The sequence below is a fragment of the Cajanus cajan genome, chromosome 6 (assembly GCF_000230855.2).
Source record: "Cajanus cajan strain Asha chromosome 6, NIPB_CcT2T_4, whole genome shotgun sequence".
Taxonomy (NCBI): Eukaryota; Viridiplantae; Streptophyta; class Magnoliopsida; order Fabales; family Fabaceae; genus Cajanus; species Cajanus cajan.
The window spans coordinates 49948203-50000277 of record NC_138522.1 but is presented as its reverse complement, the minus strand read 5'-3'; the positions used below and the strand labels follow the sequence as shown (position 1 = coordinate 50000277).

Genomic DNA, 52075 nt, shown 5'->3' with positions numbered 1-52075 from the left:
AAAGTTGTGAATTCTATATGATAAATAATAATAATACTAGAAGTTAAATTAATAAATAACTATAAATCAATTGAATATTCTTAATGAAAATTGTATACACCAAAGAATATACTAAAGAATTCGTATTAATACAAACTAGAAAATTTGGAGCAGTAAGATTGTGATTCAATATCCAAAATACACATTGAATCTTAGGAGAGCTACTTCTTCAATTTTGTTGAATTTATACTACTAATAAAAATAATTACTTCATTTGGTGTTTACTTTTATTTTTCCTATTTTATTTGTAATAATTACACACAATTTTTAATAGCTATATAAATTATTACGAAATATTTATTATTTTCTCTTTCTTTTTTAACAAAGTCACAGTGCCTTTTTCCGATCAGTAAAAGATAAAGAAATAAGACCCAGTTCAATTATTAAAGCATTGCTTTTTCTTTTGTTCTTACCTTACCTGCTATTGTATAGTTCGATTTTAAGGGTTGTCTAGATCGATTAGTTGATGACCATGTTATTGACATTTTTTTTTCTCTTATCCTTAATCGCAGAAATATCTATTTTATCCTTCTCTTTACATCCTTTTTCTCCTAGTCTTCCGGCATCTTCTCACTCCCACTTCCTTATTCCATCTTATTTTCTTAAAAAATATATTCACATTCTCTTATATTTTTTTCATCTTTTTTTACAAGAAATGTTCTTTCTTATTTTTCACTATTTTTTTTTATTCTCATTACTTATCCAACATCATTCCATTGTTTTTTTTCAATTTGATATAAAATAATTTCTTATATTAAGATGCATAAAGAAAACCAATTTATGTTAAAATTTTTTTTATAAAAATATAAATAAAAGGAAGCGGTAGGAAGATCAAAATAAATAGCGCAAGCCCAGTTTTTTGTGTGTCAAGAATTGAAAGCCCAGTTAGATTACGACACGATCTCACATGAAAATTACTGTCACATGACGCCTGATTTAACATGTGAGCTAATTTTGTTAAATATCATGTCAAATTATAACAAAGAAAATTAATTTTTTTGGTTACACAAAGAAACTGAATTTTTTTGGTTACATAAAGAAACTTAATTTCTGATAAGAGAAAAATTTAAAAAATACATTTTATGAGTTTAATAGGGCATACACTTTTGGCCAACACGGTCAACCAAAAAAAAAAGTATAATTTGACTTATAAAGTAATAATTATCAAAGTCAACATATTGATTTGTGATCCAAAAAAAATATTTTATACACAACTTTATTTTCTTTCACTTTCTTTCATCTATTTTTTCTTATTATAAATCAAAGTAAAATGTAATAATTAAGAAGAAAATTAGTCTAACCCAAATACCCAATGGCAAAGGAGCCATTAAGGTGTCATGTGACATAGTTATGAGTAAGGGGCATGCGTTTGGTTGTGCATCCATTGCACATAAGCGACATGTGTCATGACATGGACGAGTAGAGTGCATAATGTGAAACTACGTTTATTTTTGTCATTGACTAGGTCCCACCGAAAGCTTCTCTCATCCTCTAACATGGCATATGCAATGATAAGAAGCAACTAATTTGAGTATACGATGAATGATTAGAATTCAAGATAATGATAATTTCATGATTCATGAATCACTGGACAACCTTTAAGCTTCCGAGGAACCACCAAAAATAAAAATAATTAATGTTTCCTTTTTTTTTAATAGACTTTTCATTCTCTCATTAATCCTGGTTGACCCAATTGTGCAATTAATTTCCAAGAAGACTATGCTATTATTGTTGAACAAACTGTGTCATAAAATCAAACAGAATAGAATACCCTGTCATGGCATTTCTTTTTCTCCTCTTTCTTAGGTATTTTCTCTCTTTCTTGTTAGATAATTCTTCGCAAATTCCAATCATGTTCAACCATGGTTTCAACATCTTTATGCCTTTTTACCTATAGCAATATCTATGTGCAAGGTTTTTGTCCTTTTGTGCATATTTTGTTAAGACTCGTGACACTTTCTTCTCTGCGGTGTTTTGTATGTAGGTTAAAACTGAATTGAGTGATTTTAGAATGACCCAATCCAACTAATGTTATGATCACTTGGGAACATTGGCAGAAAAGAATATGCAATAGTGGTGTTGTTTGTTCATTTTGGTCAAATAAATAGTATCTGGGTACCCAAAAAATATTGTAGTTGGTAATATGGGGTATCCCAATTCAGTTTCTTCCTCTTCAGGCCAGATTCGTGCTTCTGATAATGCACTTGTCAGCGGTGGAGGTCAAAGGTTAAATTCTTTTTCACATATCCATCTTTCTTTATATCAAGAATTGGATTTTTTTTTCTTCTGTTCTTGCATTTAATTCATATTGTTAATATTGTTTTTGGTTAATGTTATTCATACTTGATTTGCATATGCATAATTATGTTTGCGTGATTCTGGTTTTAATATAGATTTTATATTTGATTCAAGAAACATGTGCTGGAATTATGAGAACAAAAATCTTTGAGAAGGGCATTGTTAAACTAGTATGACTTAGATATGATGATTTTTTCCATTATTTTTCATGTCTGTTATATTCTCCCTCTAATCATTTGATTGATGTTCCTTACTAAAATGACATAGGTTATGGCCTATCAAATAAAATGTGTTATCATATTTGTGCCACAACTGAGGCATATGTCTAAGGATGCATGTCTCTGCTCAATTCTATTTCCCCTATTTTATGTGTTATCATATGAGTTGTGGGATTTATACATTACTGATTTGATTCATTGATTGATTAGAAAAGATGATGGTAGTATCCCATACTCCCAATCTCTGGCATTTTCTTTAATAAAAAGGCAACCTAAAGAATGAGACTGCAAGGGATGATTGTAACACACTTTATTATGATTTTTGATTGTAGTCACAATGGAAATTTTAGCTATGGGTATGCTAGCTCTCCTGGCAAGAGATCTTCAATGGAAGATTTTTATGAGACAAGAATTGATGGTGTTAATGGTCAAGTTGTTGGCCTTTTCGGAGTTTTTGATGGTATATTTATATCTTTCTCTCATCTCCATCTCCCCATTTTACAATGATTAGAAGATATGCCAAAATATTGCTCATGACATTGCTATGTGTCACTCCTGTTAGTATTATTTTATTATTCTGTTTATTTTTCGGATTTTTCATTTTTTAAATACTGAGAAACTGAGTTTTCAATGAAACTTATTGTTGCCATGTATAGATGCTTGTGCACTTATGCACTTATACAAAAGATTGCTAGTTTTTGTATTTTTGTTCTCCATTTCTAGTCTTGTTAGCTTTTATGCTTTTGTTTTCTCAAGTTAATCTGAATGTGTGGGTGGTTTGATTAATCTGTTTGGTTGTAGTGTTGTTTTCTACACACCATGAAGGAAATCTCTATGGAGGTTTTTGATATACAGTCTTTATGTGGCGTAATTTTTAGATTCTTCACCCTCCTCTTGAAGTTATATTCTAATTTGTGAATTTGGAACCTTCCTTTATTCCCCTACATGAGTAATTATAAGATTAGACATTAGAGTGTTTTATTTGTTTGTCCTCTGATTTTTCTCCCTCTAAAATTTATGCTTGTGGGAATTATTTCTCTTGGCTATACATATGGATGACCTATGTTTGATAAATGGAAGCAACTGAAAGTTTCTTGTTTATATAACTCTTTTCAGGTCATGGTGGTGTCCGTGCTGCTGAATATGTCAAGAAAAACCTGTTTAGTAATTTGATCAGTCACCCAAAATTCATTTCTGACACCAAATCAGCAATAGGTATGTAATCTCCTACATATGCTTGCATGATCCGTATGTCTGGTTTTTGCCAATTTGCTAAATCCAGAGAATAACTTTGTTTCTTTATACAGTTGATGCATATAATCATACCGACTCTGAATTTCTAAAATCCGAAAATAGTCATAACAGAGATGCAGGATCAACTGCATCCACTGCTATTCTAGTTGGTGACCGCTTGCTTGTTGCAAATGTTGGGGACTCTAGAGCTGTTATATGCAGGGGTGGAAACGGTAAATAATTTGACTATTAACTTAATTTGTATATTATACAATTTTATAATAATTTATAATTCAATTAACTATAATTTGTATAATTTTATGCATTCTTAAACAATTATATAGTTTCCATGTGTGAATGTGCTTATAAAATATTACTTATTTTTTTTTTTTAATTTCAAATATCATTATTGAGAATTCTTGCCTATCCTTTTGAGTCTCTGGTGAATGGCTATCTTGATATCACTTATTATTGATAAAATATAAAGGATATTTATTTATTTTTAGGTGTGAAATGTTATGCTTGTATAAAAATAGTATGTATGCATGCAAGTATGGCATGTTCTTGTGCTTTTACTATGATAGAATGGTTTCAACCTTCATATGTTGAAAGATTGCTGATATTTTTTTCTTTCAATTGTGGTTTCCCGTAGCCATTGCTGTTTCACGAGATCACAAGCCAGACCAAACGGATGAGAGGCAAAGAATTGAAGATGCTGGAGGCTTTGTTATGTGGGCTGGTAATGTCATCATGTATCATGTAGTTAACTTTAGTTTATTTATTTAATTTAATAGATTTATCATGTTTATCGATATTGAGGACATAATGTGTATAGGGACTTGGAGAGTTGGAGGTGTTCTTGCTGTTTCTCGTGCATTTGGTGATAGACTCCTGAAGCAATATGTTGTTGTTGATCCAGAAATTCAGGTGTCTCTACATTGCCTTGTGACGTCATTCTTGAATATTTTATTTAGTTATAGATTTATATCAACCAGTGCATAGTTCACATTATCTGCATACAAGAAATGAAGTGATTTGCATTTAAATGCTGGTTATAAGTGATCCAAAGGCATATTTCACTTAGAAAATGAATTATATAAATAAAGCTTCCTACAGTGGGTTTGTGATTGTCACTTTCAAGAACCTATGAACTTTTTGCAATGAAAAATTACAGATTTGCATGGATACACATTGATCATGCGCATGCATGCCTCTGTAATTGTTTGCACATTCCCGGTCTGTCTTAATGTTTTGAAATTGTCACAGCATGACGTTAGTGAAACAATATGATGAAGTTTTAAATCTTGTATTTAAGTCATTTCTACGATTAACCTTGTACAATAGCATTTTAGAGTTTCTTTTAGTTAAATATGTGTATGTCACAAACCAATAACAATTATGTATAGTATAACAAAATGTAGAAGAAATATCCCATGTCCTGGCTGATCTTCCTTATTCTTATTGATGCGGCCTTAAACCTAATTTGTCTTGCCTATTTCTTTTGTATATTAAGTTCACGTTTGTATTTTTGCAGGAAGAAAAAGTTGACAGCTCCCTTGAATTTCTTATTCTAGCCAGTGATGGGCTATGGGATGTTGTCACAAATGAGGTTTGCCCTATGTTCATTTCTTCTCATTGACTACTAAATGGAGCAAAAAAGATAAATCAAAACCCAAACTCATATGTAGAATACCTAGTTATAAAGAAAATAAAGTCAAATGTTTTGCTTTCTTCTCATTGGCTAAATGAATTACTTTTCCAACTTCAGGAAGCTGTTGCTATGATTAAACCAATTCAGGATGCTGAGGAGGCAGCAAAGAGGTTGATGGAAGAAGCATCACAGAGAGGGAGTGCTGACAATATCACGTGTGTTGTTGTTCGTTTCTTGATGAACCAAGGTGCTGCTTCTCATAGTAGCTCTGGGGGTAAGCAACAGTCAGTAGGAGGTTTGCGTACATAGGCAAGTTATGGATCCAAAGATGGGAGGACTTGCCAAAAATCATGCAAGAGTTGAAAATAAATTCCAACTTGTTAGGGTCATTTTGCATAAATCTATTCATTGTCTCACTTTCATAATTGAACCTCTATTTGGTAGGTAGGAAACCTGTATAAGGAATGTGGCTAGAGTTCTCATTGCACATGCTGCATGTAAACATGGGTCTTTAGTCCATCTAGTTTCCTTAGGGTTGTTTATTTCTGTTCCATTGAATATTATTTGTCTATGTGAATTGTGGTTTCTATCAAGTGTAATCTATAAATATAAGTAACATTGATTTCTCCCATATGTAGTTTTTTGTAATTGTATTTATCCATTTGTAATGTTAAACCCAACTTTTAGAATAATTTGGACTGGATTTGAAAACTGGATGGGAGCCTATTTGTCCTGAACAAAATTATATACATTTTGGAAAGTAATCATGACAAAAAAAAAAAAAAAACTACAATAATAGCAGAGACTGATTTACGTAACAAGTCAACGACTGGGAGAATCTATAAGTGGGACAAGGTGTGAAAGGGACAAGAAAGGGGTTAATGGTTGAATTCTTTTAAGAAAAATCCTACACTTACAAAGCATATAATTCAAATATAAACTTTGGCAAATGATAAATAAATTGATCATGATGATAAATTTTAAAGTAAGATGAATCATAATCCATTAAGAGTTTCGAACTTATAAATAATAATAAGCCAAAAGAAAATCAATGAAAGAAAAATGAAGTAATAGAAAGAGGGTCTAATAGAAATTAAGAGCTTTATGTTATCACAATAGTAGCTTTCTTGTAAAGTAGGATCTCTCTAGGCTATTACACAATGTTTTGAACAAGTCTAGGGCGTGATTAAAGTAATTTATTTAATTAAATATTTATTCAATGTGATTAAGTATTTATATGAATGTTGCTTTAATATTATGGTTACTTATTTTATGTACAATATCATGATTATCGAAAAGAAAATATGAATGTTCTTTTATATTTAAAGGTGAGATATTATTAAATTATTTTTCTAAGTTATTTTAAAATGTTTATTGAAATAAATTAAAAATAGTTTATAAACATTTTACAAGTTATTTTTTTTTAAAAATTATCCAAATATCTAGGAAAATGTTATAAAATAAATCTGAATAAATTTACATAATCTATTTCAAATATATCCTAACTCTCAAATAAGTGCATTTCCCTTTCAACAACACAACTATGTAATTTTAATATGATGGAGAAGATAATAATTTGAAGTAGGAGTGAAAAATATTTATTGAATTATCATAAGAATAAATGAGAATGAAAACATATTTGCTTCATGCTTTTTTCCTCATGATGTCACTTTTGGTCTAGCAGATCCTCCCTACACTCATCCAAGGTTTGTATATCTATTGAACACAATGGTCATGTTAACAAATTGAATTAAAGTATAATCACTGTCATGTCTCCTTACAAAGAATAATTGTTGTTATTTGGTTCCAATATTAATTGTTGCTTAGGTCATAAGCAGAAATGAGGTAACCAGGTTAGATCCCTAAACTTGTTCATCACTGTATATTGTTGAATTTTCATTTGAGAAGTTTGCCTAGGAACTTTCTTTTTGCATAACTTGTTGCAGATTCAATGAAGTGTATCTGACTCTTCCATATTTTCTTTCTGATTACTCTGTAATTAACTATTGTACGTTATTAATTTTGGCAACTAAGAGTCAAGTGAAAAAATATTTAATTTATGAATAAGAATAAGGCTCATTAATATTAAACATGGTATACATGAAACATTGGCAGAAGGATGCTTTATGTATCAGTGAGTGACAGACAAAAATTATAATTTTACATTAATAGAGAAAAAGAGAAAGGGATTTTAGGGCTTAAGGAATAGTTTGTATTCACAAATCATGCATTTATAAGTACATGTAAAAGGTACTTTAATAATAATCTTACCAAAGTAACGAAATATATTAAATATGTACGTATCATAATTGTCGACAGTTTCAAGAGAAATTGCACAAGGTGCATTTGTAAATCTCACTATTGGAGTTAATAAATTTAATTTTAAATTCTAATTAGTTGTGTAATAAAAAGAATATTAACGGACTAAATTCATGCATTTTCATTCATAATTATAGACGATCAAAATCAAATATGTACCTCCTATAATGACATTAGTGATATATGTAAGTGTCAACATTTGGCTGACTTTATTTGCATAAGAGGGCCAAAGTCTTGATGTTATCTAGGTACGTGAAAGTTGTTACAAGGATTGGGGCTTAGCTTCGTAGATAATAACTTTTTTTTTTTTTTTACTTAAATATGTTTTTAGTTTCTTGAATAAATTTGTTTTTGTTTCTCAAATTTAAAATATTATTTTTAATCCTATAATTTTTAAAAATCTTGTTTTAGTTTCTCAAGTAACTAATAACATATATAAAAATAACTGATTGAAACAGTTATACAATATTATTTGAGTTTAATGTGATGTTTTCACTAACAGTAACATTAGTAGGTATATTTTAAACAATAATATTTAATAAATTTTTTAACAAAATTTGAGTATAATGACTAAAATATTTTTTTTGAAATTATATAGACTAAAAATAATAATTTTAAATTTGGAGGATTAAAATAAATCTACCCTAAATTTGATAATTAAAAGTATATTTAAATCTTATTTTTTAAACAAAATGATTTAGATTATAATTTTCATTTTCTAAGAATGTTGTAGATCTTGAATCACAAAACAATTTCAAACAAATTTTGGAGATTTTTTCCCTTATATATTAAAGATTAAATTGATTTTTTAATTAAAGAAATAAGAAAGCATTGATTGTATATATACCACTTAATAACATGGTATTTTTATATCTATTATAATAAATGATGTATTTAAGAGGAGGTGAATTGAATATTACTTGAAAGTTTTTCTCCCTTTAGAGCTTTTAAAACATTTGTCCAATAATCATAATCTCAAGAGTTTTAAATTAACACGTGAAAAACAACTCTTAAGATCTATTATTTTAACTTGTTTTTAATGCATATACAAATAAAATAATAAAATGTAAGAATTTTAAAGAGTTTAAGAAAAAAAGAAAAAAAAATCAAAATTTTATACTGGTTCACTCTCAATCTTAGAGATTTACATCCAGTCCTCAACAATTGATTGATATTTTTGCATTAGAATCACAATAATTCTTTACAACCATATTCACAGAAGAAAATTTGATCAAAATCTTTCTCTAAACTTCTTCCATTGCCCCATTGAAAATCCTATTCAATCTATGCAAGAACCTTCAAAGAAACCATCTCCATAGCTAAAGATCAATCTCACTACCTATACCCCAAGGGTATAAGAAAGCGTTTGAATGTAGACTTTTTGCAATGATAACTCTACCTGTACTTTTAAAAAACCATTGAAAAAATATCTAATATAGATAATGATCAACTCTAAAGTCGTGAATTTACCCTGCCTTTGATCTTGAAAAGCATTAGAAAATGATCCTTGACTTATTTTCAAAGCGAACAAAAAATTATATTTATAACAAAGCAAATTCACAATAGATTAATTGATTAATCCATAGTATAATCATTTAAAATGGTTGATCATTTTAAAAATTTCTGACTTGTTATTCAACTGATTTAATCAACTAAACTACCTTGTAATTAATTAAAATAATGTGTTTTTTTAGAGAGTCAAATTAATTAATTAGAATAAAGTTGTAATCGATTAATATGTTTTTCCAAAATTTAGTTAATAACTCTCAACATGATTTAATTAGTTAAAGATTAATTTAATCGATTAAATTTGAGAATCTTAATTTTTATAAAATGGAACAAGTTTACATCTAATTGATTAAAACATATTCTAATAGATTAAATCAAGTTTTCTTTTAATCAATTAAAAACCTTATAATTGATTAAAACAAGAAAATGTTATTTATTTGAAAAACATATTTTACACATTGTAATCAATTAAGAAATACTTTTTGATTAGTTTCTAAATCTTTTTTGTTAAGACTATCAAAATGGACTAACACAACATGTATGACTCAACTTACCTCAACCTACTTTTTAAGTGAGTTCAATTAGTTTAGTCTATCTACTTAAATGTCTAAAAAACTTGGCCTAACTTGGCCAATCACAAATTGGTGGGTTAAACAAGTCAGCCTATCTATTTTATTTATAAAAAAAACTTCAATTTAAAATAAACTCCAACTTAAAATAAAAATTGTCAAATTAAACATCATACTTACATCATTAAACTTAATTAAAAGGTGTACAACTTTCAATAATAATAAAAATCTTGTCATTTGAGTGGTTCCATCAATATTAAACTTCATTGAAAATTTGAATAGATAAGTCTAGCTATATCAATTTCATGTTATTTAACGTTAACTTTATCTTCATCTACAAAAGAAAAATAATACCTTATTATGAGCTTACAAAGCAAAATGATAAGTGAGTTAAGTAGACAACTCAATCCATCAAAAGTTCAACTCATATAACGATCAAAAGTGAGTCAAGTTAAATTTTTTATCAATTATAAATTTCTTAATTTTTAACCCATTTTCAAGGTGAATCGGATTTACATATATGTCATAATTCACTTTGATCTATCAATTTTTTTGTGCTTGACTGCTTATAACGAAAAGGTTATTATCATTTTACTTTGATTAGGTTTTTGAAAATTGTTTTATTTTCTTGCTTCGAGCACCACATAATTTATTTAACTAATAATGAGTAGCACACTTAATTATTATATTTTGACTCGTATAACGAAAAAGATATATGATGATATGCATGTTTATCTCTTTAACCCTTCTTAATTCACCAGTGCTAAGAATATCATCCTATTTCTATTTAGTAAAAAAATTAGCTCAGTCATGAATAAACATACTCCAAACTTAACCATCAAATAAACAATACAAATTATAATGTCACTTACTTCATGTTGAAAATGATATATATGCTTAAATGTGTGAAATGAAGTGACTATAGAGATTAGAGATGGACTCGGAATACATTTTGTCGACAAAGCATTTTTTGCTCTTACGCACGAGAGTGAACCAAAGTGTTATCTTCATTGTCCTCGTCTCCATGTTAATTACTGCATGCAAATTGTACTGTCTAGGTCGGATTCCGACCTGATCTCTCCCCATGAGGTCACCGGACTATAGTCTTGGCCGACTCACTCTCTCAGAGTCACTCGGTATATAGTCGACTTGGCTTCTTCGTGCAAGCTAAGTCGGTCAGATACCGATCTTGCTTACCTATAAGTGCCTACCCGGTCATTATCCGACTGGACACTCAGTGTGGGCCTAGTCGAGCAGGGGTCGATCCAACCTTCGCATGAAGAAGCTATCCGATAGCAATGGCAAGGCCCCACCTTCACTCACAAAGTATTTTCCAGATTAGAACGGTTAAGGAAATCCCTACATTCTCAGGGCCCATAAGGCCCGTGAACAAGAAACTATAAGACCGAAAATCCTAGAGTTGAGACGGCAGATTACACTTTTGAATGCTCTGGCTTTAAGGCTCAACCTAGGAAGAAACCCTAGTCCACCCTTTGGCCGGAACATTTTGGCGCCCACCGTGGGGCTACAATAAAACTTTTCCTACGCCCCAAGTAATACGGAAGAACTTGCACTTCACTATGGCGAGAGGCGGCACATCAAACAGTGACTCACAACACCCTACCATGGAGGAGATGATGACATTGATCAACAGCTTGAGAGAGGAGAATGCACAATCCAGGGAAAGGGAGGAGGCCATCTAGCGAGAAAACAAGGAGATCAGGAGGCGAGTGGATGAGATGCAGGCTATGATAACGGCCAATACCCGAACGGCGGAGGAAGATGTCATGATGGAAGTTCCTAGAGATTTTTGACCTTTCTCGGAGGCTATAGAGGCCGAGATCATCCCGAGAGATCATTGGGTCCCCCAGGTGCAACCTTTTAATGGAACCCAAGATCCTAGTCAACACTTGACAGATTTTCGAGCACAAATGTTGATTTGTGGAGGGAGTATGGAAATCCGTTGCAAGCTGTTCATGGGCACGCTCAAGAAAACAACACTTGATTGATTTAGTGGTCTCCGTGACTGATCAATCACCGACTTCGACGTCTTTAGTCGGCTATTCATGGCACAGTTTGAAAAGAAACCACTGATCACGTCAAATTTTTTTGATCTCAAGCAGCAACGCGAGGAGTCGTTGAAGGACTTTTGCAAATATTCAACGAGGTAGCTTTGAGGATAGCATCTCTGGATGAAAGGATGGCGGTCATCACATTTCAGAAAGGTCTAAGGTCTGGCGCCTTTGACATCGCGCTTTAAAGAGTAAATTGCCAAACGATGTCGGAGGTCAGAGCTTTTGCCCTGAGTCACATCAAGACGGAAGAAGGACAAATCAATAAAAGGGCAGTTGAAAGCTGAGAAGCGGGAGGTAGCAATAAGGAGAGCAACAAACATCTCTGACCGCGTTCAGATTGGAATAAGCGACGTGACCATTATAATATGAAGGAGGGAAATTACCAACAGACCGATCATGGTGGTCGGCCAAGGGGCGAGTGGCACGAGCCAACGACGAAGAGAAGTTTACTCCGCTCAATGTTCCTAGGAGGCAGATACTTCATGATGTCAACAGTGCATCGTTGTTTGAGTTTCCAGCAGCGATGAAACGCTAATTGGGTCCCTTCAAGATGGACTAGTGTGAGTTTCATAGGACTCATGGCCATTCCACGGAAAATTGTTTCGTCCTTGGAAGACAGATTGAACGCTTGATCAAGGAGGGACGCCTGAAAAAGTTTGTGGCAAGAAAACAGGAAGAAGGCCCCTTGGACAGGCGACACAGGCGTGCGCAGAACGATGCAAGGAGGGATAGGCATAGAGAGAGGACCCCCCTCAAGGACACCCCAGCAAAGGCATCAGAGGTCCATCAACAAGCGATTCACAGGGACTTCAACACGATGGCAGGAGGATTCGCGGGAGGAGGAGTCACCTCAGCTGCACGAAAAAGGTACACACGATCCGTCCTGTCCGTGTTGAAAATCTGTCGACCTTCCCAACCCACGATTTCCTTCTCGGACGTCGACTACGAAGGAGTAGCTCCTCATGAGGATGATCCTATCGTCATCTTGACGATAGTAATGGACTATAATGTGAAGCGCGTTCTGGCCGACCAGGGAAGCTCGGCCGACATCCTCTTTTGGGAAGCTTTCGTGGGCATGAAGATCCCCAATGACCGACTGATACCTTACGTGGGAACCCTAGTAGGTTTTGCAGGAGATCAGGTTATGGCTAGGGGGTATGCTGATCTAGAAACAACCTTTGGTCAGGGCTCGCAAATGAAAACGGTGACCATTCGCTACTTAGTGGTGAATGCTCAGTCGTCTTACAACATACTCATCGGCAGGCCCACGTTGAACAAACTGGGGGCCGTTGTGTCAACATCGCATCTGAAAGTGAAGTATCCATTACCGAATGGGGCTGTCAGAGTCATCAAGGTGGATCAAGAGGTTGCCTGAAGGTGTTACGCGGACAATTTGAAGGCAATGAGGCGCTTATATACCACACCAGCTGAAAAGCACATTCATTCCATTGAACTAAACCCTAGGATGGGTCAATTTGATCACCGACCTGCCCCCGCGGAAGATGCAAGGAAGTAGCACTGATGGAAGGAAGAACGGTGAAGATTAGTACTTCTTTAACCCCGAAAAATGAAGAAAAGTTGGTCAAGGTTCTAAAAGAAAATGTGTCGGCATTCGCATGGCACTCTAGCGACATGCCTGGAATTGATCCTGATTTCCTGTGCCATAGGCTGGCTATAGACCTTAATGCAAAAGCAGTAATCCAAAAGAGGAGAAAGTTTGGAGAGGAGAAACGAAGGGCCATTACAGAAGAAACAAAAAAGTTGGTAATGGCAGGACATGTCCGAGAAATTTAATATCCGACCTGGTTGGCAAATGTGGTGATGGTTCGTAAGAGTATTGGAAAGTGGAGAATGTGTACGGACTTCACCGATCTTAATAAAGCTTGCCCAAAGGACTCGTACCCGCTACCCAACATAGACTGTTTGGTTGATGGGGCGTCAGGGTACGAATTACTGAGTTTCATGGATGCTTACTCGGGGTACAACCAGATCCGCATGCATTCAACAGATGAAGACAAGACAGCCTTCATAGTAGATCAAGCCAATTTTTGCTACAGGGTAATGCCTTTCGACCTAAAGAACGCGGGTGTGACTTATCAACGACTGATGGACAAGGTTTTAGTGAATCAGTTGGGTCGGAATGTGGAAGCTTATGTGGACGACATGGTGGTGAAGTCGGCGAGCATCAATCGACATTTTGACGACTTGCAAGAATTGTTTGACACTATCGACAAGTACCAACTCAAATTGAATCCCGAAAAGTGCTCGTTTGGGGTCCAAGTAGGAAAATTCCTTGATTTTCTACTAACTCATCGTGGCATCGAAACAAACCCCGACAAGTGCTCGGCCATCATCAATATGAGGAGCCCATCTACGGTGAAGGAGGTTCAACAACTGGCGGGAAGGATGGCTCCTCTGTCTCGTTTTCTGTCAAGATCAGCTGATAAGGTGTTATCGTTTTTCCAATTTCTGAAGAAGAATGATCGTTTCACATGGACGACCGAGTGTGAAGAAGCTTTCGCGGAACTCAAGAGGTCACTGGCATCGCCGCCGATTTTGACAAAACCACGACCGAACCTCCCTTTGTTGGTTTACATATCTGCATCCAACCGAGCAGTCAGTTCGGTTCTTGTACAAGAGCAGGAAGCTTCTCAAGTTCCTATTTACTTCGTGAGCAGGGTCTTACAGGGAGCGAAGACGAGGTACCAGAAGATTGAAAAATTAGCCCTTGCGATACTAGTTATCGCGAGGAAGTTGAGACATTATTTCCAGAGCTACGAGGTGGTAATCCGAACTAACCATCCGATTCAGCAAGTCTTACAAAAACCCAACCTGGCAGGCAGAATAATGAAGTGGTCGATCGAGTTATCAAAGTTCTCCATCAAGTATGAGCCGAGAGGAGCAATCAAGGCTCAAGCCTTAGCCGACTTCTTGATGGAATTGACCCCTCCTGTTGAGGAGGGTGGTGTCGGAGAAACCCAATGGATTATATCAGTGGATGGTGCTTCAAATCTAGGAGGAAATGGAGCCAGAATCGTCTTGGAGGATCCGGGGGGAATATTACTGGAGCAGTCATTACGATTTGAATTTCGGGCAAGCAATAATCAAGCCGAGTACGAGGCGTTGTTAGCAGGAATGATTTTGGCGAAGGAGATGGGGGCGACGAGTTTATCAACTCGGAGTGACTCTCAGTTGATCACGGAGCAGGTAGCTGGAAATTTCCACGCAAAAGATCCCCAATTGGCTAAGTACCTGGAAAAGGTTAAGACCTTATCAAAAAAATTTCGAGAGTTTACACTTAACCTTGTACCGCAAGAACAAAATTCGCGAGTCGATCTCCTCTCTAAGTTAGCAAGCACAAAGAAGCCAGGGGCCACTCGGTCAATCATCCAGGAAACCTTAGCTCAGCTGAGTATTAATGAGCCACAAGAGAGTGTTCTTTTCATCCAAGAAGAGCTCGATTCGTGGATGGGACCATATATTGCATACCTTATACGGAGGGAGTTGCTAGAGGACAAAAAGGAGGCGTCATTGATACAGAGGGAGTCACCCAGGTTTGTAGTCATCAACAAAAGGTTGTATTGAAGGGGTTTCAGCTCTCCCCTTTTGAGATGTTTGACCACATCGCAAGCGCAGAGAGTGATGGATGAAGTGCATGGCGGCATGTGTGGAAGTCATATCGGAGGGCGAGCTCTAATATACAAAGTCGCGCGGGCAGGGTATTTTTGGCCGACTTTGAGAAACGACTGCGTCAAGTGAGTTCAAAAGTGTGATGGATGTCAAAGACACGCAACCTTGCACCACTCCCCAGCTGAACGACTCCATTCAATCTTGTCTCCTTGGCCATTCAACAAGTGGGGTATTGATATTCTCGGTCCATTTTTGATCGCAGTCAGACAGTTAAAATTCTTGATAGTGGCTGTAGACTACTTCAGCAAATGGATCGAGGCAGAACCAGTAGCAACCATTTCGACAAAGAAGGTAAGGACATTTTTATGGAAGAATATGATATGCAAATATGGTGTTCCTCAAGTGCTCGTATCAGATAACGGGACACAATTTGCGAGTGGGGGAGTCCGCAATTTCTGTCGGGAGATCGGCATCCAAATGACGTTCACTTCCGTTGAACACCCCCAGTCTAATGGCCAAGCGGAGTCGGCCAACAAGGTTATACTATCGGGATTGAAAAAGCGCGTCCAGGACTCAGGCACTTCATGGGTGGAGGAGCTTCCCCAAGTTTTATGAACATACCACACGAATGTTCATTCGTCGACCCAGGACACCCCTTTCAATCTAGCGTACGGGACAGATACGATGATACCGATTGAAATCGCTGAACCCTCGGTACGTACTACATGTTTCTCTGAGGAGGAATCCAAACAGGGAAGACGAGTTGATTTGGATTTGATCATAGAAACAAGAGAAAGAGCACGGATAAATCAAGTAGCAGCGCAGCGAAGGGCTACTTTCAAGTACAATACAAAGGTCGTCCCAAGAGCTTTTGTCGTAGGAGACCTCGTTTTGAAGCGCGCCCAGCTAACTCAAATGAGGAACAAACTGTCACCTAAATGGGTTGGCCCCTATAAAATTGACGACGTAGTTGGCAAAGGAGCTTACCGATTGAAGACGCTAGATGGAGGGAAGATCTTGAGGACTTGGAACGCTGCAAACTTACGATTTTATTATAGTTAATTTATCCATTTGTATCAGGTGCACTCTTTTCCTAGCTCAGTATTTTTTCCCCGTAAAAATGAGAGGGGTTTTTTTGCTGAGAAGGTTTTTAACGAGGCACCACAAACTAATAATTTCTCAACTTTAATAAATATCATCCCCTACTATTCTTCTATAATTTTTAACATGTGTTATCTCAAAGGCACCAAACTCGTTATTGATTGGTAAAATTCCGACTAGGCGAGTATAAATAACTCGAAGACCAAAACTCATGATTGATCGGTAAAATTCCGACTGGGCGAGTATAAATAACTCGAAGACCAAACTCGTGATTGATCGGTAAAATTCTGACTGGGCGAGTATAAATAACTCGAAGACCAAAACTCGTGATTGATCGGTAAAATTCCGACTGGGCGAGTATAAATAACTCGAAGACCAAACTCGTGATTGATCTGTAAAATTTCGACTGAGCGAGTATAAATAACTCGAAGACCAAACTCGTGATTGATCGGTAAAATTTCGATTGGGCGAGTATAAATAACTCGAAGACCAAACTCGTGATTGATCGGTAAAATTCTGACTGGGCGAGTATAAATAACTCGAAGACCAAACTCGTGATTGATCGGCAAAATTCCGACTGGGCGAATATAAATAACTCGAAGACCAAAACTTGTGATTGATCGGTAAAATTCCGACTGGGTGAGTGTAAATAACTCGAAGACCAAACTCGTGATTGATCGGTAAAATTCCGACTGGGCGAGTATAAATAACTCGAAGACCAAACTCGTGATTAATCGGTAAAATTCTGATTGGGCGAGTATAAATAACTCGAAGACCAAACTCGTGATTGATCGGCAAAATTCTGACTGGGCGAATATACATCAAGAAGGTCGGCCCATTCCCGTTAAGCTCATGCAATCGGTATTTGAACGACCCCCTGAATTCAAAATAGAATCTTTAGCTTGGTGATTTCCTCATATGATTGATTTCCTCATTTTAAGTCGGTATATTCGCAACCAAAGGTGAACTTTCTCACTTACATTCAATCGGATGAATCGGAATTAGGGCGACTCCTATGTTGGTTCTTGATAAATTTCCATTAGGACGACTCCTATGTTGATTCTTGATAAACCGGCTTTTCAGCGACTCCTATGTTGGTTCTTAATTTCAACAGAATATAGCATTCACATCTCTGAGTCGGAATGTGGACGATCATAGGTTAATTATCTCACCTTATTGACTCGAAATTTGGACGACTTACCTAGTTAATAATGTTTTAAGTGTAAAAATTTTCCACTAAGAGTTTGAATCGGCATTTGGCTGATTTGTTTGTCACAATTCCATGTTTTGACTTGGGAAGTTTCTATTCATTACTTTAATCGGCTTTTCGGTGATTTGCTGATCAAAATTCATTTGCTTTTGGTTTTAAAACCTCAATGTCTAACTTATACTTTTTCTCGTGGGATATATGTGGTCGGCATTTGGACTAGACCATAGTTCAATACTTCACATTTGAACTTAGAATATTTTTTCATTGATTAGGTGAAATCGGCATTTGGGCGACTGCACGGTCTTTAGAAACTTCACCAGTTTTAACTTTTAGAATTTATTTTCTCATTGTTGAGATCGGCGTGCAGGCGACTGCTTGTTATTTCAAAAACTTCAAGTTTAAAACTTAGAATTATTTTTTCATCATTGAGATTGGCATCTAGGCGACTTCTTGTTATTTCAAAAACTTCAAGTTTTAAAACTTAGAATTATTTTCTCATCATTGAGATCGACATCTAGGCGACTTCTTGTTATTTCAAAAACTTCAAGTTTTAAAACTTTGAATCATTTTTTCATCGTTGAGATCGACATCTAGGCGACTGCTTGTTAGTTCAAAAACTTCAAGTTTAAAACTTCGATTTATCTAAGTCTAACCATGCACGATATCAAACAAAAAGAACAAACTTCAAATGAGATCATAAAAGTTGATAAAGGTAACATAACAGAAGCTAAAAATAGATAAAGGCAACATAACAGAAGTCAAAAACATGTAACGGGCATAAGTTTTTGAGGTCAAGATCAATCATCCTCTAGGCGATCCACGAGTTCCCCATCCACAATTTCCTTGAAGTAGCCGAGCCCTCCAAGGTCGATATCAGCGTGAAGAAACTTCACTTGAGTTGTGGCAGCGTCAAAGCCCCTTACAAACTTCTTCAGCGAATCCATTTTTGCAGCTTGGAGGTCAACCTGCAACTTCTCAACCTCGGACTTCGCTAGGACCAAGTCATTCTCAAAAACCTGTGCCGCATCGGCATTCTTGTCTCGGGCCAGTCGGAGCTCCTCAAGCTCCTTCTCGAAAGCCGATTTCTCGGAAGCCCAAGCCTTCCTCTCCTCCTCAAAGGCTCGACGACCTTCAAGTAGTTTGTCCGTTCGATGGACACCCATTTGAAGTCAGCTTTGCTTTTGTTCAGACTCTCCTCAAGGGAAGAAATCTTTTTTCCATGTACCTTAGTCTCCCTCACTAACCCGCGAACCTTATCCTCGTTGATTAAAGCAAGAGAAGAAAGACGATTGGTCAAGGACTCAACTCCCTTGGCGATGGAAAAGGCACTCATCTTTTCCAAATCTTCCTTGTCGCCGACAAGCAGATCGGTCTAGCGGAGGTGGGCAGAATGATTGAATTTTTCATCCCAAAAAGATAAGGCCTTACCATGATTGGTGCCACGATCCACAGGGTCCCAATTCTCCCCAAGGCACGTGCTTAAAGTCCTTTCAGCAGATTGTACTTCCGCATCGCCTTTATCTCCCTCAGCAGCTCAACCGTCTCTAAGTTCACCATCGAAATATGCTTGTCGAATTCTCAGCGACGTTTGTGGGACGTCTCGGCCACATTCCTGACCTGGGGGGTCAGCCCGCCGGTCTCAATTTAAATTAATGAAATAAAAAATTAAATAATTTTTAAATTTTTAAAAATTTTATGAACTTGATCTATTTATTAAAAAACATTTAATTTAATAGTTAAATTGTTGAAATTCAATGTAAATTATAAGTTATTGAGCGGAATGAATTTACAAAATGTTACCTTTGGAGTAAGTATAGATCTTTTCATACATATATATGAATATATATATAGAAGGAGAAGGTCATGACTCGTTGACATTATGGTATCAAATTAGTGGAATGACATCTTTAATATTTTTTATAAAATGTGTAAATATAATTGTTTTAGTCATTGTATTTAATGATATTACATTTATAATCATATACATCAAATTTTAATGATTTGAACACTTTTAAATATGCTATCTAAGAATAGATATTTATATATGTATTTTGAATTTCATTTTAAACATTAAAATAAATTGGTATGATGAAGTACCAAATAATTTTATAATAATATACAATTATATTTAATCTAATTAATAATATCATCAAACAGAACAATTAAATTGATTGAATTTATATTTTATAAAAAAAATTATTAAAAATATGATTTCACTAATTTGATGGGCCTGATTGTATATCTGTATAGTACATAGTCCAATTGTATATATGTTTAGTTTTATCGATAAAAATTTTCTACCGTCACCGTGGCAAATATGCCAAGCTCTCCCATACACGCTATATCTTCGTAGTAATTAATTTTTATGATTTTATTTTGTTTTTTCATAATATTCTAACCATCGAATATTTATTATTCTCACATAAAAAATTTCACACAGGAAAGGTTTTTACATAACTCCTTTTAGTAATAAAAAAAAACTAAGAAATTCACTATTCCCATACAAAACCCTAAAAACAAGGGCGCCAAGGGGTTTAGAGCGCTGTTTAGGGCGCAAGTGCAAGTGCAAGTCCGTCTTTCCTCGACCACCGGAAATCCCCTTTCAGCCAAAGCTCTCTAACGCCGTCAGTTCCAGATCTCTCCCGACCGAAACCACATTTGGGCTGCCACCGTTATCACGCGTCAACACTCCCCTCGTTCGCCCCACCTCCAGTACCTCTCTTTACTCTTTACCCTTTCTCCATGTTGGAACTCCAAATTAATTTTTCTGTGTTTCTTGAGTTTGTCAATGGCATGAAGAAGTACGATTTCTTTTCTTGCGTCACCTTCTCCTCCACCAGTTTTTTCTTTGAGTGCTCGAACTTTCGCAGGATTTATATTACGTTGTTTCTTAGACCGGAGGGATTATGGTATTATTACTGTGACAGAGACATCTCTATGACTGTAGAGTTCTACTACTTGGGAAAAGAGCTCAAAAAGTTTGTTAATGATATTAATGATATTTGTTCCTTTACCCCGGGGACCCGGAAAACTTTTTGCTGCTTCCATAGTTTTTCCAATTCCCGATTGCTTAGGCTAGACATCCTCTCTGGAAAACACATCCATAAGTTATATTAAGGAGCAAAGGTGAAATGATAAGAGTTTAGCAGTATGGAACATTCAAACAACATAATACCTATATATATTTTCAATTCTTCGGGCCTATTCTCTAGATCTAAGAGTTTGGCAGTGTTGAAAAGAGTTTTAAGATCTTAGAGTTTTTTAACATCCTCTCGTTCTTTCTCGGAGAGTGACTCGAGATCTAGCCCGCCAAAGGATATAGTGTAACCCCCTTTCCAGATTACATATGCTAATCATAACTAATTATTTATGGTTACTAATATTTATATTATTAGTATAATATGTAGAAAAGATGCTTAAACAAATTAAGACATTTATATTAAAAATAAATTTATTCAATACAAGTCACTAGATATTACAAACCATTTTATAACAACTTAGTAAAATAAAACCCCCCATCCTATGCTCTGGATTTTTGCATCTGACCTTCTAACTGCACATCCAATTTTTCTGCTTTATGAGATCTCCAATATCTAGGTTTAAAAATATTTATGGGGTTAGACATTTAATTTTATTCACATCTCACACAAACAAATTAGACAAGTGCATAATAAGTTCATACAATTATCAACACACACAACAATTTGATAATATTTTTCATTAATAATAGTCCAAATAATGCAATATGATTATGAGAATGAGATGCAGATTTTGACTGAAAATATACTTTTAAAAATCATTTTGACTCAATACTCCATGGAGATTTTCCCTTTTGAGTGTTTAGTGAAGCTAGAGCTTAACATTACTCTGTCCAGTGATTCGGCAATGCCCCACTAAACGTGAATAAGTAGACAGTAGTCAGAGTGTTAGTGCACCCGGCAGGCTACCACGACACAGAATCAATAAAGACTGGCCATCTATGGGATTGCCCATGCCCAAACACTCCCTAGACAAAAGGTCTATCCCCAGACCAGAGGTCCCGTCTTACCAATTCTGCTCAAACCCCATTTACTATCTTCTGACATTGGTAGCATAAAACAAATACCTTAGTCAGACTTTCACAACCATATCAAGCTCTCTCTCACTTTATCCTTTTCTTTATCCATCTCGTATTGCCAACTATCCTTGACAGTACCCATTATCACAATTCTCAATCAATCTCTTGCCACCAATGTCTCGGATAGTAAACATAAAGAAAAGAATTCACGTAAAAAGTATCATTTCAAAATTACAAAACTTGTTCTTTTTCTATCAAATATCCTTGGTACAAAATTCATTTCTCAAATATTTATTTTTTTTAAAATTCTTTTCTTTTCCCCCCAAAAATTTTTTGGCTAAAAAAATGACATTATGCAATATGCAATATGAAATATGCAATATGCCTTACTATTAATCTATCACTTCAAAAATTATTCTCAATCAAACTCTTCAAATACAATTCAAACAATTTCAATAGAAATGTTCAATCATAAACAATCAACCACTTCAAGATTCAACCTTAAAGCATCAAATTTATCAAAAAGTACAATAAAAAAAACCATATCAACTAACCTAAGGTTCCATGCATCAAAACTTATAAGTAAAAATTAATATTTATTCTACAACTATATAGACATGAATAAAATTAAACATCTAACCCATACCTATTTCTCCAAGCTTGCTAGTTTTTCCCTAATTTCCTTGATTTCTTTTCTCCTACTTCTTTTTCTTCCTCTTATCTTCTTCCTTTCTTCCCCTTTTCTTGAAATTTTAGTTGTTTACTCCTTGTTTTACTCCTTGGTTGTGGAAAAGATAGAGTATTTTTTGGTGTTTCTTTGGCATTGGTTTATGTGTAGTTGTTAAGGATTGTTGGTGAGCTTTTTGGTGTGTGGTTTCTCCTATTTATACTAGTCTCCACCTCCATTCTCCAATCTTCAGATGTGTAGATATTTCTTGATATTTCCTAAGATATTTTAATAACATAGTGATTAGGTGTCCATTTTGTAGATATTTATAGGACTTTCTAGAATTTCCTTGAATTATTTAAGTATCTTAATGATTAAGTTTCCAATTTATTTAATAACTTGGTGATGAGATGTCCACTTTCTAGAATTTTGTAGAGTTATTTAGTTATCTTAATGATTAAGTTTTCAATTCATTTTAATCACATGGTGATTATGTGTCCCTTTTCTTTTGTAAAAATTTATAGAACATCCTAGAATTTTGTAAAATTATTTAAATATCTTAATGGTTAAGCATCTAATCCATTCTAGATTTCTATTATGTAGAATTTTATAGAACTTTCTTGAGTTATTTGAATATCTTAATAGTTAAGCTTCCAACCCATTTAATTATTTGGTAATTAGATATCTACTTTGAAGAGTTTTGTAGAACTTTCTAGAACTTTCTAGAACATTATAGAATTATTAAAGTATCTTACAAATTAATTATAATTTTGAGAAACTAATATCATCATTAGAATCTTGACCATTAAAAAATACAAACTTTTGTCTCTTGATCATCTCCTAATTATGTTAATTAATATTAATTAAATAGATTAGGATTTGCTTATGTGTCATAATTTCATTGGTTGAGACTTGTATTTTAATTTCACCTAACTATACATTTTTATTAATAATTCTAAGCATACTATATCGATGATAAAATTATTATATCCTTTTGAACATTTTCCCACAATTTTCTAAATTAAGATTTTAGCAGAATAATTTTTTCTTGTTAAATCGTTAGAGAATTTCTATAAATTTTAATTTAGAGATTTTCTCTCTTAACTGTATTTATTCTTAATCTACACTCAATAAATTATTATTTAAGTTACAGATTATTTAAATTTTCTTAAATTGAGTTTCTCATATTTTACAGCGTGCTCTCAACGCTGTCCGATAAACATGTTATTGAATTTAGAAAATTTGGTTAAATAATGTTACATAAATTTCATTCACAATAACTTACGTAATATTTAATGTATAAAATAATTTGCAAAAACTTATAGATAAATAGTTATAAAATTTAGGATGTTACATATAGTGTTCTTGTTCCAAAAAAGAGTTTTTTCATAATATTTTAACCATCGAATATTTATTATTCTCACATAAAAAATTTCACACAGGAGAGAGAGAGAGAGAAGAGAGGGAGAGAGAGAGAGAGAGTACAATAATATTCCCATTCCTTGATCCCTATTTAATCCACGTAAACTTGAAGCCTTTATAGTGTGTTTGGATGAGGAATTTTACAAATTCAAGGAATTTTACAAATTCAAGGAATTTTAAATTCTTGGTATTTGAATTACTTTGATTTCAATTTCTATTATTCTTAAAATATTTTGTTTGGATGAGTCAATTCAAATTTCTTAAATTTTAAATTGTTAGGTTGAATATGATAATTTTATTCCATCATAGTAAAATTGATTTTAAAAATATATTTATATGTTGAGATTTTTAAATTAAATTTTATAAAAATAAATATTAATCCATTTTTAAATATTTATTAATTTTAAAAATTAATATTAGATAATATTTAATAATTTTAGCAATTAATATTAGATAATATTTAACAATTTTAAAAATATTTTTGAATATCTAATAATTAAAAAAATGAAGAGATAAGATAAAATATATAGGTGAAATAAGAAAAACAAATATGAGGAATTTCAAATTCTCCCATTTTTGGGAGAATTTGAAACTCTACTATTTTAAGAAATTTCACAAATGATTGGATTTCAAATTCTTTGTAAATTCCTCATCCAAACAAAGCATTTCACCTCAAAGAATTTGAATTTCTTCAAATAAATGAATTATCCCATATAAATTCCTCATCCAAACATACCATTAAGGTCCGAATTCATCGGATTTAGACAATAACGATAAATTGTAAGCAACAAACATAGAGTTTCAAGTTCTTAATAGTAAGACTTTTATACTCTCTTTCAAAACCACTTGCAATTTATTTTCCACATGTGCATTGCCCTTTCCAAAATAGTCATGTCATTCTCAAATTATGGCATTGCCCTCTATAGGGCTATTTTGTTTCAGAAGCCCATTTTGCCTTGAACCCTCTTAAACCAACCAAATTGTTTTGGCCTCTTGACAGGGAAACAAATGGAAACTTCTTAGAATTGTTATTTCATAAAGGATGTTGTTGTTGTACATTTAGAAGGTGTCAGCAGGTTTATTTCGAAATAAGCAATCCAATTGAGGGAGAGATTTGGTTTTGAGTGATAAGACATGTAAATTTTTAAGGAACAAATCAAATCACCATGCAGCAAAACTCCCCTTTTTAAGTTTAATTATTATGTTTTCATTTTGTTGACCACAAACACTTCTTGAGTAGTAAAATATGTGATTTATTATTGTACCGTCTCGGCCTATCTCCGATAGGATTCGTAGGAGTGGTTACTTAAGCCCTTTCGCCTTTCAGGCTCAGGGCTGGAAGACAAGTGTACCGTCCCGGTCAGAATCCGATCCAATCCATTTACATGGGTGCACTCGGTCAGAATCCGACTTGTCTGCTCTGCAGGGGTAACTCGGCCAAAATCCGATCTAACTCTCCCACATAGACACTGATCCAATATCAGGGATAAAATCCCATCTTTAATGACAAGATATTCTCCAAATATTAACAGCTAAGGAAATCCCTTGATCCTTGGGGCCCAAGTGGCCCATGAACGAGGTACCATAAAACCCAAAACCCTAGAGTTGAGGAGGCAGATTACACTCTTGAATGCGCTGGCTTCGCGGCTTGATCTAGAGAAAACCCTAGTTCATCCCGTGGCCGGAACATTTTGGCGCCCACCGTGGGGCTACGGTAAAACTTTTCCTACGCCCCAACAATACAAAAACCTACACTCTACTATGGGAGGTGGCGGCGCATCCAACTGACCGACTTTCACTCTCTCTCTTGGTGATTCTCTCTCAGCTCTCGATCTCCGTCGCCAAGACAAGATGTCGGGGCAAACGCAGCGTCTGAACGTGGTCCCCCCGGTGACGATGCTGGGAGTGGTGAAGGAGCGTCTGGTCGGCGCGCTGACAGTGCAGTTCCACCAGATCCTGAATAAAATCTAATTCAATTCAAACAAGGCCGAAACAGGGAGAAGCAAATAGATCAACGTCCACATTTGCGTGAGTTAGAGCCTCCACCAGGGGACGATTCAGACTCCGAGCTCGAGCTCGGCACCATCCCAAGCTCTTCAAGATGGTTCGTGTGGGACGAAATCCACGAGACGGAGCGAACGACGTTCAAGGAATTCTTCGACGCGAGCTCGGTGTCGCGAACCTGCAGAGTACCGCGACTTCATCATCAACAAGTACCGCGAGGAGCCCTCGCGGAGGCTCACGTTCACCGAGGTGCGCAAGTCGTTGGTGGGTGACGTCACGTTCTTGCGCAAGGTTTCCTCTTTCTCCAGAATTGGGGTTTGATCAACTACGGCGCGCCTTCCGCTGCGGACGCGGAGGGAGATGTGGAGGACGAATGCAGGTTTCGGGTCGAGAATGGGGCGCCCACTGGGATTCGCGTTGCGGCCATGCCGAACTCGCTGAAGCCGATGGTGGGGGCGCGCGGCGCCGCCAAGAGGGCGACGGCGAGTAGGCCGAGCGGAGAGGGAAGGTGGTCGGCAGCGACGGTGGAATTGGGAGCCATTATCGATGGCGGAGTGGTGGCCCTCTTGGAATATTTAATTATACTAATTTTTATTTTAAATTATCATTATTATTTTTTGGAAGGTGCGGTTTGGTGCTTGCGATGTGTTTGCAACGTGTTTGTGAAGCTTTGGTTTGAGGAGGTTGCAGGGACCGAAATCTAAGGGAGTGACAACGTTAAATAACAATGTGCCAATTTCCATATCTCTCAATGGAAGTGAAAATTAAAGTGAACTAACACATGATTACTTTCTGGAACAGGAAAAATACTCGAGGCAGTACGAGGAACCGTTGGAGGACACACGCGAGCATTGATCAACGGCTTGAAAAAGGAGAAGGAGTGGTCAAGGTTTTTAACGAGGTACCATCAAATAATAAAAATGATTATTTTAGAATTGATTTTGACTCGCAGGCAAACTCGTCACTGATCGGTAAAAATCCGATGGGCGCAAGTATAAAAAATCGAAGAACTTGTCACTGATCGGTAAAAATCCGACTGGCGCAAGTATAAAAAATCGAAGAACTTGTCACTGATCGGTAAAAATCTGACTGGCGCAAGTATAAAAAATCGAAGAACTTGTCACTGATCGGTAAAAATCCGACGGGCGCAAGTATAAAAAATCGAAGAACTTGTCACTGATCGGTAAAAATCCGACTGGTGCAAGTATAAAAAATCGAAGAACTTGTCACTGATCGGTAAAAATCTGACTGGCGCAAGTATAAAAAATCGAAGAACTTGTCACTGATCGGTAAAAATCCGACTGGCACAAGTATAAAAAATCGAAGAACTTGTCACTGATCGGTACAAATCCGACTGGCGCAAGTATAAAAAATCGAAGAACTTGTCACTGATCGGTACAAATCCGACTGGCGCAAGTATAAAAATCGAAGAACTTGTCACTGATCGGTAAAAATCCGACTGGCGCAAGTATAAAAAATCGAAGAACTTGTCACTGATCGGTAAAAATCCAACTGGCGCAAGTATAAAAAATCGAAGAACTTGTCACTGATCGGTAAAAATCTGACTGGCACAAGTATAAAAAATCGAAGAACTTGTCACTGATCGGTAAAAATACGACTGGCGCAAGTATAAAAAATCGAAGAACTTGTCACTGCTCGGTAAAAATTCGACTGACGCAAGTATAACTAAATCGAAGAACTTGTCACTGATCGGTAAAATTCCGACTAGGCGAGTATAAATAACTCAAAGACAAGCTCTTGATTGATCGGAATTCTGGCGACCAAAAAGTCACCAATTACTCTACGAACACATTTTCTTTATGAATGTCATGAACGCCTCCTCTACACGATTTCATTCTAACTTTTGGGAATTGTTTCCATGTCCCTGATGACGGAATTGTGCCGATTGGTTTCAAATGATTTAATTTTAAATTAGAAACTTCTAGTTTCTCTTACGGATCGGATTTTTACCGCTTAGATCCCCAATGTTTCGATACCTAAAACTTCTAGTTCCTCATATGGATCGGAATTTTACCGGTTGGATTCCAAATATTTCAATTTTAACTTAAAATTTTTGTTACTCAAGGCTTGGGTCGACATTTGGTCGATCGTTAGTTTAAGGGTTGTCTAAATTTAGAGAGATTTCCCGCACTGTTTCGAATCGGAAGTTGGGCATTTCACTTTGTTAAAATCTCATTCAATGACTTAGAAGTTTTGACTCAATGTTTTAGTCGTTACTTAGCTGACCACTTGATTCAAGATTTTTTAACGACAAAATTATTTATTCACTTCTAGGTACTCGGAATTTGGGCAAGACATGATTCACATGTCATTTCAAACTTAGAATAAATTTATTATTTTTCTTACTCAGCATTAGGACGAATAATTTAACTTGGAAGATTTTTACACAAGCCCAAAACGCTAAAAAAGGAGGAGCATGATCATTAGTTGGAAACTCGAATTTGCATAGCTCGTAACAACAAAAAGTGGCCAGTACTACATAGTTCAAGAAAGAAAAAATACTACAAACAACCAACAATTTTAATCGTCCTCGGGAGGATCCACCAATTCCCCGTTATTAACTTTAGTAACAGGCACCGCCACGTGGCACGTGTACTGTTTCGGCCTAATTTCAATATGATTCGTAGGAGTGGTTGCTTAAGCCCTCTCGCCTTTCAGGCTCAGGGCTGGAAGGCAAGTGTACCGTCTCGGCCTATCTCCGATAGGATTCGTAGGAGTGGTTACTTAAGCCCTTTCGCCTTTCAGGCTCAGGGCTGGAAGACAAGTGTACTGTCCCGGTCAGAATCCGTTCCAATCCATTTACATGGGTGCACTCGGTCAGAATCCGACTTGTCTGCTCTGCAGGGGTAACTCGGCCAAAATCCGATCTAACTCTCCCACATAGACACTGATCCAATATCAGGGATAAAATCCCATCTTTAATGACAAGATATTCTCCAAATATTAACAGCTAAGGAAATCCCTTGATCCTTGGGGCCCAAGTGGCCCATGAACGAGGTACCATAAAACCCAAAACCCTAGAGTTGAGGAGGCAGATTACACTCTTGAATGCTCTGGCTTCGCGGCTTGATCTAGAGAAAACCCTAGTTCATCCCGTGGCCGGAACAATTATAAACTTTCTCATACCAGATTCTCATAAGAAAATAAAATGGTTGACTAGCCGCTAGATTAACCCAATGGTTTATGATTGGTTGTTTTATATTTTTTTTGTAATGTGTAGAGATACTTTTTAAGATAAATATAATGTTTTTGTTGTGTAATAGAGATTCATGCATATAATAGAAAGAAGCTGAGAAAGAAGAAAGTAATATGGGTGCGTAAGTTTGAGTGGTGAAAGTGGGGGTGGAAGTGACTGATTGAGAGGAAGAGACAGAAGCAAATGGTGCAAAATTAGTGACATGTGTTGACTAATAAGTGTGTGTTGTTAAAATTTGGTGATGGTGGATCGGATGAGGAATGACTAACGAGTATCTACATATTCTGTTATTGAAAATGTCAAGTGTGGGGCAACGAGAATCAAAACCATAATCAAATGAAAACAATAGCTAATCAAACTAAAATTTATCATATATTTGTTAGCTTTTATAAATTTATCTTAAAAATCTTACAGATAGACAATTGTTTGATAACTTACCTTTTATTTCATTTTTTTATTTTCTATTGAATTTTAAAGAATTAGACAATTATTGAACTAAGACTTTGACTTTACAAGGATTTATTAATATCGATATATTATTTATGTATATATCTTTTCACTTGTAGTTTTTGTATCTTTATTAAGTTTTGGAAATTCATAAACAAAATAAGTAGAAAATGAGCAATAGATGAGACCTTTTTCTTTATGTATATTGGTGATAATAAATTTTGAAAATATCCATCTCACATATCGATATGGAGTCATAAAGTTGATAAATAATTTTATCTTTTAAGTATGTGATAAAATTTAATTTTCAGAAATATACATTTGAAAAAAAAATTATTGAAAAAAATTAACCCCTTAATTAGAGTCCATTATTTATGATATTATTGGTCTTAGACTTGTAGTTGGAAGATACATTGAGTTTTAAAAAAATCTCTCAGTATATTGTCCAAAAAGTTTTTGTATCATTTGACTAATTCTCAACATATTCAATAATTGGGATATATTAACGATATTTTTTATATTATTGACTAAATTTTATTGAAAATTTTTCATTGTGTATCTTACCGTTAAACATAAGATAAATTTATTAAATGAGATATAAAACGCATAAAATTTATGATTTTTGATAAATTTTAATTAATAATAAATAAAGTATAAAAAAAAAAAGTTAAAAAGAGTGTGGTCGACAATTTTTTATTAATTTATTAATTCAAATATTGTATGCACATCAAAATAAATACTCCTTTCATTAAATATTTATTGATTTTTTAGATTAATATGCATAGACTATAAAATATTTTTGTAATTAAAATACCCTTATTTAATCTTCTAATTCAACTAAAAATCACATTGCATGTGTTTTCCCAACCACCAATTTCCAATAAAATCGTAAATTACAATATAACATTACTTTTTTTATTTTAAATAAGGATATAGTTGAAAAAAAATAGTTAGGTATTTGATTTCTTTATCGTGCCTTTAATAATAATTGAGTAAATATTTAATTTGATAATAATTGAGTAAATATCTAATTTGATCTCTAAAAAAAAATAAAAGTGACTAATAGATTGTTGAAAGGTTTTTTTTATTTATAACATTTGACTCCCTAAATTTTAAGTTAGTTATGTAAGTTATTTCTTCTGTTATACTTAATATTAATTTAGTTTTTTTGAACAATCAACAATTAAATATCAAGTTGACATCTATTTTCTCACATAATTGGTTGTTTTGTCTTATAATCATCTAATACAGACCATAATGCAATGTTTTGGTACTTTTTAATTAGTAACAAACATTTTGTCATGTTTAAATATTTTAATCATGGATGCTTTAGTCAAAATAAAAGGTTGTTGAGTTTCATAGGATTTTTTGTAGTTGAATTTTTTTTTTGTCTTGGTCATCCTTAATTTCGTCATTTATTTTGGCTACAAGTTTAGGATTTTAAATCCTAAATTATTGAATTTAAAATTTAGCAAAATGAGTAATCGAAACATTTTTCAATTAAGGATGCGTCAATCAAATGTGAATGTTTTTGATATGTTTAATAAATAGCAAAATTCCTCTAATAGAAGTGAAGAAAAACTTTGTGATAATATATGGTCAGTTATTGCATAAACAAGGTTCTGTTGAGGGTTTCACAAACAACTAGAAAATTCAAAGATTTTATTTTCATTTGTTCTTTGTTAAGGATATTATAGTTATCTTATTGATGTTTTTATTTGTTTGGATTTTCTTTTCTCTTAGTGGTTTGACATTCAAGATATTTTTCATTGAATTTTCTCCTACGTAGATCCATTTCGTGGGTAAAATGAAATACAAGAATGAAAGTGGATAGGAAGAAATAAGTCATTCAAATGTTACTTTAATTATTTTTAAATTAAATTAAAAATTACTTTATTTTATCATGTGTGTAAATTTACTTAATTTAAAATTATTGCATGTCGATTGGGAGAGAAAATAAGTCTTAACTTGACATTTAACTATTAACTGTTCAAGAAACTAACAAGATTAATAACTTAGTATAATATAATGACTAAGGACTCAAATGACAAAAAATAAAATAAAATTCAAGAACCTATCAATCATAAGAGAATTGATTAAAATAAAAAATTGATAATTCTCGCATTTTGTTTAATGACATTCTTTCTTGATTTTATAATTTTTAATAAATTATAATCATAAGAGAATGTATATTAAGAGAAGTGTGTTAAATAATATATTATTAGTATTTCTCATTTTTTACACGGCAGCTACAATAATTATTATTTTCATCGTCAATTCATCATTTACTCGGCCACGTCCTCTTTCTCTCAACTTAGTAAAAGTCTGTTAGAGCATTTACAATGGTAAAATTTTGATTCTTAATCCATTTTTTGTAAGTTTCACAGTTTCTTGTACGATTCTTTTTTTTTTTTTGGGTGAAAGTCTTGTACGATTTTAGAACCTTCTTATATTTGCTCAGGAACTTAACTTGAATTATTAATTTACTTTTATATAGACTCCACGATTAAGTGAGAATAATAATAAAAAAAAATATTATTTGAGAACAGATTCATGAAAGTTGTTATATAAGAATTGTTCTTACACGTAACATCTACATCATTTTATTCTAATGATAAATTTTGCAAGAAAATCTGTTAAGAACCATTGTTGGAGGTGGTCTTAGTATATGTTTGTATCTAGCTTCTATAATTTAAAATACATCTAATTACTAGTTAACATGATTTTAGATACAAATTTATGTTTAATTTTATACTAATAATTTAATTTTGGATTTTAAATTAAAATAATTTTTATTTATTGTATTAGATAAAAAATTATATGAAATTTGATTAACTTGCTTTTAAAATAAAAATTTCTAATTATAAATTACTTTATTTCAAATAAAAAATTTAACCAAAATTAATTCAAACATCCGGTATTAATTCAAGTGAGAGAATTTAAGATGTAATAAATTAAGAAGTGAAAAGATTGTGAGTATTGATATATGTGTAATAATGTTTTGGTTAAAAATCTCATGCTACCTTATAATATTTTTTTTGTTTTAATTTAGTCCCACTTTAATTTTAGGTCTCAATTTGGTCTCCAATAATTTAAATCATTGCAATTTGGGACTTCCGTCTAAATAATTTAAATGGAATTAACTGGTGGTCAGGTGGATGTCACGTAGATACCACGTAGGTGGATTCCAAAATACTTGAATACACCTAGAACCATAATGGTTCGTTCTGAAACCAGGTTACACTATTGGTGTGTAAATTTTGTACCTGGAACGAGCCATTTCAGATACAAAATTAACATACCAACAGTGTAACCAGAACGGGCCGTTCTGGTTCCAGAATTTCGTGCAAAAAAAACTAAAGTATAAAGCATTTCACACACTAGATTTGGTAATATTGTTAATGGGGATTGATAACTTCAATTGCTAAATATTTAGGCTATACAGTGTATCATTAAGGACGACGTAGTGTATCACTAAGGACAATGGTAACAAGTTTTATTTCATTGTTAGTCAAACTGGAGTGAACCACTTACTACCAAATTGACACTATACAGTTAAGGATGAAACTAAACGGTGTTTCCCCTTGAAGTTATTGACGATGTACCCCAACAATAACAACCTGTTCTTGAGGAGGTACAACTTGAATTTTTGTGGTTTAGGGTTTTCCTTCAGCGTTACCCAGATGATTTCCTTTCTCAATAATTTCTTTGAACTTTTTTAGTATATGTTATGTTATGAATTTTTGTTTTCAGTTTCTGAACCATATTTCTGTCTTTGAATTTATGATATATTATGAATTTTTATTTTCATTTTTTGAATCACATTGCATCATTTTAGTCAAGATTTTGAACTAGATAAGTTCAAATCAAAGAAGGATTTTGAAAGGTCTTATCTTATTTGATTCTCTTTTTTTTTTTATAGTTTTATTCATAAATGAATATTAATTTATTGTATTTTTTATTTATTATATTTTATTAATATAGATATAATAAAAAAAATACAATAAAAAGCATGAGTTGGCTGGAACGGGCTGTTCTAAATTCAGAACGGCCCGTTCTAACAGCAGAATGGCCCGTTCTGCTGCACTTATGTTGTGTTAAATTTGCATTTGAAACAGCCCGTTCCAGTTGCAAACTTAACACATAACATGTGCATGCAGAACGGGACGTTCTGGTTTCAGAACGGGCCGTTCTGGTTCCAGGTGTATTCATGACATTTGGCCTCCACCTGTGCATTTACGTGGCATCCACCTAGCATCCACGTCAGCAGGAGTTAACCCTATTTAAATCATTTGGACGGAAGTCCTAAATTGCAATGATTTAAATTATTGAGAACCAAATTGAGACCTAAAATTAAAGTGAGATTAAATTGAAAAAAAAATATTATTAGGGACCAAAAGAGGTTTTTAACCTAATATTTTTAAAAAAACTGATTGATGCTCAAAAGAATACAGTATTTAGAAGCCATTCATTCACTGTACTATAATTAGAAGTTTTTAATAGGGTAAGAACAACTAAACCGTCCAAATTAGAAGAAGGGGAGTCAATATGTAATAAGAAAGATTAATTAAGTCTGTCGGGAAAAATTATTAATCTTACTTGAGATAATGAGTATTGTTGAAATATTCTATTGGACAATCATAAAAAAAAAAATATGTTGAATATGTTAAACTGATTAATTTTATATTTAAATACTACAAAAAAAAACCCAAAAAAAAAAGCATTTAATGACATATTTTATATTATTTTCATGCGATAAAACAGCAATCGAACTTAAATGTTGCAACATATTAATTAGTACAATGGTTAGAGAATTAGAAATATTTTTTTAATATAGGTTTAAATCGTACTTTTTATTTCTATATTTTTTTTAATGTAATTTTAATTTTTTTTATTATTTTAAAATAAAGATATTTAATCATTTTTTAAAATACGAAACTTTAGTCATTTCATCAATTTGATATTTATTGAATGTCAAATTTTGATATTATCTAGTGATATTTATTGATAAAAGTTAAAAATAATATTAAAAAAATCTTTGTTAGTATTTATTTTTATGGGTAGTTAATATTTATTTTACTAATACAAATTTTATTAATATTTTTTATTTTTTTATTTTTAAATATCATATTGGTTAAATATGAGTAAACTTAAAACTTAGTGATTAGTAAAATTTGATAGGAAAATTAAAATTTTATATCTTTAAAATTAAAAGGATTAAATATATTTATTTTAAAATAAAAACTAAATTATGAATTGATAAAAATAAAGGAACTACAAATATAATTTAATTTTTAATAAAATAAAATATATAATTTTATTCAACAAAGGCCATATATTTCTTGGTTTTTAAGAGCAGAAGTTAGCAAAATTGAAAATCAATTTCCTAAACTAGACTCACCCAATTCTAATGAGGAGAAACATAATTGTCTCACGTGATTCTTCGCATGATATATATTTGCGACTTGCGAGAATAGATACGCAAGACAAGTCTGTGCAATAATTCTTTCCAAATAAAAAAGTCAAATGAACAAGAGAAGATTTTGATTTGAGAGTTTATACACACAAAAATTTAGGAATCAAGTGCAGCGAAATTTTTCTTCGCATCTTTAATGTTACGTGCCTTGTTAAACTTCAAATACCGCAATAAATAAGTGGTTAGACAAACTAATGCTACCTCTTTGAGCCTTTAAGAAATTTAATTAATATTGCTAAATTTGTCTGCTTTTGTATTATTATTTTTCAAAATTATGAAAATTATGATATTTTAATTTAATTAATACTTTTGAACTTAAGAGTGTATTTTTTAAATAATACAATAAATAATTTTAAAAGACTATTGTAAAAAGATTAAGACAAACAGATTTCTCTCATATAAAAATCATATATATATATATATATATATATATACTAGTCGCTTTTAATGGACCAAAACCAAAAGTATTCTATAAAATAAAATAAAAAAAATCCCAATATCTTGAGCATGTGATTTTAATCTGAATTTAAACTATGTTAAAAATAGTTTAGAAATATCTTTTACATGCCGATATCATAAAATATTACTCTCGCATTTAAATACTAAAACATGACATGCTCAATATTTTTTTTTATCAGAAAATATTTTTATATTTTTTCATTGTGGTCATAAATATACATTAAAACAACTATTATGTGATGCACAATAAAATTTTTTCTATCGTTTTATTAAGATAATGATTTAAAAATTAAAATTAACAAATACATAATTAATATACATCCTTTAAGGTTCCCCATGTATTATCTTCTTATATGCAAGACTCTTTATTTTATTATTATTTTTCTTTTTTTTATAAGATGCTTTTAGTTGTTTCGTGTGCTAATTAATTTATCTCAAAATTAAATATCCTTAATTAAGGATTGTTTTAGACAAAAAAAAAATCTTGAAAGTTAAGTCTTTCTACTTTCTCTCTTACTAAGAGAGAAGAAATGAATAGATAATTTTCAATAAAAAAAATAAATTTATTTATTGAATCTTACTGATAATAGTAGCAAGTAAAAGTGCTATCATAAACCAGAGTAAGTAACACACTCCAACATTTCCTCACCTGACATACACAGTAAGTAACACAGAGACTGAGAGGGAGATCCGGATAAGTTAATAAAATAATCGGGTTAATAAAATACTACTTTAATGATTTTAAAAAGAGCAGATATCATATAGGATTAAATATGATTTATGATTAAAGTAACCTGTTAATCACAGGTCCAGTGCCAATAGCATTCCAGATTTTGATTCGCCAAATCTGCACAGCAGCCATAGCCGAAAAGGAAATGCTATTGCCATCATCGTCTTCTCTGTCTCTTTGGATGCAAGAGACAGCTGCCAAAATTCACCAAAAAAACAAGAAACAACTACAAAATCGATCCACACCAAGAGTTTGCAACTTTACATTGCTAAATTCAAACTCAAAAAAGAGAGTGATTTATATACAGCAACATAAGAAAACAAAAACGTAAACAGCAGAAGCATATCACATAATAATAATAATAATAATAGCATATATTATATCATTAGCCAAATCAACATGACGGAACCACGCCGTATCCAGCTAGAGGATCCGCATCAGTGCGTTTGGCGAACCTGCCTTTGATCCTTGGCCTCGTTTCAGCATAGGCCTTTCTCGAAGCATAACGAATCGTTTTCTCGAATTTCCGGTTCTTCCTCTTCTCCCTGTACCTCAACACCCTAGCCTCCCTATCTGCCGCCGAGAACTGAGCCGTCGCCGTCACCGCTACCTTGCTGTAGCTGCAGTTGGATATCTCCGACATAGTGTTCCCGTCCGGCACAACTCCTACCTCCATCGACGACGACGATACCTGAAGAAATCAACATCCACCAGGACAAACAAACAAACAAACAAATCAACGTTACGCGTATTCGACTCCAAAACAAAAACAAAAAATAAACAGTTACAGCAAGGATAGATCGAGAATTCGAGATCGGTCTTAGGCTTACACTTTGGCTCATCTGTGACTGAGATTGTGACAGAGTGGAGTTAAACTTGTAACCATAGGTGAAAGGCTCGAAGTTGCTCTGCACCGGAACGACGCCGTCGGCGGTGCCGGAGCTTTTCTGCTCCGCCTTCGGATCCACTGCGGCGTAATCCAGATCTATGTAAGGAACCGGATCGGATTCGGAGAACAAGTAAGGAGAGGAATTTAGATCTGTCTTGGGATTGGGGAGCAACCAGGAGGCGGCCTCGGCCTCCTCGGTGCTGACGTCAGCGTCGGCATCGGAGAAGAAGCGGTGCTCGTCGAGGAAGTTGATCGGCGAGGAGGCCTTGACGGAGTGTACGGACTCGAAGAATGGAGTGACCGGGAGGCGCTCGTGGCGGCTGGCGAGGGGGTTGGCGGAGTGGATGTCGCGGTCGCAGGCGAGGCAGAGCGCGGCGGCGTCGGCCTTGCAGGTGACGTGCGCCGGAGCCTGCTCGCAGACCTCGCAGAGCGTGACGCGCGGGTGACGCGAGGCGAGCTTGTTAGCGGCGTGGACCTTGGAGTCGCAGGCGCCGCAGAGGAAGGCGGCGTCAGGGCGGCAATACAAGGTGGCGGTGGCGGATTTGCAAGAGTCGCAGAGCTTGGAAGCCATGGGTGGCGATGGCTCCCTGTGATCTGTGTTTCGTTTTGTTTTGGTGCGGTGTGGTGTGGTGAAGGGAAGCGTGAATATGTGAAACTAGTCGAGTGGAGTGAGTCCAAGTCTATCTGGTGGGACCTGGGAGATCTGGCGAGTGACCAATGGAAGAGTGGCACGTGGCTAGCCTTAGCCGAATACAGGCCCTGCAATAAATTTAGGGGTGGGGATGAAATCCAAGTCGAAGAGGGGGTTTGGAGTTTTTGGACCGCGTGGTGCCTACTGCCTTATTCCTACTCCTTCCTCCCCTCGTCCTTTTCAACGTCTGCCCCACTTTCTGTCCTGTGGCTGGGGCTGACACACTTATCGTCCCACCTCCTAAAGCTTTTTGGCATCTTTCTACTTTCTTTTTATTTTTATTTTTATTATTATATTCTTTTCTACTTTTTACTCTACTTATAAACACTTTCTAAATACATTTTTTATTTTTATATTCATTTTTACATTCCAATACAGTATAAGTGCTCCGCCTCTATTATTTCCAATCTGCAAAATGTTCTCAATATTTTCATGTCTATACTAAGAAAGAATTTTGGTCTTCTGTTGCACTCACCTTTTTTTAGAGCATGTTCAAAAGACCTTTATTTTCCTACCTATAAGATCACAATTGGGGTTGTCAGTGTTTTTATGTTAATATATATTTGTTGATTATGATTTATGGAGTTAAATTGATTTTATGTTTAAATTATCATTTTGAATTCTCATATATTAATTTTAATTATTTTTAAAATCTATAAATAATTAGTATTTGAATATACAATATATAAAATAAATGTTTATTTTATATAACTATAACTTATTATAAATAAATATTTTAATTAAAATTTGTAATAAATCAGTATTTTAAACATGTAAAATATATTTAAGATTTATAACAATTAATTTATATTGTATGTAAGATTATTTGTAATTGTTGATAATAATTTAAAATATGTTGAAATTTAGTTAAAACTTAAAAAAGAGAGAACAAATTAAAGAAAAAAAATTATCCTAAAAACACTTTCCTTAAATAAAATAACTAGTTTCTAGAAGAGTTTTGTAACATAACGAAACTATGTGTGTCAAGTGCCATCGATTGGAAGAGACAACATCACATCTGCAGTTAAATTGTGTTTTTGCTACCAAAGTATGGGGGACATGTTTGGAGTGCTGTGACATAAGGATATTAGAGATTATTTTGTACATTTGGAGTAGGGGAACTTGTTTTTAAAGGTGGTAGAGGGGTGGTAGGTGGTGTGGTTTGCCACAAATTCTAAAAAAAACGACATCTGAGTGAAATGGTAGACTGAATGAGGTTTTTTTTTCTTCCTTTTTTTCTGGAAATGGAATAATGTTGAAGGAAATGTGAAATATTTGTTTCATTTCTGAGCCATGAATCCAACAAGTTGTTTGGGAGTATCATAATGCGACAATTATGGGAGTGTGTTGGAGTAGTTGAGTGGGAGGGGGGAGTATAAAAGGGAGAATGTTGGAGCAATCCATGTAGTTGTGTAGAAGATTGATGAAGATGATGTATGGTGAATCAAGTTATGAGAAACTCGCATTTTGAAGGTTGTATATCTCATGTGCATGTTATGGTAGCATCACGTCGTACTCGTAGTTCTTGATGGCATGGTATATATCATACATAATTTATTGATGTAAAACCGTTTGATGTTAGATATCATGTATACGTTGTAGTTCTTAGTTGGCCAATTTTAGATAACATGGGATGGGATAAGTTAATGTTTAGGTTGATGATATATACACCTTCTTTTTTCTATAAGTACACTTCCTTTTAAAAAAATAATTAAAATTTTAAATTATTCTTAATTTTTGTTTTAAATTTTTTAATTTTATATCTACAACATTTAATTTATTACTTTTTTTTCACACATTTTTCCTCTTTTTTTTAATTTTTACATGTACTCCCTTATTTTTCCTTTACTTCACCTATTTTGGTAACATGTGAAAATTGAAAGAGAAAAAAAAAAGTGTGTAAATAAGAAGAAGAAAGTAGCAAATTAAAAGTTGAAAGTGTAAAATTAAATTTTTTTAAAAAAAATTATAATATTTTATAAAAAATTTTTAAAAAGAAGGTGTACTTATAAAAAAAGAGAGGTGTATATATCATGAGCCTAATGTTTAATAAACAAATTAACAAGCCTCAAGTTTGGACCCAAAGCCATACGGGCCTCTTTTGTGGTTCCAATTATTTGTTTGCTCCATTTTCTCTGCCTCAAGTCTCTACTTCGCAATCCATCTGTACTCACCAACCCAACCCAACTGGATCAACTCGACCCAAACTTAAGTTTTATTTTCTTCCCACGGTTTAATAATAAAATATTATTTTAATATGTCACATGTGATTTTTAGTTACTAAAAATAAAGAGAGTTGTTTACATGATCAATTTTTCCTTGTGAATTACTTAATATTTGTGTGTACATATAAGGAAGAGAATATGAAATATTTAAGAGAGAGAAAATATATTTGTGAGTTAAACAATTTTTTTATATAAAAACTTGTATTAAAGTATAAATTAAATGGATTGTCTAAATTGAGATGACATGAATGAATTTACTTAAAAGAAATAGAGTGATTTGCTTATTTAAAGTGCATTAGAGATGTTCTAACCAAGACCAATGATCAATAAACCATAAATCCTAAATTAATAAATGAAGTGACAAAATGTGAAAAAAAGTTTAAAAATTAGATGACAAAACATACAATTTCAAAAAAAATTAAGTGACAAAATTCACAAAATCATGAAACTTAAATGACAAAAATTACAATTAAAGCTAAAAAAATACCAATTGTCATATATATATATATATATATAATATTTTAGAATAAAATATGTTTTTGTTTATTGTATAAAATATGTTCTTGTGTCTTCCTAAATATATGACATAATCCAATACTACCCCTAATACCAGGCCGAGACCCTTTTGAATCATCTTCCACTCTTTGTCACCACCTCATTGATAGGGAACACTTAATGTGCAAATACACTCGCCATAAATGCACAGGGCGAATTTTTCGCTGGACAATGACAATCACTCCGGAATTGACGAAGACAATCCCTAAGATCATGAAGCTCGTAAATGTGGTTTAAAGAAACCAACAAATACAAAGCCAGGAAATCAGGTTACACTTCTGAGTTTTCTGAACTTTGATGATCACTGAATTTTCTTATAGATAATCTTCCATACCAAACTATTTTTATTATTTTTTTCTATTTTGGTTTCTTTACTTTAAAAATGCATTACTTTTAATTTTCAAAGCAATCTAAATAAAATTTTATAACTATTTTTAAGTGTTATTTAAAATACTTTAAAGACTAAAAATGATATTTTTAAAATAGAGAAAACAAAATAATTTATTTTTTTTAAGAGAGTAAAATTCAATTTCAAAAAATTTAAAGCTACTAAAAACATATCTTTCCCTGTAATTTAACATAAAAATCTTGTAGATTGTCAAGACATCTTAATTAAACTCAAATTAAAAATGACATAATTTTAGATAAATAAAGAGTGTTTTTGGGTAAAAAATTTTATTAAAAAAAAAAAAAAAAGTTTGTAGCTTGTGCAGAGAAAATGACGTATTGCTTGTGAGTCTGAAAGCATGAACAAATATGAGAGACTCTGCAAAATCTAAGTATCCTGGGATATGGAAATAGAATTAAATTCCCTGGATTCTAATTAATCTCGCTTAAATTTACAATTTCCGAACAACAATAGAACAGAAACCAACAAGGTGGAAAAGAGCGAGAGGGGGTGATTGGAAACAGAGAATCTGGAGTCTAACCTAGGATAGAAATAGAATGAAACGAGAAAGACATCAACCAGCGAAACTCTCCTATTGTTGAAGATGGTTCTCCGTTTCCTTGTCAGATTTCTCCCAAGTGAGGCGGTTTTCGAGGTTTGTGTCAGAATGATGGGGGATTCCATGAGTAGAAAAGGAGGACTTAGGGGTGGCCAGGAATGTGGGTTTGTCATCACCGGCCATAATGACGAGAATCTTCTCTTCGTAAGGCTTAACGGATTCAGTGTGGGCAGAGTCACTCTGTTTCTCACCGCCACCATTCTCTAAGTCCCTATCACTACTTTCTTCGTTCTGCAAGTGACCCGAGAGTTTCCAGTAGGAGCAGGCCAAGATCAAGAGCGCAAAGGCTATGAGGCCGAGCATGGCGGCGAGTCCTCCGAACAGGTAGGGAACAGGAGAGTGCCACGTGGAGCGCGCAGGGCTTGGTGATGACGTGGCGGATGTGGGTGGTATTGCTGCGGTGGGAATGGTCCTCATTTTGTTTGATGGGAGAAGGAGGGTTATGACTTATGTTATGTAACTTGTAAGGAAAGAGTGGGGTGGCGGGGTATTTATAGTGGGAAAAGAAAAGTCATGTACACTACTATATACGCTTTCTGTTTTGGGTCACGGACTTGGCCCTCTTTTCTTGTTGCATGATGTAACTTGCAGGGCAAGGGTGGTACTGTACTCTAATGTGTGTTAGGTTACCCCTTAAGACTTGGAGCAGGCACCGCTCTCTTGTTCATGGGGATTTTGTGTTTTTGCCTTTCAGAAAATGACGCTCTACACGGAAATATATATTTAATCTGTAAAAGAAAAACTATCATGTGTTGAGAAAAAGAATATGAAGCATTAATGACATTAATGAAGTATTCACCTATTACTACTGCTCCAGTTTGGAATTAAATGCTACTGTAGGGCCTCTCTGTCGGGACTGATTCTTTCTTTCACCCCTAACAAATCACAAGTGAAGGACAGGGGAATCTTTTTCCTAAAGAAAACACAAGTTTATTTATTTATTTGATTTTGACATTGTTTTTCAAGCTGATGGTTTATTTTGGTATTCATTGTTCACTTTAAACGTTGATGTTCATTGTGCAAGTTACTGATATAAAATTTGTTGACGTGAAACATTATACAGAGATAAATATTTGATTTAGTAGAATGTTGAATAATATATAAATAAAAAAATAACAAAATAGTTTAAAACTACTTAATTGTAAAACTTCATTATAAATAAATAAATCTATTATATACATAGTAGATTCCTTCACCTATTATTGATCGTTGTCGCTACCATGCTTACTGTAATCTATCGTTAACTCAAACCAATTAATTTTCAATTTTTTTAACCGGTTCACTTTGATTGAAAAGTAAGTATTAACTAAACCCTTTATTAATATTTTTGCAAAACAAAATTTCTCACACTTTATATCACAGCCTCACAGGTTGAATGCTTGTTGGGATTCTGGCTATAGCAATGTTACTCGAATTCGAAGCCTACGATTGAGATTGTTGAGAGGCAATGTATACCGGATGGTAACCGATTAGGCCGAATATTCGAATTACCGATCCGATCGACCAGATCACCTTCGTCGAGAACACTGACCACTCACTACTTGAACTGAACATGTCGGTGTTCTCGGCCAAGTTATGAGTTTATGCCAAGACAATTAAGGAGATATTAATTTACGTAATGTGCTGGTTTAGTCCTCTAATTTCTCGAGACCCAATCCTTAATCACGGTCCAATAAGAATCACTATAAATAGGACCCCAGCGAGTTACGTAACTAACTTTCAACTACCGCATTTAATACGCCGAGCACTTACTTGAACATTGGAGTATCTTTGCAGGCACTCCCCTCACTTCGAACTGATCAGAAAGGAACGAAAAAGCCGAGACCCAAAACCAGACCCGCTACAACAAGGACAAGTGAAGTGTGTATCCTAATACGGGAACAGAATGTATCCATATCTATATATCATCATTATTATAATGAGATATTGATGATTAAAGATTACATACACAGGGATTCAGATTGTATTTTTTTTAATGTATTTCAATCTATATACCTGTGCACATAATATTTTAAATTTGATAAGCAAAGATTAATATGTATTTATAGGAGGTGATTTTTCTAACAAACATTATTTTAATATCGCAAAAATAAATATTAAGATTATCAGGTTGACCTTCACTGTCCTAGACAGAACTTACAATCAAAAACACAAAAAAAAATTACCTATTCTGATTGTACTTTGTTTCACTCTGAAGGAGTGCTACATCCACACTTGTTATCAGTCACTGCCACAAGCATCTCTTTTTCTCTACTTAGTTGTTTTTCTTTGTTTTCTTACCTCTTTTAACAATAAAACAACAAAAAAAAAAAACCCTTCAATCGAACCATTAATTCATATTGTCGACTTTGGTTCTTACAACTATATACAACAAAATCTTAGGATGGTCCTCTGTTGATTGTCATCGTAGACTTTCTCTGTTCAGTGAATCAATGTCGTTGTTTCCTCATGACATAGAGTGGGGACCTTTAGCTTAATTGATTCACAGATCGTGAATTGAGAGAAGTAAAGGTCATACATGATAATAATTCTAAATAATATAAAGCCTTTACGAGACAAGAGGTGGAGAGAAAATTTTGCTGTGTCTGTAGTAATCCTATCTAGCTAGCTTGAGCAAAATATAAAAAATAAAATAAACAATTTGTGTGTTAACCAGGATGAAATTATTAATTAATTGGGAAAAAAATCCGGTACCATTATTTACCTTATGAACATTCTTGTTCAGTTGAAATTATTAGTTAGTATAATTCAGTGAGTTATCTTTGCGCACACATAGAGAGAGCATGCATTGAAGCAGATGTTTGTGCTCGATGTAGACAAGTTGCATGATGTCATTTGGAGAGTACAATTTGCACTTTTTAAAAATGTGGGGTTTAAAAGAATAATTAGCCACAGTAATTGATGATATTGCTTTTCAGATACTGAGATAGTATTTAAATATTTAATCTCCTCCACTAGAGCACAAATAATGCATCTAGAGAGGGATGATGTAATATGTTCAAGTTTTATGAAAGATAAAAACAGTAGGAAAAAAACTCTTATCCGTTTGAGGAGAGCCACCTTTGGATGTGGGGTTTTGGGTTCCATCCAAATCCACAGTGAAAGCGCACTACGTGGTGTTTGATTAGAAGTTAGTATAATAAAAGTGGCCACAATGATCAAGCAGGGATAAAAGAGAATAAGCAATGTGGGGAAAGTGGAAACAAAACTGCTGAGGTTTTCCATTAGTTTCATCATTTGTATTTCTGATTTGATCTTTTATATGATGAAATTAAGGGTCTTTATGAGAATTGGTCTTATTGTTGAGCACAGGAAATCGCCCATTTTACTATTGATTATTCACTCTTGTTTCATTGTAACGATGAAATATGGGTCTAAGTGCAATTGATTGTCATTTCCTTTGTTGGAGGAATATAGTTGAGAGTATGTGCGAATATATCAATTATTCCATGAATTAACCCCCAAATGATGGCTCGACACTCTGCAGCATATTGCTCAATTGCAAATTCCCACTGGTTTTGATATGCAAATAGGTAATCGCTAAGCTATACCTGATGAGACAGATGCACGAATATATCCAAGTCAAATATGTGACAATTGCACAACTGAAAAGTGAAAAAGGATCAAGAGGAAAGAACCAATACACTGAATGCATATGCCTTTCTATGCACCTAATTTCTCTTTATTGCATGTGTTTGGTTTTATGTTAAATTGTCCAGGATTATGTTGAATTGTTTTAAAATAAAACCATCTAAACATAAATTACATAACTTCAAAATCAATTTTGTAGGCGCTCAATCAAACACAGTCCTTAAGTTCACTTTTACTAAATATGTTGGATCAAACAGAGGACGAAGTTTTGTTTCTTGATCTAGCTCATGATAAAGGGGGGTAAGAAACAGAGTTTTGTGTATAGGAATGAAAGAAAAGTTCATGTAGCTGACCTCATTTGGCTTTTTAATCAACACAAAAATTTACAATAGTAATAACGTGAACCAAACCTAAATTTATATACATCTATTCGACCTTTATTATTATGATCATTCTAATAGTTTAAATGGCCTTATTTGTTTAAGATAATAAAGGTAAACATTTTCATATTATTTTTTTGCAAAATTATATTTCCCCTTAATTTGATTTTAAATGAAGTCAAATATGGCCGTCGTTCAATGCCGTGACTGATTTATTGCATTGAAATTACTATCAAGTATCAACCAACTGGTTCAAAAGCATTCCTTAATTTGGAGCAGTTCTCGCTCTTCACCCGTGAAATTTAGTTGGTCATTAGTTGTTTGTTGAAGTTAAATTACATGAAAAAAACTGACGAAACTCTGGCATAACCGCAAGAGGTGCTTTAATTTGTAAGTCTCTAAAATTAGTGGGAATATTTGTAAATGCTCCTAGGTGCTATAGTCCCTATTGCAATCATGGGTTAGATATATATAATATCATAGTGGTGCATGGACCCATATTGTGCACTCATCAAACAAGCAGCCATCATGTCTGTAAGCCCCTGTTTTGGGTTTTGTTTAAACTCAATTTCATATTTATCGTTTTTTCTTTTCTTTTGTCTGCTTATTTTTGCCGTAAAATATCAAATAAATAAATTTGTGACTTTAACTCCATCCGTAGGATATAAGTGCGAAACATTCAGCACCTTGTCTTGTCTTTGTATATGAGGACCCACTATTCTTTGTTCTTAGGGCAGTGTAGATAAAATCAACTCATATTCACTATTCACTCTCATCCAGCGACGTGATATAAACAAATTCAATTTGGTTAATGGTATCTTCAGTGTCACATCGTGTGTCATTTTAAACGGGCTAATTATAGAGGGTTTTGAATTTTGTGTAGATTTGTCTTGGCCCAACTGAGATATGAGAATTGAGATTAGCATATTCTTATTTGTGATGCGCCACTCTCCGCCCCAATTGTTTGTCACAGGGCATAGCTATTTCCATTCATCCTGTTCAACTATTTGAGGAATATTCAACATAGTGTAATATGGTTCATGTTGATGAGTTCTTTAGATAGATTTTAATAATTTGAAATATTAGGTTTGGCTTTTAGCTGGGATGAGAGATAGCCTTGGACCTTGGTTAAAGAAAAAGGTATAATTATTTATATGTTGTAAATTGGAGAGGAAAAAAAGAAGAAAGAAACTGATTGAAGGCTTTTAGAAAGAGAAGCTTGCGAGTGTGCAAGTGCAAGTCAGTGATGTTTTAATGGCCTGAATGCATATCCCCATCAAGGAGTTTATTGGCCATATCATACATGATATATGCATTGCTTGCCACTCCCAAGAGTGTGCATACTGCATAATTTGACCCACACTTTCATCATCTTCCAACAACTAGCGTACGGATGCAAAGGACGTATCCTAACAGCCTCACTGTCCTCACTTGCTTACATGACATATATGTGTGTACTAAAATCATCTTTTGTTGTATAAAAAAAGTATATTTTTTTTTAAGAAAAGTAACTTAAAAAGAAAAAAATACAAAACAAACATTTAGTTTTATTTGTTTTAAAGAAATAATTATTCCTTTACAGTTTTACGGACCTTCTAGAGTTTTTTCTTTTCTTTTCTTTTTTTTAATGAAAAAAGCTGAAAGATAGCCAAACCAAACATGTTTTGGTAGCCTGCAGCAGATTTCATGAATCGGACGTAAATGTTCGGGGAACATACGAACATGCCTGCTGCCTTGAGATAGAACGAGCAGAAAATTTATATACGATCATATGAATTTAATTTAGAGATGTTAAAAGTAAATTAATCCAACTTGTCTCATAGATCGGTCAAAAAGGAAATTAACTTTACTCACATTTATTTATTTATTTTTTTCTAAAAGAAGATCAACTCGACTCATCTCCCACTATGGGTAGGTCTTATATATATATATATAGAGAAAGAAAGAAGGAGTTTGAATATTTCAAAAATAAGTTTATCTAAATTTATGTTGTTTAATAACTTATGTTTTATATTAAATTTTAATAATTTAATTGTTGAATTTAAAATTCTTAATATATAAATTAAATTTGTAAATTTTTAAAAAATTAAAAATTAATTAATATTTTATTTTATTAATTTAAATTAAATAATCATAAAATTATTTTATATTGATTTGAATTAATGAAAAAAAATATTAATTTTTAATTTTTTTAAATTTATAAACTTAATTATGCATTAAAAACTTTAAATTTAACGGTTGAATTATTGAAATTTAATGTAAAATATAAATTATTAAGCAAAATAAGTTTAAATAAATTTATTCCTATTATAAGCAAATATTTCCTCTCTCTATCACACACATATTATATATATATATATATAATAAAAATATACAAAATTAAATTGAGATAGTAAAAATTTTGGAAGGCTAAATGTAAGCCAAAGTATCAAGAGTTTTATTACATTACTTGTACATATAATGATATGGAAAGTCATTCATATTTTAATTACATATCTATATATTATCATTTGTTATGATTAATATAATTAAATAAGGTTTAAATATATTTTTAGTTTTTTAAATTTAGTGTAAAATTATTTTTGCTCTCTCAAATTTAAAATTGTTATTTTTAGTTCCTGTAATTTAAAAAAAAAAATTAGTTCTTATATTTAAATTTTGTTAAGAAATTTATCAAATTAAAATTTATTTTTTATGTCCCTATTAGTAAAAATATCACATTAAATTCAATTAATATTACATAATTATCTTAGTTTGTCACTTTTAGATATGTTATTTGTGATACGAGAGATTAAAATAAGATTTTTAAAAATTATAGGAATTAAAAATAATAATTTTAAATTTAAATGACTAAAAATAAATTTATCTTAAATTTGATATACCAAAAATATATTCAAGTTATTAAATAATTGAGTTTACATAAATAATACTCAACCTCACTCACTGATAGTGCAAATGAGCCACAAGCAAAGTGATTCAAGTTAATTTTTTTTTTTTTTGGTTCGTCCCTGGAGTATCCACCACTGACAGCAGTGACTAATCTTCTCGCTACGTTGGAGGCACCTCAAAGGGTGGGATAGCTGGCCCAAGATTTAACGCAACTGCATACAAGGCAGTGATTCAAGTTAAATTTGATCCGCATCAAATGAGAAAAATGATTTTTTTAATTATAAATCTCGGATTACAATTAAACAAAAATATGTGACTGATATTAAAATTCAATCATAAGTACAATTTTTTATGATACTTTTGTCATGTAATATCATTATTATTACTATAATTATTATTATTATCTTAATTCTTATAATTGTTATTATAATTATTATTATTATCTTAATTGTTAAATAGATTGACTTGACCTCCCCCGTGTGATTAAATATGAGAAATAGATAATGACTAACTCAACTTTTATACTTGTTATTTTTTTTTATAGACTAACATAGTTTGTTGAGTTAGCTTTATTTATAATAATTTTATATATAATTTAAAAGTAAAAAATAGTCTAAATATATCTAATATCTTTAAAACTAATTTTATTTAGTTTGTTTGGTATATCGAGTCAAACCAAATTTACACCTTTATCTATTATTAATATTGTTATCAACCATTACCATCATAAATATAAATATTAATTGATTAGGCAAAATATAAATTATTCTCTTATATTTGGAAATGGTTTTATACATTTATAAATAAAAAAAATACATTAAACTCTTGTACAAGTAAAATGATTTTCATAAGATATTATATATTTTTAATTCTCCAATTAAGTACCTTGAAACCATTCATTACCAAAATCAAATTATACATGAGAATAGTTAAGTAATTTTTTTATTACACATATCTTCAATGGGAGGGAGGTAATCTAATCAATTTTGGTAGGATTTTTATGAGTAATTAGAGGTGAAAAAATGGGCTATGGCTGGCCTAACCCACTCGCAGCCCGTCAACTCCTTTGTTTTTATTTTATTTATTATTTTAATGTATGTTTAATTAAGTCACTTAAAATTTATTTGTGTATAATTTGTGATTTAATGTGCAACAAATACGTAATACATTTTATTTATCTTATTATATATACTTTAAAATTTGTTATGTCATAAATTTGTTACAAGGGCTGCAAATATTATTATAATTACATATCTATTTTGTTATGCAACAAGTTTGAGATTTGTTGAAATTAAATTAGTTGTAATTGAGATTTTTTTATTTAGGTATATTGGTTTATGAAAGTCCTTTAAATATTAAAAATAGTGTTGGAATAGTAACTTATAATAAATATGCAAAAAAAAAAAAATCTTTTTTTTCCTCTTTTTGTCTTTTTTTATTTATTTATCATTTATAGTTTTTTGGTGGGCTAGCTCAAGTAAACCAAGGTTTTTAATATATTTTCATCTGACAATTGATTTATTATAATTGATTAATGATAGATGAAACCTAAACATATTGAATTGATCTATTTTACCATTATTATGAGTAACAAAATTCTCCTTATTAATATTTAAAGTGAATATATATTAGAAACTCGAAGTTAATATTCATTAAGCAATTTGATCATGCTTTCATGTATTTAAAAGATAAAAGATTAATTATGAATTTAACTTTTATAAAATGAGGGAATTTTGCATGCCTTTTAGAATACATATGCAATTATAAATTGATTAAAAAGTTAACAAGTGAAGTAATATATTCAGAATTAATTATACATGTGTTTGCAATTCATCTATTTTTTTTTAATCAAGAATATCTTTCAACCGATAATTACAACTAATTATTTTAGACATAAATTATTGATGTGAATTTTGTCTTACTAATTGTTTTATTTAATAAAAAATATATAACTCCTTTTTTTATTATATTAATTCATATAAAGATAAAATAATACTTTGATTGAGATTCCATACTTTAATTAGAGATCAAAATTCAATTCGTAATTATAATTATATCATAATTATTAGTAATAATTGTACATTAAATCTTTTAAAATACATTTCTTCTTAACAAAAGAGTTTCATTAATTTCTATGCATTTTAAGTATAATTTTTTTTTACAAAGTCAATTAATTGGTAATTATTATTGTATAAATTTTAAACTAATTATTGCAAAATTAATAAATTTACCATATATATAACTATAATTAAATGACTGTGTAAATATTAGATGGCTGTGTGAAGACTTTTTTAAATTGTTGATGCATTTTAAGATTTGGAAGCAACGAAGCGTGAAGCATATGTTCTACTTTTTAATTTGTTTTTTACCGAATTTAGTATACATAATTAGCTTGTAAATTAAATATCTCTTTTCAGTTGATAAATTTTAACCCCTCTCGTGTTTGCTTTTCATAGATTTTTTTCTTCTTCTCACAATTCCACCCATCTTTTCCGTAAAATTTCTTACAATATTATTAACTTTTCCGATTGGATCGTTGGTTCTTCCCTTACCCCAATGTCAACTTCATATCAATTCTTTCTGCCAAATATATGCTGTTGACAATTTTCCTCTTTTTATCTCCAAAGAACATAATCTTTCTTTAATTCATTATGGAATTCAGTAGTTGGGTCTTTTCAGCATATTGACATATGTACTTGTTTAAACAAGTATTCATTTTTTAACATAAAAATATAAATATAATCACACAACCTCAATTTTGATTTTAGTATAACAGGTTTGGTTACTCTTTATCTCCTTGTGACGTAGCTGATTCCATATTCTATCTACTTTGATTGATTAGTCTGCTTTATGAAGCAACATTGCCGAAAAATAAAGAGAACAAAATGGGAACACCTTTTTTTGCCTTTGGCATCATGTAATGCCTGTTGCGGAAACGTCTAGCAAATTTTAAACCAAAAGCAAAACAAGAAAGAAAGAACACCAAGAATTTAACGAGGTTCAGCCAATTATGCCTACTTCCTCGGACACTACCAAATATATTTCACTAAGAAATATTACAATAGAGAGAGAAGAGAAAACTACAAGCCTTAGAAGTTACAAATGAACTTGTAGTTGGGATAATTTCAAAGTGAAGGGAAGGGTTTCTATATATAGAACCTAAGGCACTACACATTCCCAAACCTATCCAATGTGGGACTAATTTGGCCACATCAAAAAAAACTTATTCGATGTGGGACTAAATTTGCCACACATAAATTTGCCACACCATATTCAACAAATCTCCACCTTGGCAAATTTCATATTTTCAAATCTCTCATCTTTGATAGTGTCTACCAATGTAGTCTTCAAATTTTGATAATATTAATCAAGTCCAAACAGTGTTGGAACTTGATTGAATCTACTACCTTTGTCAATATATCAGCTGGATTCTCTGTGGTCCTTATCTTCTGGATAGCCACTCCACCTTCTTCGATAATCTCTCTTATGAAGTGGTAACGAACATCAATATGCTTCG

General features: G+C 32.9%; 3 protein-coding genes across 3 annotated transcripts; 2 read left to right on the top strand and 1 right to left on the bottom strand.

The window, feature by feature from the left end:
* The first annotated feature begins 1652 nt into the window (after nt 1-1652).
* LOC109817101 (putative protein phosphatase 2C 59) lies at nt 1653-6070 on the top strand. The gene is made up of 9 exons (XM_020382295.3): nt 1653-1845; nt 2024-2265; nt 2888-3015; nt 3672-3770; nt 3863-4021; nt 4441-4527; nt 4624-4715; nt 5323-5397; nt 5557-6070. The coding sequence occupies exons 2-9, from the start codon at nt 2183-2185 to the stop codon at nt 5746-5748; spliced, it is 915 nt and encodes a 304-aa protein (XP_020237884.1). The 5' UTR covers nt 1653-1845; nt 2024-2182; the 3' UTR covers nt 5749-6070.
* A 5966-nt stretch (nt 6071-12036) lies between these two features.
* LOC145958741 (uncharacterized) lies at nt 12037-13286 on the top strand. Its single transcript, XM_083076264.1, has 2 exons — nt 12037-12068; nt 12485-13286. Exons 1-2 carry the CDS (start codon nt 12037-12039, stop codon nt 13284-13286), a joined length of 834 nt encoding a protein of 277 aa, XP_082932390.1.
* Nucleotides 13287-36567: 23281 nt separating this feature from the next.
* Nucleotides 36568-37870, bottom strand: LOC109817113 (zinc finger protein CONSTANS-LIKE 4). The gene is made up of 2 exons (XM_020382308.3): nt 37162-37870; nt 36568-37022 (listed from the first exon to the last, which is right to left on the bottom strand). The coding sequence occupies exons 1-2, from the start codon at nt 37789-37791 to the stop codon at nt 36726-36728; spliced, it is 927 nt and encodes a 308-aa protein (XP_020237897.1). The 5' UTR covers nt 37792-37870; the 3' UTR covers nt 36568-36725.
* Between the last annotated feature and the right edge of the window lie 14205 nt (nt 37871-52075).

Coding starts and splice junctions, on each gene's coding strand:
- LOC109817101 (XM_020382295.3), top strand. CDS start 2,183: ATGGGGTATCCCAATTCAGTTTCTTCCTCTTCAGGCCAGATTCGTGCT. Junction 3,771..3,862: donor TGACACCAAATCAGCAATAG/GTATGTAATCTC, acceptor TTCTTTATACAG/TTGATGCATATAATCATACC. Junction 5,398..5,556: donor GGGATGTTGTCACAAATGAG/GTTTGCCCTATG, acceptor TTCCAACTTCAG/GAAGCTGTTGCTATGATTAA.
- LOC145958741 (XM_083076264.1), top strand. CDS start 12,037: ATGGCGGTCATCACATTTCAGAAAGGTCTAAG. Junction 12,069..12,484: donor ACATTTCAGAAAGGTCTAAG/GTCTGGCGCCTT, acceptor TGAGTTTCATAG/GACTCATGGCCATTCCACGG.
- LOC109817113 (XM_020382308.3), bottom strand. CDS start 37,791: ATGGCTTCCAAGCTCTGCGACTCTTGCAAATCCGCCACCGCCACCTTG. Junction 37,023..37,161: donor AGTCACAGATGAGCCAAAGT/GTAAGCCTAAGA, acceptor TGATTTCTTCAG/GTATCGTCGTCGTCGATGGA.